This window comes from Phocoena phocoena, chromosome 7 (genome assembly GCF_963924675.1).
Source record: "Phocoena phocoena chromosome 7, mPhoPho1.1, whole genome shotgun sequence".
Lineage (NCBI taxonomy): Eukaryota > Metazoa > Chordata > Mammalia > Artiodactyla > Phocoenidae > Phocoena > Phocoena phocoena.
The window spans coordinates 96,415,160-96,485,377 of record NC_089225.1 but is presented as its reverse complement, the minus strand read 5'-3'; the positions used below and the strand labels follow the sequence as shown (position 1 = coordinate 96,485,377).

Below are 70,218 nucleotides of genomic sequence, written 5' to 3'. Positions count from 1 at the left end.
CAGTCTCTAGGTGAAATTCACCCATACGCTAATGACATTCACATTTTTATCTCCAGTCTAGATTGTTCCCTTAAGCACCAGACCTACTTGAGATCTCCACTTGGATGTATAGGCATCTCAACATGTTAAAAACCAACTCTTGCTATCATCCCCATCTTTGTTAACAGCAATTCTAGTCTACCACTTGCTCAGGACAAAAGCTTTGGAGTTATCTTTGACTCCTCTTTTTATTTCACATGTACATCTAATCCACCAGCAAATCTTGATCACTCTGCCTTCAAAGTATGTCCAGAATTCAACCACTTTTCACCACCACATTAGCCCAAGCCACCATCATCTCTTGCTTGGTTTATTGCAATAGCCCTCTAACTGGTCTTCCTACTTCTTCCCTCCCGCTAAATGGCAGCTAGAGTGGTCTTGTTAAAATAGGGGCCAGATCATGTCACTCCTCTGTTTAAAACACTCCAATGGCTCTGTTCTCATTCAGAGTAAAAGCCGAAATCCTTATTCTGACCTACAAGGGCCTATGTGGTAGATTAAAGATGGCCACAAATTCTTTAACACTCCTCTCATTGAGAGGTATACTGGTGTCTTCTCCCTGACCCCTTGAATCTGGGTGGGTTTCATGACTGCTTTGACCAATAGAATATGGCAGAAGTGCCACTGTGCCCATTTCCGGAGCCAGGCGTTAAAAGACATGCAACTTCTTTGTCCTGTGTCTTGAAACATTTGATCTTGGAGCTTTGAGCCACTATGTAAGAAATCCAACTACCCTGCTGGATAGACTACATGGAAAAGCCCTGAGACTATATGGAGAGAAAAAGGGTCCCAGCTGAGCCCAGCCTTGATGAGTCTAGTCATCCCCACCAAGGCACTGGACATGAGAATGAAACCAATCTGGACCCTACAGACCAACCCATCTGCCAGCCAAACACCACCGAGTGACCTCAGTTAATGCCACATGGCGTGGAAAGATCGGCCAGTTGTGTCCTGTCCAAATTCTTTTTTTTTTTTTTGTGGTACGCGGGCCTCTCACTGTTGTTGCCTCTCCCATTGCGGAGCACAGGCTCCGGACACGCAGGCTCAGTGGCCATGGCTCACGGGCCCAGCTGCTCCGTGGCATGTGGGATCTTCCCGGACCGGGGCACGAACCCGTGTCCCCTGCATCGGCAGGCGGACTCAACCACTGCGCCACCAGGGAAGCCCCCAAATTCTTTTTTTTTTTTTTATTTTTTTATTTTTGGCTGCATTGGGTCTTCATTGCTGCACGTGGGTTTTCTCTAGTTGCGGCGAGCGGGGGCTACTATTCCCTGCGGTGCACGGGCTTCTCATTGCGGTGGCCTCTCCCATTGCAGAGCACAGGCTCCAGGTGTGCGGGCTTCAGTAGTTGTGGCACATGGGTTCAGCAGTTGTGGATCACGGGCTCTAGAGCACAGGCTCAGTAGCTGTGGCACACAGGCTTAGTTGCTCCGCAGCATGTGGGCTCCTCCCGGACCAGGGCTTGAACCCATGTCCCCTGCATTGGCAGGTGGATTCTCAACCACTGTGCCACCAGGAAAGCCCCCCTGTCCAAATTCTTGACCTACAAGTTGTGAGCAATGAAAAGATGGTTGTTGCTTCAAGTCACTAAATTTGAGATAAACTCTTATGCAGAAATAAATTCCCAGAACAGCTTAACGAACCTTGCCCCTCCCATTATCTCTATCAGCTTATCTACTACCTTGCTCCCTTCCTCCTCTCTAATCCTAGCTGCTTCTTTGCAGTTCCTCAAACGCTCCAGTAAAGCTTCTGCCTAGGACCTTTGTATGTGCTGTTCCTAGTGTACATTCTTCATATAGACATAAAGAAAGCTGGATGGAACTACAATTATGGTTTTGAACCCTACTTTTTTTCAGTTTAAAATAAATAATATTTGTTTTTCTGTTGGAATAAGTATTTTACCAAAACATTTTTAATGGATGTATAGTGTCTGACTATACAGATATTCATTTTTTAAACCAACATTTCATTATGAAACTTTTCTAATATACAGAAAAGTTGAAAGAAATGTACAGTGAAGACCCATATATTTGCCACAGAGTCTATAATTAACCTATTATTATATTTGCTGTATCACATATTATTCCTCTATCCAACTTTTTTTTTTTTTTTTTTTTTTTGCCGTACGCGGGCCTCTCACTGTTGTGGCCTCTCCCGTTGCGGAGCACAGGCTCTGGAAGCACAGGCTCAGCGGCCATGGCTCACGGGCCCAGCCGCTCTGCGGCATGTGGGATCTTCCTGGACTAGGGCACGAACCTGTGTCCCCTGCATCGGCAGGCAGACTCTCAACCACTGCGCCACCAGGGAAGCCCTATGAATAATATTTTTTAATTATATGATCACCCATGCTAGAGGAAAGACTAAATTATCTTTCCATTCTCTCTTAGACACTGATACTATAAAACTGTTGTCATATTAAGATGTGATCACAGCGTATGCAGCCAAGAAATGTGGCACAAAAGTATTATAGAGGGATCTATCAAGCAGTTAACTAAGAAAAAAAATTATATTTTTCTGGATTTTGTGATATCAGTGGTATTTGTCAGTTTTTAGAATTTATAATTTGTTATGATTTAATTCTCATTCTAAATAAATATTCACTTTTCTGCCTAATGTTATACTCATAATTTTATAATCTTTTTCTTAAGAAGGGCTCTGAGATTATACAACCTTCAGGCCCCACAATATCTACCCTTGCCCCTTTAAGTAAGATATAGGCCCCACCCTCAAGGAATTCACAGTTGGAACCTGCACAAATTACAATAAAAGCACCCATTCTGGGTAAGATTTTACTCCTCCTGGAAGTGGTGTTGCCTTCCCTACTTCATGTATCAGGACTCCAGATAAACACTCTCCCAAGTCCAGAATAACTGTAGTTCCCTTTTTTCTTTATACAGGGCAAAGAGTGTTTTTTCTTCTCCTGTTTGAGAGTAACACAATGCCTCATCACCCACGAATATTTTCGTGTACATTTCCTAGCCACAATGCAACCATCAAAATCAGTATTAACAAGGATGGATGGATTACTACCAAATAATCTAATCTATACATTTTACTCAAATCTCAACCAACTGTCCCACTAAGGTCCTTTCTCAGTTTCAGAAACTAACCCAGGATCCCACATTGCTTTTAATTGTTATGTCTCTTTACTGTTATTTTAATCTTGATCCTTTGATTAAGATAGTATATCCACCAGCATCTCTGCTGGCAGAAGTTACTCTTCTTCCCTTGGCAACGTACTTTGAGACTACATAAATATCCCACTCGTCCTGAAATTCTGAATTCATTTATTTATATCATATGGATCCATGGATTCCTATTTCATTCAGTGTGTTACAACTGTCATTTATTTCCATGTCCAAACTGTCCCAGATTTGGCCAGTGGGAGCCCCTTCAAGCTAGTTTCTATGTTCCTTTGACAGAATGGATATTATCATTTGAGCACTTCTTTATTTTCTGGCACAACAAGAAATTCTAGGCTTATCTTGTACTTTTCCTGCCTCAGGACTGGAATCAACCATTTCTCCAAGGAGCTCTGGTTCCTTTTAGCAAAGAGAGGCATTTAGAAACCAAGATCTGGATGCTAGATATGCTCATCGCTATTAGGGTGGGGCTACTCCTAGATCTTCTTAATGGACAGAGCTAAGAAATATATGCATGTGTACACACACACACACACACACACACACACACACCCCTATATCAATCTGTGTATGTTGAAAACTTTAAATTCACACTAATACCTCCAATTCTAATCTCACCTTCCAGCATTCATTGTAGTTGTACCTCTTTTCATATGTACCTCTTTTCATATTTATAACCTCTTTCTCTAACAGTAAGAAACCTGGTTCCCATTCTCCTCAATATATTTCCCAACTGTATCCATCCCTTTGTATGTTACCAATCTCCCGTCACCTCCACTTTCCCTTCTCTGCAAATCTTCCATAAATGTCCTTCTAACTCCACTTGGGTTCTGATACCCCGTGCCAGGCCATTCCTTATGTAAAAGCTCTCCTTACCTCTCCTGGGGTCTAATACCTTTTACCATGCATGGACGTCTTCCTCCCTCTGTTGCGGCACCAACACACCACACCAGGCTGCCTAACATGCCCTCCTTAGTCTTGCTAGGCTCTGACACCCTGTACTGTACCACCCTTCTGCTGGGATGTCCTTGTCACCCCATTCAGGCTCCTACTTCTCACAGGATCAGATCCGACACTGTGCACGGCCACCACCACATCAGGTATTATAATTACTAGTGAAATACTGTAAGATTTCCTCCTGATATTAAGACCAAGACAAGAATGTCATTACTTCTATTCAACATTATACCGGAGATCTGAGCTGAAAAGAAATAAAAGGTATAAAGATGGATAGAAAACTTTCTTATTTAGAGACTACAAGACTGTGTGTGAAGAAAGTAAAAAGAAGAATGTACAAAACTAACAGAAGAATTTATCAAGGTCACTAGATATAAGGGTCAATATTTAAAAATCAAGTGTATTTCTACATATAAGCAATAATAATTAGAATTGAAATTTTTAAAATGATGTCATTTAACACAGCATCAAAAAGCATCAAACACCTAGGAATAAATCTAATGAAAAACATTCAAGATTCTACATGCAAAACTAGGAAACATTAGTGAGAAAAATTAAAGAAAACCTAAACAAACAGAGAAAAAGCAAACTAATGGATTGTAAGACTCAATAGTGTATTCATTTTCCCCAAATTTATCAAGAGATTGAATGCAATCCCAATCAAAATCCCAGTAGATGTTTCAATGGAAATTTGACAGGCTGACTCTAAAATTTATATGGAAATCAAATAGCCAAAACAGCAAAGACAATATTGAAGAAAAAGAAGTTGGAAAGCTTATCTACCAGGTAACCAGATATCAAAACTTATTATAAATCTATAATAACTAAAACAGCATGGTATTGGGGCAAGGATAGACAAATGGAGCAAACTCCATGAACAGATCCCTAAATGTACGGTCACCTGATTTATGATAAAGTTCTAATACCCTGGGGAAATGATTTTATTTTCAATAAATGGTGCTGGAGCAATTGTAAATCTTAATCTTTACCTCACACCATACACAAAAATCAATTCTAAATGGATCATAGACTGAATAGGGCTTCTTGATGATAACTTAAGAAAATGCTTTCATGACTTAGAGTAGGCAAATATTTTGTAAATAGAACATAAAATTTAAAATAACTAACCATATGAAAAGTGATTGATAAACTGGACTACACTAAAATTAAGAGCTTCTGTTTAGGGGCTTCCCTGGTGGCACAGTGGTTAAGAATCCACCTGCCAATGCAGGGGACATGGGTTCGAGCCACAGGACATGGGTTCGAGCCCTGGTCCAGGAAGATCCCACATGCCACGGAGCAACTAAGCCCGTGCGCCACAACTACTGACCTGCGCTCTAGAGCCTGCAAGCCATAACTACTGAAGCCCGTGTGCCTAGAGCCCGTGCTCTGCAACAAAAGAAGCCACTGCAATGAGAAGCCTGCACACCGCAACAAACAGTAGCCACCGCTCGCCGCAACTAAAGAAAGCTCGCACGCAGCAACGAAGACCCGAGGCAGCCAAAAATAAATAAATTAATTAATTAATTTAAAAAAAAAGAACTTCTGTTTATCGAAAGTTATCATTGAGGGACTTCCCTGGTGGCGCAGTGGTTAAGAATCTGCCTGCCAATGCAGGGGACACAGGTTCCAGCCCTGGTCCGGGAAGATCCCACGTGCCGTGGAGCAACTAAGCCCGTGTGCCACAACTACTGAGCCTGTGTGCCGCAACTACTGAAGCCCCCGCGCCTAGAGTCTGTGCTCTGCAATGAGAAGCCACCGCAATGAGAAGACCACACACCGCCTGCGTGCAGCAACGAAGACCCAACGCAGCCAAAAATAAATAAATTTATTTTTTTTAAAAAAGGAAAAAAAAGTCATTGAGAGAGTGAAAAGGAAACCCAGAGAGTGGGAGAAGAAATATTATACATCTGCCAAAGGACTGGTTACAGAATATAAAATGTATCTCAGAACTATAAAAAGAATAAATCAATCAGGAAAAGACAGACAACTCAGTTTTTTAAAATTTTATTTTATTTTTCTTTGCAGTACGCGGGCCTCTCACTGTTGTGGCCTCTCCCGTTGCGGAGCACAGGCTCCGGACGCGCAGGCTCAGAGGCCATGGCTCACGGGCCCAGCCACTCCGCGGCATGTGGGATCTTCCCGGTCCGGGGCACGAACCCGTGTCCCCTGCATCGGCAGGCGGACTCTCAACCACTGCACCACGAGGGGAGCCCGACAACTCAATTTTTTAAATGGGTAGAAGACTTGAACAGGTGTTTTATAAATGGAAAGTCTAAATGGCCACTAAGCTTTTGAAAAGGTACTAAACCTCATCAGACACTAGGAAAAATGTAAATTAAAACCACAGTGAGATTCCAGTACAATCCATCAAAATGACTAAAATGAAACAGACAGAAAATAGCAAGTGTTGGTAAGAATATGAACAACAGGGATTCTTATACACTGCTGGTGAGAGTGTAAATTGATACGAGCACTGTGGAAAACACTTTTGCAGTATCTACTACAGCTTTACATATGTATATCCTGTGACCCAGCATTTTCACTCCTAGGTTTATAACCTACAGAAATGCATATATATTCACCATAAGGCATATACTAGGATGTGCTTAGCAGGGACACTGAAATAGCCCCAACTGGAAGCTATCCTAATGCCCATTCCATTAGTTATCCATTGCTGCATTAAAAAAAGAAAAAAAAATCACTACGAAATGTAGTGGCTTGCAATGACACATTATCTCCCAGCTTCTGAGATCAAGAATTTAGGAGTGGCTTAGCTGGGTCATTCTGGTTCAGGGTCTCTCATGAAGTTATAATGAAGATTACAAAGAGGGGACTGCAGTCACTGACTGGGGCTGGAAGACCCACACCCAAGCTCATTCAAGTGGCTGTTGGCAGAAGGCCTCAGTTCCTTCCTGAGGGCTGGCCTTCCCATGGTATCCATTCTGTTTCCTTGCCTAGATTTTCTTCCTCAGAGATTTCTATTTACTGTGTGTTAAGTCTCACTCACCTATTTTCAATATTTGGAATTTTCTTTTTCTTTGAGTCCTTTTCATCTCTTTTAAAATTTCATGTCCATTTCTAATGTCTTCTTCCTTTTCACCTTCTATTTCTCTTAAGGCATTATCTGCTGTGTTACTTCACTCTAGTGTTTTTACAATTTAGCCTTTCCTTCTGAAATTACTTTTCGTTCATTTTTAATTCTTTTCTGAGTTCTGTCATCTCATTTCAGACCATCTCTAACTTGATTTATCTTGTCCTTTTATGTCTTGTATTATTTTAAACATCTTTTATCTTCTTTCTAAATAGTTAAGGTCACAGTTTTTATCTGCCCTGTGGGCATGTCTTTCTGACATGCTTTCTTTGCCTGTAGGTTCTGCTTATTTTCTTATAACTTTGTAATTGATTTGGACTCACTACTTTTCTGTTATTTTTACATGAAATTAATTATCCTGAATCTTTATTTTATTTTATTTTTTTTTTCGGTACGTGGGCCTCTCACTGCTGTGGCCTCTCCCGTTGCGGAGCACAGGCTCCGGACGCACAGGCCCAGCGGCCATGGCTCACGGGCCCAGCCGCTCTGCGGCATGTGTGATCCTCCCGGACCGGGGCATGAACCTGTGTCCCCTGCATCGGCAGGCGGACTCTCAACCACTGCGCCACCAGGGAAGCCCTATCCTGAATCTTTAGAGGGAAACATGGGTCAGAGTGAGTCTTCTAACTTCACAGAGTTCCTTTTTCTGCTATTTTCATGTAGTAATAAAAAATGTGGCAGCATGCTTTCTCAGATTTCCTGGCTCTACTCCCTTCCCCATTCTTGTCTGGGCCTTGTCTTGTCTTTATCTTTGTTGTACCTATCCTGCCCAATTTCGATTCTTCTCCAAGTACTTTCTTCTCAGCATGGGCTCCTGTCCTGGCAGAGAGCCCTGACTGATGGCCGTCTTGGGAGTTCACAAGGGATAGAGAGCTCCATTTATTTCAGACCTTCCGGTAGGCTGCTTGCACTCACCCATGATTGAATTAGGTAAAACCCCGCCCAGTTTCTGCTTTCTCAAATTAATGCATGAACACCTACCAGTTATTTTTATGTCCCTCCTGTTCTGTTTCATAAGAAGCCCACTACTTCCCTCTGCTTTCTTCTGCACAGTTGCCAATTCCGTCTTGCTGCCTTGTCCTCACCCACTTGTATTTTGGGCTTCGTGGGGATACCTTACCACCTAATTTTGTTGTAAACATTATCCATGGGTTTTTTGTTTTGCTATCTAAAACAATATGCCACAATGTTTCACAGAATTCCAATGTTTTATATCTTGGAATTCCAATGTTTTATATCTTCTTGTGGTTAGTGGTTGATTGTGTTAACTTGGTACAAATTCATTGAGCTGTGCCCTTCATATTTGTGCACTCTGCTGTATGTACATTATAAACCAATAGAAAGTTTATTCCTGTATTAGGGTTCTCCAGAGAAACAAAACTAATAGGATGTGTAGATAGGTAGATAGTTGGGAGGGGGGATTTATCTTAAGGAATTGGCTCATTTATCTTAAGGAAAGAGCGATTATGGAGACTGGCAAGTCCAAAGTCTCTGGGGGTAGGTTGGCAAGCTGGAGACCCAGGGAAGAGCTGATGCTGCAGTTCAGTTCTGAAGGCCATCTTCAACCTAACCACACAGCCCCTAAAAAGAACCTCAATTTGAATTTATACATGAGACTCAAAGATGCTAAGTAACTTGCCCAAGGTCACAGCTACAGAGTAGTGGATCCAGGAGCAGAACTTAGCTTTCCCTGAGGCCAGAGTCCATGCTCTTTCCACTACACCAGGCAAAAGGTGTTCTAATGGAGTCTGGTCCAATCTTCGTAGCTACTTTGCAGGTCCAAGATACCAGCCTCCTTGATGGGGGCTGCGATAGCTTCTGACTGTTCTCACTGCTTTTACCTTCCACACAGCAGCCAGAGTGGCCATTTCAAGAGGGAAATCTGATTCTGTCACCTAGAATACTTCAGTGGTGTACCATTGTCTTAGTCCTTTCAGGCTGCCATAACAAAAATACCATAGACTGGTGGCTTAAATAACAAACATTTATTTCTCACAGTTCTGGAGGCTGGGAAGTCCAAAATCAAGGTGCTGGCAGATTCAGGGTCTGCTGCAAACCCCCTTCCTAGATCACAGATGACCGTCTTCTCTCTGTGTCCTCACATGGTAGAAGGGGCAAGAGAGGTCTCTGGAGACTCTTTTATAAAGACACTAATCCCATTCATGAGACCTCCACCCTCATGACCTAATCGCCTCCCAAAGGTCCCACCTCCTAATACCACTGGGGGTTAGGATTTCACCATACGAACTTTGAGGGGGCACAAACATTCAGTCTGTAACAGTCACTAAGACTATAGGCGTAACTTCTATGATAAAGACCAAAAAATGTAGTTTACAAAGGTTAGAAATTTATTACCTTGTCATATATAGTCTGAGTTTAACAGTCTGGGGCTGCTAGGGCTGCTCCGTGGTGATGGGGAGCCAGTTTCCTCTATCTTGTTGCTTTGCCATCCTCAGCATATGGCTCCCACCTCATGGTCTAGGATGACTCCTCCAGCCCGGACCATCATGTCTGTACACCAGCCAGTGAGAAGAAAATAGGAGCAAATGGAAGCCTGTCCTTCTGCTCACAACCCACTGGTCAGAACTTGGTCACATGGGCAAATCTATATGCAAACGAGTCTGGAAAACAGTCTTTAACTGGGTAACCAAAACTCTGGGATTTGAATGTACTGAGCCAAAACTCTGGGACTTGAATACTAAAGTAACAGAGGGGAAAACGGATATTCGGGAACAACCAATACTCTGTACTACAAATGGCTTTCCATCGCTCTTACAAAAATACTTTACATGTCTCTTGGTTTTGCCTTTCCAGGCTTCAGCCTCACCTCCCAGCACACCCCCTCACTCTCTGCCCTCCAACCACACTGGCCTTCTTCCAATTCCTCGAGTGTTCTATGCTACCCCCAACCCCAGAGCCTTTGCAGGAACTATTCCTTCTGCTGGAATGCTTTTCTCCGACATCACCTAATTAACTCTCACTAATTCTTCAGATGTCAGCTCGTGTCATTTCCTCAGGTAGGCCTTCTCTGATCCCATTCTAATATAGGTATCTTTCTTAACCACTCTTATCCACCATGAACACTTCCTTTACAATACTTAGCCCAGTTGTAATTGTACACCTATTTGATAATTATTCAACTAATTCCCATCTCCTCCTCTAGACTGTAAGTCAATAAAGGCAAGGCCATTTCAGTTTTGCTCACTGTTGTATCTCTAGTACCTAGCAGAGTGCCAGGGACAAATAACTTTCTTGAAAGAAAAGATAAGTGAGTGACAGTGAGTCCTCAAAATTGTCTGGAAGATACTGACAGGACAGTTTCAGCTGTGTGGACAAGTTCTCAGACCACATGAAGCTTGATCCAGAGACTTCTCAGCTCTATAGTCACTATGGCAGGTCAGGATTATCTGGGTCCTCCTGTGGGCGGAGAATGGCCAGGTTTGATTCTAGCATCCAGTGTATTGCCCTCCTGCCCCTGACTACAAATAGATTCTATCAGGCTTTTAGCGCTCTTGCTTTGATCAGGTTGTATTTTAAAAGAAGGCAAGTTGAATTCTGCCAGATTGCGTCTCTGCACAGACATCCCCACAGCTGCATCATGTGAATGACTGGCTGCTCTGAGATACAGAGCTCAGGATACCCAGAGGGAAGAAGCACTTGGGGATGCCAACTGGAGTTAAAATGGAGTCAACTGGAGAATTTCTGCAAGTCAAAGATTTAACTCCCTCTTCTGCATTATTCCTGGTCCAAACACAAAGACCTCTGCAGACCTCAGGTTTGTGTCTGTATGCTTTTGGCTACAAGTCACAGAAGACTCCTTCTCAGCTGACCTTTCTTGTCATCTGTCACAAGGAGTCTGGAGGCAGGGCAGCCCAGGGTTCTTTAATTCAACCGCTGGAACACTCCATGGAAGACCTGAATTCTCTCCATTCCCATTTTATATAAGTGGTCTGCCCCTTGCTTTTTTTTATTTGACAATGTATCATTCCAAACAGGATTATAAAGAGCTACCTTATTCTTTGTTTTCTTTTTAAACTGAATAGTATCCCATTTTAAAGAGATACCATAATTTATTTAACCAGTCCCCTCTTGATGAACATTTAATTTGTATTCAGTCTTTTGCTATAACAAACAAGATGCGATGGATACTCGTGCATAAGTTATTTCACGTGCCAGTGAGTGCATCTGAAGATAAATTCCTAGAAGTGAAACCGCTTGGTCACAAGATATATGCAGCATTTGTAATTTTATAGATATTGACAATCTGCTTTTCATGTGGGCTGTACCAACTTACACTGCCCTCCCCAAATATGTACAGCAGTGCTTTAAGTCTTTTTGACACTTTAGCTTAAACATAGAGTGGGAAAAGTATGGTGGACGCCTGAACGGTTTCTGCACAGAGAAACAGTCAGTGGGTTGCTTATCAACTCAGTTATTTTAACTGGTAGCAACACAAGCCTCAATCCTCCTTTTCAATAAATCATTAACCCTGTGGACTACCCCACCCCACCATTGTCTGAGGGATCCAGGCCGTCCATGTGCAGTCCATATTTCAGAACTTAGCACTGTAACTTCATCATTCTATCCACAAATGACTCCTCCCTAGATGTCTTTTCTCTCCATCTCCACCTGGCCATCTCCTAGCCTCCCTTAGACCCAGGTAAGATGGCTTCTCCTCCATTAAACGTTATCTGACACCCCCAGGCAGAATTATTCACTCTTCTCTGCTCCTACAGAATTTTGTTCACACCTCAATCATAGCACAAATCATCTGTAATATAATTATCCGCCTACCCGTCTGTCTCCCACACTGCGCTTCCCAAGGACAGAAACCTCATCTTCTTCATCTTTGGGCCAGCGGCTCCGCACGTGGTGCCTGGCACATTAATAGTTCACAGTGAAGGCTTTTGCTGAAATGAAATTAGGTAAGGGCACAGTTTTGTAGTACCAGTAGCAAATGTAATAGTACTTCTCTTTTTCCTTTTCTGGTGGTGTTGATCAGAGGGTCAAAAATTCAGATGCTTCTGAATATTTCTTTATTTCCTTTTATGTTTCTGAACTTTCCTCTTCTCCTTGAGCCTGTTCCGTTCTCTGCTATGTCCTCAGTGCCTAAGACAGTACCTGGGAGACAAGAGGCATTTCATAAATAAATTTTGAATAAATGGATACCTCTGATCGGAAGAAACATCTACAGTACAGCTAGGATTTTTTACCTGTTTGATGTGGCCAGAGGGTATCTCTAAGGTTTCCGAAAGCCTCAAGCTTGGTGCCTCATGTGCCAGTTCTGTGTATCTGGGTATTATTTCACCTCAAATTAATGCATGTAAAAGTGCTTTTAGCACTATGTCAGGTACTTAGTGCACATCCAGTAAATGCTTTTTTTTTGGCCACACAGCTTGTGGGATTTTAGTTCCCTGACCAGGGACTGGACCTGGGCCCTTGGCAATGAAAGCACTGAGTTCTAACGACTGGACCACCAGGGAATGCCCTTATTTTTGTTATTACCGCCACTAACTTAAGCGTGCTCCCATCAGTTCACCACCTGTGCTAGTCTCTTCATCTCTCTCCCAGCAGATAATGTGGCCTTGATCCCTGGAAAACATCTGAAGCAATTTACCAGCTATGTGATGCTGGGACAGTTTCTTAATTAAGAAACTCTCAGATGCTCAATCTCTTCATTTGGACAACAAGCATTATATTAATATCTATCTCTGTGGATTGTTATGAAGATTAAATGAGACAAAAATGGACACTGCTTCGCACCGTGCAGGGCTCAGAGTGAGCACTCAGCTACCATCGTCACCACCACCAGCAGCAGCAGCATCACAGATGCTGAAGGCTTTCCATCTCTTCTTTTTGAGGGGCTCATTCCCACAGCCCTTCTGGTTGACTATAAACCTCTAGCTGGTTCTGGCGTTTGCAGCATCACCAGGAGGCTTGTCTTGACCATGTGTGGATGAAGTCCCTGCTCTTCCCTTGATGCCCTCCTGCCTGCATTGTTTGAAGATATTTATTTCACTCTCACAAAAATGTTTTGCTCTGACCCATTCCTGAGAGCTGCAAGTAGGCCATAGGAACTTCAAATCACAGAATACAGAGCCGCCCACTCTTCCTGACCATATCCTGCCTGATGTCCAGTATTTGTCTGACACTTCACCCTGCCATGTAGGCCAATTTTGATGAGTCCTATTTCCCACAGACTCACTTGTGACTTTGCCCTGTAAACTTTCAGTGAACATGAGGTCACCTCTGACCCAGAGGTCATCGTTTCACCTTCTCCTGAGGACCTTCATCTAAAGAGGCAACGATACACTGTCCTTACTAATCCAGCTTTGTGCATGTTACTGTTTTATGAAACAAAACAATATATGGTAGAGGAATACCAAGGTATTAGAAATTATAAGGATAATTATAGAGACTAGAAGATAGAACTAACACAGAAGACAGGCAGAGGTTGTCTCTGTGGAGGAGGAAGGGGGATGTAACTGTGGAAGGGTCCACAGGGAGCATATGGAACCCTCAGAATGTTCTGTTTCTTAACCTAAATAGTGGGTACATGAATGTTCATTGGATGATTAACCTTTAAATGACATATATTCATGTAATAAATACATTTAAGTGTATGTGATGTATTTCTTGATTTTTTGAAAAAAGGAAAATATTTGAAAGAGGAAGGAAGGAAGGAAGGAAGGAAGGAAAGGAGGGAGGAAGGAAGGGAGGGAAGAAAGGTGGGAGGAAGTAAGCTGGATCTGTTCATAGGAAAGAACATGTCAATATCCAATCCCCATTTTTGGCTGATACTATTCAGCATCCAGGAGGATCATTTCAACAGTGAATCTGTGGATCAGTTTTTAAAAATTTTTGAACTGTGCATTTAATCCAAAATCAAACATTCTAAGCTTCTTTCCTCAGAACATCTTCCAGACCAAGACGTATATCATGGTTTTAGGGGACAGAATTTCTTAGGGAATCTTGACTTTATAGGTGTTCCTGCAGCAAAGGTGGGACAACCACTCACCAGGCCACAATACAAATCAACTCTTTAGTTTTCATCTTAAAATGAACTCTGTTTCCCATCCCCCAAACTAACTCTGTCACCTGCAGTACTCATATCTCAAACAAAAGACACTCTTACTCTCCAGAACATAAGATACCATTCGCTCAGCACCAGGGTTCTCAATTTTGAATTATTTTCAAAAGCCTTGCTGGAATTTGTTTCCTGAACTGGCCAAGGCTTAGAATGCATGGTGTGGCCACAGCCCCTTCCTAAGACAGTTTCTTAAATACAGATCTCCACACTGTTACCACTTTATGACCTTGTCCTCCACTCTACCCCAACCACAGCTATTAGCCCAGGATTGGGCACCTACCTTATGACAGCTTATCTAGAAGTGAGCCAGTGCCCTGTGCATATTTGTTAAATAGGCAAATAAATGAAAGAATGGTGGCCATGATGTGACCTGGCATAAGAGCTTTGCCAAGAGGATTGACGCTGTCTAAACGAACCAATCAGCTCACTCTCTTGTGGGGCTGAAACTGAGATGCAGAAGTCGGAAGCTGACGACAGGTTGAGAAACTGAGTGAACACAAAAAGAGGGGGCAAGTGCAGAGGTTTTGAGGCCACAAAGAAGCAGAAGCTATGAGTAAGCAAAATCAATGAACAAGCAAATGATATTCAGAGAAGAGGTTGAGGGGTTGGCCGCCAGCAGGAAGAGTAGGAGGATCAAAGAAAGAAACAAGCCGAGTCCCCCTGATGGCAGGGAACTGAAGCACTTATGATGTTGTGGGCATGATAACCCTGTGACCCAGTCACAAGTTTACTTAAGGTTCTGAATCACCTTCTAGTTCTCAAATCATGCCCCAGGCTACATAAGGATGAACTGTTCTTGGTTTCTTATAAAATATTTATTGAACTTCTTGCCACATGTAGATGATGTAGATGATGATATCAGAATAAAGTGATATCATCAGAATAAATCTATAGTGGGGAGGGTGTCTCCATCCCTTGCAATCAGAGGAGCCTAACTAGCACAAGATTTGAGAAGGATCATCTGAAGGATATGCTTGTCATTCATTCATTCAAAAAATGTCTTGTACTACAGTACAAGTATCCTAAAGCATCCTCTCTAAGTCTGGAGGACAGATAACAGTTACAGCACAATGTCATAACTGATACAACAGAGGTTCACCCAAGATGCAAGGGTGGAGGTAGGGTCCCAGAACACTTGTCAATATGAGCTGAGACTTAAAGGGACTTTTAGCCACAAAAACAAGGAGGATGCTGAGGAGAGGCAGAAGGAACAGCCTAAACAAAGGCACAGAGATCTGAAATGGCTGGTTGTGTTTAGGGAATTGTGAATACATGATTTTTTACACTAAGCAGAAAGAGCTAGAATTGAGGGAGAGATTAAGAACCCAGGAAAGAAACTCTGTTTCAGGCTATGATGAAGTAGCTAGTACCAGAATAACTCTCTCACTGAAAACAAATATTAAAGCTAGATAAAACACAAACCATAGCTGTTTGATGACATCAAAGAACAACCAAGGCAACCAGGACCTCGAGAACCAAGTTACCAGAGAGAAGGGAAATGTAGAAAGAATGAAAAGCAGAAAAAAGGGTAAATTTGTAGGTAAATTTCATTGAATAATGACTGTTCAGAACAATAAATGTCATCTATTGTGAGGTTTACAATATATTAGAATAAACAATAGTATGAAAGCCAGGAGGGTGCTAAACAGAATTAAAGTGTTGTAAGGTCCTTGAATTGTCTAGAGAAAGGTAAAAGTACTAATTTAAAGGAGACTTTGTTAAGTTAAGGATGTATGCTGTAATATCTAGGGTAACAAAATAATAATAATAACAGTAAATGTGTAACTAACAAGTTATAGAGGAAGGAACAGAATAATAAAAAAGTACTGATCAGGGGCTTCCCTGGTGGCACAGTGGTTGAGAGTTCGCCTGCCGATGCAGGGGACACGGGCTCGTGCCCCGGTCCGGGAAGATCCCACATGCCGCGGAGCGGCTGGGCCCGTGAGCCATGGCCGCTGAGCCTGCGGGTCCGGAGCCTGTGCTCCGCAACGGGAGAGGCCACAGCAGTGAGAGGCCCGCGTACCTCAAAAAAAAAAAAAAATACTGATCAATACAAAAGAAGGCAAGAAAAAGATAAAAAGAAACAAAAAGCAGTCTGTGACCCATTCTGAGTTAACTTTTGTGAAGGTGGAAGGTCTTTGTCTAGACTCATTTTTTTTAGCACGTGGACTGTCCAGTTGTTCCAGCACCATTTGCTGAAAGACTGTCTTTTCTCCATCGTATTGCTCTTGCTCTTTTGTCAAAGATCAGTTGACTGCATTGACGTGGGTCTATATCAGCTCTGTCCATTCTGTTCCATTGATCTATTTGTCTGTCCTATCACTGCTACCACATTGTCTTGATTGCTGTAGCTTTATAGTAGGTCTTGAAGCTGGATAGTGTCAGTCCTCCAACTTCACACTCTTCTTCAAGATTGTATTGGCTATTCTGAGATTTCTTTTTTGACCCGTGTGTTATTTAAAAGTGTGTTGTTTAATCTTCAAGTATTTGGGGATTTTCCAACTATCTTTCTGTTATTGATTTCTAGTTTAATTCCATTGTATGATTTCTATTCTTTTAAATTCGTTAAGGTGTATTTTATGGCCCAGAATGTGGTCTACCTTAGTGAATGTTCCATGTGAGCTTGAGAAGAATGTGCCTTGTGCTGTTGTAGGATGAAGAAGTCAATGAGATGTCCATTATATCCAGTTATTTGATGGTGTTGAGTTCAACTGTATCCTTACTGATTTTTCTGCCTGCTTGATCAATCCATTTCCAATAGAGGGGTAGAAGTCTCTAACCATAATAGTGGATTCATCTTCTTTTCCTTGCAGTTCTATCAGTTTTTGCCTCATGTATTTTGACACTCTGTTGTTAGGTGCATACACATTAAGGATTATTATGTCTTCTTAGAGAACTCACTCCTTTATCATTATGTAATACCCCTCTTTATCCCTGATAACCTTCTCTGCTCTGAAGTCTGCTCTATCTGAAATTAATGTAGCTATTCCTACTTTCTTTCTTTTTTTTTTTTTTAGGTTTTATTTTTTTAAGCAACTAGTGCTCAAGCTGTTTCATTTTGGTTTGGTTTTTTTTATGAATTTATTTATTTTTTATTTATTTATTTTTGGCTGTGTTGGGTCTTTGTTGCTGTGCACGGGCTTTCTCTAGTTGTGGCGAGCGGGGGCTACTCTTCCTTGCAGTGCACAGGTTTCTCATTGCAGTGGCTTCTCTTGCTGTGGAGCATGGGCTCTAGGCACAGGGGCTTCCGTTGTTGTGGCTCACGGGCTCTAGAACGCAGGCTCAGTAGTTGTGACGCACAACAGGCTTAGCTGCTCTGTGGCATGTGGGATCTTCCCAGACCAGGGCTCGAACCCATGTCCCCTGCAATGGCAAGCTGATTCTTAACCACTGTGCCACCAGGGAAGTCCCCCTACTTTCTTTCGCTTCTTGTTAGCATGGTACATCTTTCTCCATCCATTTACTTTTAATTTATATGTGTCTGTATTTAAAGTGTGTATCTTGTAGACAACATATAGTTGGCTCTTGTTTTTTTATCTACCCTGACAATCTGTTTTTTAATTGGTGCATTTAGAGCTTTGATGTCCAAAATGATTACTGTTGATATAGTTGGGTTAAAATTTATGATATATGTTACTGTTTTCTATTTGTCAGCCTTATTCTTTGTCCCTACTTTTTGTCTTCCACTATTTTTCTGCCTTTTGTGGTTTTGAGCATTTTATGATTCCATTTTCTCTCCTTTATTAGTATATCAACTATACTTTTTATAAAACTTTTTTTTCAGTGGTTGCCCTAGAGTTTGTAATATACATTTACAGCTAATCCAAGACCACTATCAAATAACATTACATCACTTCACAGGTAGTGTGAATACTGTATAGTAACAAAATCATCCTAATTCCCCCCTCTGATCCCTTTATCATTGCTGACATTCATTTCACTTTTTTTATAAGCATGCATAAGAATATATATATAGTCAAGTAATTGTTGCTATTATTATTTTAAACAAACTGTTATCTGATAGATCAACTGAAAATTTTAAAAATGAAAGTTTTTATTTTACCTATCCTTATTCCTTCTCCAGTGCTCTTCCTTTCTTTATGTATATCCAAGTTGCCGCTATGTCATTTTCCTTCTCTCTCTGCGCTCCTAGCGTACTAATCATAGCTGTTTTTAATTCCCAGCCTGATAATTCCAGCATCCCTGCCATATGAGAGTCTAGTTCTGATGCTTGCTCTGTGTCTTCAAACTGTGTGTTTTGTCCTTTAATATGACTTTTGATTTTTTTCTTGGTTGTCCGGCATGATGTACTGGGTAAGAGAAACTGTTGTAAATAGGCTTTAGTAATATGGTGTAAGGTATAGGGGGAGGGAAAGCATTTTATAGTCCTATGATTAGGTCTCAGTCTTTTAGTGAGTCTGTGATTCTGGACTGTGATCTTCACACATGCTTCTCATTCTCCTTTACCCTCTTAGGTGGGACAGAATGGCTAGACGGGGGCTGGAGTTCAGTATTTCCTTTCTCACAATTGGAAGGCTAGAGCCAGCCTTCCCTCAGGTCAGTTAGGCTCTGATAAAACCCCAGCAGGTTAGCTCTGAGCTCTGGTTAAATAGTTTCTCCTGAGGACAGACCTTGTTAAAAAGAACAGAATGTTCTGGTATATTTCAAAGTGGCTCCTTTTCCCCCTCCCCTGCCAGAAGCACAGGGGGATTTTTCTCATGATTCACTTGAGAACCTGGTAGAACTACAGTAGGTAATACTCCTAAAAAAGGTGGAGGCCTCTCAATGAATGAGTCCCCTCGGAGTTTTTAACTCTCAGAATTGTCTATACTGAGCCTCCAGCAATTCATCAACTACAGTTCAGGTTTCCTTCCCCAGCACTGGTTCCTGCAGAAATTTCAGCTTGTGGTCTTCTGCTACAGTAAGCTGTGATTCTCTGCATTGGTCCTTCCAATTTGGGTGACAGTGCTTTGCCCTGTGACCTCACTTCTCTTACAGATCTAAGAAGAGTTGTTGACTTTTCAGTTTTTTTCAGCTTTTTATTTGTTGTTCGGACAGAGTAGTGACTTCTAAGCCCAGAAACTGGAAGTCGTTATTTTTTATTATGGACTTCTAGCCTAATTTGCAGAGATTTCAATCCTGTAAAATATGCTGAGATTTCCTTTATGGCCCAACTTAAAACAAGAATTAAAAGAATCCAATTGTTTCCAAGTAACTTAACTGTATCCCAGAACAAAGTTCAAACACAAATGAATAGAAAATAAGACAGTACCCAACAAAATAAAATTCACAATGTTTGGCACCCCATCAAAGATTAGCTGACTTACAAAGAATCAGAAAAATACCACCTGTAAGGAGGAGAAAAATCAATCAATTGAACCAACCTACAACTGAGACAGATGTTAGGATTAGCAGACAAGGACATCAAAACAGGTATTATACCTATAACTCCATATGTTCAGAAATAGAGTAGACACATGGAAGATAGTTTTTAAAAGAACTAAATCAATCATCTAGACATGAAAGTACAATGTGTGAGATGAATAATACACTGAAAGGAATTAGTGACAGATTAGACTGCGGAAGAAAAGATTAGTGAACTTGTAGACACAGACTGTGGTAAGTTTAAGATGTATACTATAAACCCTACACAGCCACTAAAAAAACAAAGAATTATAGCTAAAAAACCAATGAAGCAAATAAAGTGGAATAAAAAAAGTACTCAATCCAAAAGATGGCAGAAAAGGAGGAAAAGGGAACAAAGAACGGAGAGGACAAACAGAAAACAACAGCAAGCAAGGTGATAACCAACCTAACCATATTAAAAATCACATTAAATGTAACTGAATTAATTAAATGAGAGAGATTGTCAGTTTGGATTACAAAAGAAAAAGACCCAACTATGTGCCCCCTAAAATAAATACACTTTAAATATAAAGACGTGAATAGGTAAAAGTTAAGAGTATAGAAAAAGACATACCGTGCTGGTACTAAAAGTAAGCCAGAGTGGCTATGATAATATCAAAGTAGATTTCAGAGAAAAAACATAACCAAGAATAAAGAAGGTAATTTATAATGATAAAAGGGTCAAGTCATCAAAAGAACATAACAATCCTAAGTGTTTATGCACCTAAAAACAGAGCTCCGAGATTCACAATGCAAAAACTGATAGAACTGTAAGGAGTAATCCACAATTATACTCAGATTTCAATATCCTTTTGCCAATAATTTACAGAACAAGTTAACAGAAATTCATAAGGATATAGAAGATATGAAGAGCACTATCAACAAACTAGACCTAATTGACATTTATAGAACACTCCACTCAACAAAAAGCATACACTTTTCAGTGGGACACGCAGGTTTGCAGCTGAGAAGAACTGAGAAGAACCATCTAGGTAGGAAACAGACTTGAGAGCCATTATTAGCTTTCAATTTGTAATTAAAATCTTGGGAGCAGAGGCAAAGAGAGTGTGGAGGGTGAGAAGAGAGGAGGGCCTGTGACCACAGAATGGGTAAAGGAAGAGGAACCAGCAGAATAGCCCTAGGAGCAGCCAAGAAGTAGGAGAAACAGGAGAGTGGATGTTATCAAGACCACATGAAGAGTGTTTCACTCTTCATTCCATTTCAGGGAATGGTCCATAGAGTCAAGTCTACATTTTATTCATTCAACAACTCTGAGCACCTGCTACATACCAGGCACTCTGCTGGGGTCAAAATGGGAAGACAGAAAGCAGACTCAGACCCTACTCTCCTGGAGTTTACAGTCTAGAGGAAAAGACAATCAAATATATCTCTCCAATAAATTTGTAATTACAAAGATGGTTTTTTGAGAGCATACATCAGAGGAATGCTATCTTCCCTGTGGAAGAAACATTTGAGCTAGGTCAAGATGGAAGATAAAATACCAAAAGCACAGCAACAAAAGAAAAAATAGATAAATTGGACTTCATCAACATTAAAAACTTTTGTGCTTCAAAGAACACCAACAAGAAAGTGAAAAGACCACCTGAGCAGAGGAGAAAATGCTGGCAAAACGTATAAAGGACTTCTTTCTAGATATAGAACTCCTAAAACTCAATAACAAAAAGACAAATAATGCAACTGAAAAATGAAGAGAAGATATGAATAGACACTTATCCAAAGAAGATATACAAATGGCTAATAAGCATGTGAAAGTTAAGTTCAAAATCACTTGCATTAAGGAAATGCAAACCCAAACCATAATGAGATAGCACTTCACACCCAAAAGGATGGTTACGATAGTAATTTTTAAAATGGAAAATAACAAGTGTTGGTGAGTGTATTAGTTTCCTAAAGCTGCCATACCAAAGTACCATAAATTGAGTGGTTTAAGTAACAGAAATTTACTGTCCCACAGTTTTTGAGGTGTTAACAGATAAACTGAGGCACATATAAAATGGGTGAAGGAACACGTGCAAAAGTTTTGTATCGGGAAAAGAGCATGGCTCATTGGAGAAATGAAAGATCAGTGTGTGTGACTGGGACGACACTGGAGAGGACTGGGTCTGACCATGCAGGTTGGAGATTTGGGTCTTATCCTAAAAGCAAAGGGGAGCCACTGAAAGATTTTAAGTAGAGGTGGATAGGACTTACATTTGAAAAGAGCACTGGTAGCAAAGGAGAGTCAATTAAGATTAAGACTGAAAAGTTAGATCTAGCAACAAAGAAGTTAGTGACCTTGGACAAAATCAATCCAGGTGAAGAGACAGGATGACTAATTTGGGGAATTGGAAGGGAAGTGGAGTTGGCAAAATTATACTACACTTGGTAAAGCCTCTCCCTATTCCAGTCTCCAGGGAAACAGACCAAAAATATACTTGGCTTGAGAAACAACAAAAGACATGTTTGCATGCATATTCACTCACAGCCGGTTCACCAGCTGATTCTGTTTCTGTTCAAGAATTCCAAACTTACCCTGACACAGAGGGAGGACCCATGGCTGCAGTTCTTCTGATGGTTCTCTCTCACCAGATCCTGGCCTTCTTTCATCGCTGGCAGGGGTGGATGAGGGCTGCCACCACTGGAGATTTGGAGACACTTCAGAAACACAACTTTTTCCCTTTTATCTTTACTGGGCCTCTCAGTAAAGATAACTCCTCTGAATTCTGCACAACCCAGAACCCAAAAGCAGGCCAAGTAGACACACTCAAGCCCTACTCACGGGAAGACCCTACCTAAAAATGCCCCAAGCTGCCCTAGCTACTTCAGTGCTCCCAGATAGGAAAGTCCCAGTGGAAGGAGGCAGCTGTCTTAACAGATGTGGGTTAAAATATCTTAGTTTTGCTGATTTTATAAAAACATTATCTTGTAAACACGTTGCTAAGATCCCTTCCATGGCCATAGACTGGGCCTGGGTAAGTGGGCGTCCAGAAAGTGAAGGTTGGTTAGTGTCAGAGCAAACCACCTCTGCTGTCACAAAGGCTCCTTAAAAGGCTGAGCCAAAGGGTGGGAACTTTATCCACATTTGGAGGGAGGTGCAGCGGCCCGGGCTGAGCTCTGGGGAGACAAGAAGGGGCTTCGTCACAGTGGCTCACGGAGCGTGGCCGGCCCCGGGTAGCTGCCCAATGAACGAAGCTGTGGCCACTCCCGGCCTAATCCCACGCCGACGTCTCCGCTGACCTAACGTCCCGCTCCTGCGGCGCTCGACCGATTCCCAGAAGGGACAGCGACCTCCAACCCACTCTCCCCTCGCGCAGGTTTCAAAAGGAGCGCACTCCCTCGAGCCCGCCTCCTCACTTCCGGCCTGGAAACCTGTTAGTCCCGCCAGGTCTCGCGATATTGCTTCTTCTCGCCGTCCGAGCCGACCCGGATAGCCGACCTCGTAGGTCTGCAGGCGGTGACCCTTTTTGGATGTCCTTTGGGATGCAGGCTCTTCGCCCGGCCCGTTTTCTACCAGCACGAACGGGTCTATAAAGGCCCACCGGCTCATTTAAGTCCACCGGGCCCTAATGGTTCAGATAACGGGCGTCAGGGATTCGCCTTCCACCCCGTGCCCATGCCTGACTGTGGCTCTGGTCGAGTTTTGCAAAAATATTAATGACTGCCTGTTCTAGGCGGTCACTAGAATGTGATTTTTACCCTCATTATACAGATGGGGAAACTGAGGCTTAAAAGTGAAGGAACCGGCCGAGGGTCACAGAAAAGGATGCAACCAAAATTTGAACCCAGTCTGACTCCAGCTCTAAAGCCTCGTGGCAGAACGATTTGTGAACAGATCATTCCTCCCCCTAGATTCCTAGAGGAGAGCGTAGCTCAGTGAAAAGTGTCCCAGCTTTGGGTTCACACAGACTCAGGTTCATACGAAAATCTAGACACTTCCTTGCTATGTGACCTTGAGCAACTTGGTTAATCTTTCTGAGGCTCTTTCACTGATAGATGCGGGTAATGAGACTTCATGGGATTATTGTGAGTGGTCTGTATGTTCAGAGCCTACTCCAAAGTAAGCACTCAATAGGTGGAAGCTACTGCTATTAATAATTCTTTTTATCCCCTTACATGTTGTACAGTGTTCAATGCTTAGGAGCTAATAAATAAACCATAAGTGAAAGAGTGAATGAGTGGAGGGAGAAATGAAATAAGTCTGGCCAGGTACCAGGTGGTCCTTGCCTCCAGCTCACTAATCTCTTACCCCCTTAGCTGATGTGGCTGCACTTCAAAGGGCTTGAAGTGGGAAATGACTGCTTATCTTCTACACAGGTGTGCGTGTGTGCGTGTGTTTTAACTTGTTATTGAAGTAAGATACAGAAAAGCACACAAATCTTAAGTGCACTCAAGTTTTCTTTTTTGTTTTTTTGTTTTTTGCGGTACACGGGCCTCTCACTGTTGTGGCCTCTCCCATTACGGAGCACAGGCTCCAGACGCGCAGGCTCAGTGGCCATGGCTCATGGGCCCAGCCGCTCCGCAGCATATGGGATCTTCCCAGACTGGGGCACGAACCCGGGTCCCCTGCATCGGCAGGCAGACTCTCAACCACTGCACCACCAGGGAAGCCCGCACTCAAGTTTTTATAAAATGAGCATGCTGGTGTAACCAGCCCCTTGACGAAGAAGCACAACATTACCAGCTCTCAGAATCCCCCTCATGTGTCCTTCTAGTCACTACTTCCCCTGCAGGGGTAACCACTATTCTGCCTTCCAGCAGAAATTAGTTTTCCCTGTTTTTGCACAGGATGCAACTGAAATCATATAGTGGACCCCTGTGCCCATGACCTCCTGGCATGCCTCTCCCTCTCTGAGGTAGAAAATGATATTCTGCTGCTGCTTCTTCTCAAAAGGGTTCCAGTGGTAGAGATATGTGTACCCCTGGTAGTCCCTGTCTTTGCCATTATACCCCAGATCTTTCCTTCACAAGGAAGACCCTGGGAGAGTGGGAGATGGGGATGCACTGAGCCACGAGATGGTCGTATCCAGCCTCACACCATTCCAAATAACTGTCTTCCCTCTTCTCTGTTCGATGCACCCTTTCCCCCCCTCTACTGAAACCCCTTTCTCACTCAGGGTGATGCACTCTCGGAGATTCTGCTGTTCTTCCCTGTGGTATGGGGTCCACCACAGTCCCAGGCCCACTAGACATGTCTGTTCATCCCCAAACCCAAATTGTGGGCATGGTTTCGTTCTCTTCCAAATGTCATATAGGTTAAGGGACCTGGCTTAAGGGTTCTGGGTGTTCTGTCTCAAGGGGGCAGTGTTGCCTAATACCATGAGACAGCCCAGTCCCTAGCCCAGGCAAGAAACCCCATTACACAGATATTATCATCAAACCCGTGTTACAAATGAGGAGGGTAAGGCTTAAAGAAGTTTAAAGGATTTGTCCAAAACTGTATAGTTTGCAAGTGACAAGAATTAGACTTTGGGAATGCCATTTGATGCAGGTCTAGAAGGCTGGGTATCTCCTGAAGACCTCTATTCAATGAGACTGAAATGGACAAGTTGCATAGATATTTTACATATTTTCTACCTAGTACTCAGAAGAATTCCAGGAGACATGTGTTTTTATTTCCATATGGAAGATGCAGAAATTGAGATCCAGAGAAATTATTTTGTCCAAGGTCACAGGGATAGTGAGACTAAATTAAGATTCAACCCCTCTCAACCCCCTGAACCACACTAAGCAGAAGGTTTTTGACAAAAGCAGATATGAGTGGTACATGGGATAGGAGAGTGGGGGGACATTCCAGAGAGAGCAAAGCATGTACCACAAAGGGCTGTTTTGATTCTCTATTATTGTGGAACAAACCACCCCCAATTTTAGTGGCTTAAAGTAACAATTTATTATTAGCTTCACAGTCCTATGGGACACTCAGCTGGGCAGTTCTCGCTTGGGGTCTCTTATGCAAATGCAGTCAGGTGGAGGTTGGGGCTGGAGTCATCTGAAGGCTCAACTGTGCTGGATAAAAAGCCAAAGTGGCTTTTTAAAATCACGTGTCTGGTATCTCATCTGAATTAGCTGAAACAGATGGGGACTAACCAGGAATTTCTCTCGCCACACAGCCTTTGCATGTGTTTGCTTAGATTTCCTCATAGCATGGTTGTCTCAGAGTAAATGGACCTCATACATGGTGACTGGCTTCCCCTAGAGTAAATATTCCAAGAGGCTGAGGCAGAAGCTGCAAGGCTTCTCTTTTTTTTTTTTTTTTGGCTGCGTTGGGTCTTCATTGCTGCACGCAGATTTTCTCTAGTTGTGGCGAGCGGGGGCTATTCTTCGTTGCAGTGCACGGGCTTCTCATTGCGGTGGCTTCTCTTGTTGCAGAGCATGGGCTCTAGAGTGCACGGGCTTCAGTAGTTGCAGCACGTGGTCTCAGTAGTTGTGGCTCGCGGGCTGTAGAGCACAGGCTCAGTAGTTGTGGTGCACGGGCTTAGTTGCTCCGTGGCATGTGGGGTCTTCCCGGACCAGGGCTCGAACCCGTGTCCCTTGCACTGGCAGGAGGATTCTTAACCACTGCACCACCAGGGAAACCTCTGCAAGACTTCTTATGCCCTGTCTTTGGGAGTCATGCAGTGTCACTTCCACAGCATGCTGTCCATGAAGATGAATCACAGGCCATCCCAGATTCAAGGGCAGGAGACAATACTTAGGTGTGACTATCAGGAAGAGTGGTTCAATAGGAACCATCTTTGGAGATCAGTTGCTACAAGGGGCTGAGGCAGGAAGGATCAGCTCAGGGGACTGCATATAATCCTGCTTCAGTGGAACACGTTGTGCAACGGAGAAAAAACTAGAGGTGATGCTTTGTGGCAGATGGTGGAGAGCTTCAATGACATGCTCAGGAACCCATATATGGGTACACACTGGGTTCTTAGGCTGCCCAGCATCTGAGCCTCCTTCCTGTGTTGGAGTATCGTCCTTAGTGGATGTCTTAATGAGACATCCCTTGACCCCTGGCAGGAATGTCACAGAACTATGACCTCAGCGGTGTGCCAAATTGATGATCCCACTCAGGACTCTGAATCTTCGGCAAGTGACCCCAGGAAGCAGATGACTGTTTATGATTCGAGGCAGCACCAGTCAGGTCTCAGGGTGGTGGTGGCCTTGTGAGAGACAGCCCAGAGCCCAGAGGAAGCAGCCCCCTAATCAGGCTGCTCCTGAGCAAGAGCTGAATAAGGTTCTGGCGGCCTAGCTTCTCTTGATTCCTGCCTATTTCCTGAGCCTGATTCTTGAGGCTTCCTGTCAATTCTGTGAGCTGCCTGATATCATTCCAGTACATTCCTCTTCTGCCTAAGTGAACCAGAGTCCATTTCTACTGTTTGCAGTTAAGAGCCCTATTTGGTACAAAGACCCATTGAAAGCTTCAGCCAGAGGACATGACATGATCAGAGCACTTTAGGGGAGAGAAAAATGGAAAAATCTGACAGAGGCGGGCTGAGGAGGCCAGTTGGGAGGCCGTTGTGACATTTGAGTGTGTGATGAGCTATGATATTGACAGCACCGATGAAGTGAGTGAATGGGCAGGTTTTGGCCACTCGTGGAATATGGAAAAGAAAGGAGAGGGAAAAGTCCAAGTTGACAGGAGATTTGAGCCTTAGTAACTAGGAAAATGATGATGTTACAAAGAGAAGAAGCAAGCCAGGGAGAACTAGTTTGAGGGGGAAATCATTCATTCATTCATTTAACAAACACAGAGTGCCTCCTCTATGTCAGGCACTGTTCTAGGCGTTAAGAAGACATCAGTGAACAAAACAAAATTTCATTCCTTATATTAACAAATACGTACATGAGATCATGAAACTGCCTTGATAAAGCTTTAGTTTGTGGTGCCACAGACACATGGCAAAACGTGTTTAGCTGGCAGCCGGAACTTCAGAAAAGATCCTACAAAGGAAGACTGGGCCTAAAGACAGATTGGTAGTCATTCTCAAAGACATTTCATTCATTCATTCACTTACATCTATTGAGTACCTACTATGTACTCAGTACCATTCTTGCCATAGAAAGCGAGTGGAGGGGGGAGAGAGAGAGAGTCTCAGCTCTCACAGAATTTCCATTATAGAGCATAGAGGCAGACAGTAAACAAATACACAAATACATCAAATATGTGATGTATACTCTGAAGAAGAATAAAGGAAGGTAAAGGTAAGAGAAGTTCTGCTCTTTTAGATAGGATGCTCTGTAAAGGCCCCTCTTGGTTTTTGTTTTTCTTTTTTTGCGGCACGCGGGCCTCTCACTGTTGTGGCCTCTCCCGTTGCAGAGAACAGGCTCCGGACGTGCAGGCTCAGCGGCCATGGCTCATGGGCCCAGCCGCTCCGCGGCATGTGGGATCTTCCTGGACCGGGGCACGAACCCGTGTCCCCTGCATCGGCAGGTGGACTCTCAACCACTGCGCCACCAGGGAAGCCCAAGGCCCTTCTTGGAAAAAGATGTTTGAGTCAAGTCCTGAATTCAGGGGGGCAACATCCATGTAGTTTTCTAGAGGAAACATATTTCAGGCAGAGAGAATAATGAGTGCAAAGATACTGAGGTTGGACAATTTGTTTTGTTCAAAGAACTTCTAGGAGGTCAGTGTGGCTAAAGCAAAATGGATGAGGGCAGAGTAGAAGGAGGGCAGAAGTAGAGGTGCAGGTGGTAGGGAGCAGATCTTGTAAGGCCCTGTCGTTATAAGTACTTTGGCTCTTGTTCTGAGTGAAATAGGAAGAGTTTGGACAATTTTGAGCAGAGGAGGTGCACTCCATGATTAATACTTCAAAAGGATCACTCTGGTTGCTGTGTATAGAGTATACTGGTAGTTTGTAAGGGCAGAAGCAGGGAGATCAACTAAGAGGTAATTGCAGTCATTCAAGGCAAGAGACCATGGTCTCTTGCACCATGATGGCAATGACGGAGGAGATGACATGTGACCAAACTCTAGATATAAACTGAAGGAGAACCAGCAAGATCTGCTGATGGGTTGGATGTGAGGCGTCAGAGAAATAAAGGAGTCCAGTGCCTCCAGAGTTTTCAACAGGAAGATCCTTTGGCATTTACCGAATAGGAAAGATTGAGAATTATTCCTAAGCCTCAAGAGAGTAAAATTGTTTCCAGCCTTCCTGCCTGCCCGCCTTTCTGAACTAGTTTTTCTGGCTGAAAAGCCATGATGTGGGGCTAACAAAGGGAAGCATCCATGTGGGGGCAGAGTGGACATTAGGCTGTCATAGGTTATCAAGGCCAAGATGCAAGAAGAGGATGTCTGCAAGGGGAGTGGAGGGGGCAGCAGCAGCAGTCAGGAACATGTTACTTACAAAGGGATTACTCCAACAAGAAGGGAGAAGGAAGTTACACAAATAAAAAGGGAGAAAATTAGAATAAATCCTAGAGTGTTGGATGGGAATTGAAGGCATTGTGTGAACACATGGTTTTCTACATACTTTGATAAATGATAGATAGATAGATAGATAATGTGTGTTTAATCATACACAAATTTCCTAGCACTCTCCATAAAAGGCCCGGAAGCAGTGATATCCCAAGAACAATGAGCACACCTGGCACCCAGATCTTGATTTCTAAATACCATTCTCTACTAAAAGAAACAAAGTCCCTTGGAGAAATGGCTGATTACAGGACTTGAGCAGAGAAAGTACAAGATGAGCCCTGAACATCTTCTTGTGCCAGGAAGTAAGGAAGCACTCAAAGAACTGTGGTGACAGAAGCCAGCCTGGCAGCTGGCCGAGTCTGGGAAATTCTAAGCATCAGAATAAATAATGAAGCAATGAGTGAAACACTCACATCTGTGATATTGCTGCATGAAGCCATATAGCCTGAATCTAATCACGAGGAAACAACAGATAAACCCAAGTTGAGGGACATTCTACAATGTAATAGGTCTGTAGCCTTCTAAATCATCCTGGTCATAAAAGTAAAGGAAATCTTAGGAACTGTCTCAGACTGAAGGAGACTGGAAAGACATGACAACTAAATGCAATGAATAATTCTGGACTGGATCTTTTCATCGTTAGGCCAATTGATGAAAGTTCAGTAAGGTCTGGGAGTTAGTATTAATGTATCAATGTTAATTTCCTGATTGTGAGCATTGTATTAGGTTATGTAGGAGAATATACACTAAAGTATATACATTAAAGTATTAGGGGTGATGAGGCATTGTGTAGGCAATTTATTCTCAAGTTCAGGGAAGGGGAAAGTTCTTTGTACTATTGTTGTAACTTTTCTGTTACACCAAATAAAAAGAAAAAAGAGAAGGAAAGAGTGAATGGAATCCCTGAGGCAGTGGAGAATGAGAGAACTAGGCAGGGCAACATCAAACACGTGGACTAAAGGATTGAATATGTCTAAGGGGAGGACATTTAATGAAGTGTAGTGCTGCAAAGAGACCAAGGAGGATCAAGACTGAGAAAAAGGTATTAAAATTATTTTCTATGTTGTTAATCATGACAGCATCTTTATACACACGCAGTACAATAAATCAGCGGTTCCATTCGCAACAATACTGGATATGCATGTGGGTTTGAGGACCCTCTAACAACTTCTCAGTTCCCTAGGCCCTGAAGTTCAGAGGTTGGAAGCCTGCTTTCCCTACAAAGTTTTATGATTTTAAAAAGAAAATCCCAATGACATAACCATATTAGCTCTTGTCAGGAGGTCTCCCTAATTCCTACTTTTAAAGGGTTCTTTTTAAAATTTAATGTATTCTAATGATGTAATTCGATTCTCACGTTTTGGGCAAAAATATTCTGGATATGGAATTTTTATTGTGCCAAAGTATTACATGTTCATTATAGATAAACGAAAAATGTAGATAAAGTAGAGACAAATTTTAAATCACCTATAATTCCATCATCCAAAAAATGATTTCTGTTAGCATTTTACTGCTTACTTTAGACTTTAAAAATGCAAATGACATCTATAATTTTTGTTGCGATAAAGGAGGGATCCTTCCCTGTGCTATTTTGTACCTTGCACACACACGCCCCCCCCCATAAAGAGCAAACACTCAGTCTCAGTCCCTAAATATACTTCAAACTACCTCATTTTTAAGGGCACTGCGAGGAATCCCATTGAACAGATGGGCGGCGATTTATGTAATCATGTTCCTATTTGCGGACTTTCACATTGGGCTCCAAGAGATCGCACCTCAGTACTTGCCCTCGTAGCCTGGACGACTAGAGAGGATGGGAGGTTGGGGGACAGTTAGGTCGCCGGACAAGGTTTTGAGCACGCAAAGACCGAGGAAAGAGAGTCAGAGAGGCCGCGGCCGGCAAAGAGCAAAGGGCCCAAAAAGTCGGATTTGGGAGCGACGTGAGGCAGAGGGTGGGGTGTAACCAACGGCAAGGGGCGCCAAATGGGTGGAACCCCAATCCTTGGAACTGGCGCGATACCCCAGACCGGCGGCGGCAGCTGGAGATCCAGGCCGGAAAGCTGGATCCGCAGCTCCGCACCAACAGAGGGCGCTGGGTCCACAGCAGTTCGAAGTGGGCGGGTCCCAGCTGCCGGCCAGATGTGGGAAGCTGGACCACGGGAGACTTGAGCTCTACCCTAGCCACTGCAGACCGGTGGGCGAGGGGAGAGGGAAGAAGGGATGGCAGGGGGCAAAGGTGGTGGCAGAATACCCGACGTCGCTGCCCCGCAGGCTCCCGGACTGCCTTGCATTGTGGGGTAGAAGTGCGGGAGCCTCTTGCCCAGCGGGGGCGCCGTTTTCCGATTCCCAGAAAAGTGCGATACCGGCTGTCAGCCGCCCTGGGGCTAGCTCAGCACAACAGAGCCGGGTCCACCGGGCGGGACATTGGGCCAGGAGAGACCCACGCGAGCGTCTGCGGCGGGAAAGAGACCTGGCCTTGAGGGCTTTGAACTCTTGCGTACACACACACACACACACACACACACATCCTCCCTGCGCTCTTTCTGCCCTGAGTGCAGTGTGCATTCGAGGAGGGAGGAACTGAGGCAGCGCAGGACTGAGCACCGAGTAGACCCTCCTCCCCGTATTGTCTGGAGCGGAGACTCTGGGCTAGAGGGCCGCAGCCCGAAGCTCCAGTGAAGGACCCCTGGCCGGGGACTACCCCAGGGACCCCGCCGCCTGGACCTGCTGAGGTCCCCACCCCGGCCGCTTCCTGGACTCCGGAGTAATCAGCTGCTGTGCGCATGCTGTAATTGGCGGTGCAGGCCCTGCCAGGCAGAGGACCCACGGGCGGCGCAGGGGAGGGCGAGGGGCTTAATTGCAGGGCTTCGGGTCGCAGTCTGGGATGCAGCTCCGCTTGCGGGGGGAGGGGATGGACACTGAGCTCGGCGAACCAGACCTCGGAGGAAGCCAAAAGACCTTCGGGGTCGGTAGTTCGGATCCCTTCCCCAGAAACGGGGTTTAGGGGCTTGAACCCCAGCGAGAGTGAGGGGGGAGGACCGGGACATCTCCGGAGATCTGGGGGTGGCGGGGGCAGATTCCAAACTCCCCATCCCAACCCCAGAAGCCCTGGAGCGTCTTGTCCGAGACTCCTCCCTCGTTCTGACCCTCTCGCCTCCCCTTTATACCGCCCCCATCACCCCCCCCCTTCTCGTATCCCCGGGGCGCTCCCACCCTGAGGAAGAATGTGCCCTCCTAGCGCACCCTTGCCATGGTAACGGCACACCCCCCACCCCCGCGCACCGCAGCGGCCCGGCCTGGCCCGGAGGGCTGCGAGAAAAGAGGGGTGGGGTGGGCGCCTCCCAGCCCTGCGGACACACCTCAACTGCCCTGGTTGCCACAGCAACCGGAGGCGTTTGGGAGTGCGCAGCCGCGAAGTGGCAAAGGGCTCTCCACGATCCCGCACCCCTCTAATCCACCAGCAGAGGACTGTGGCTCCTGGGAAGGACTGCCACCCCCCAACTTCAAGGACAAAGTCCAGAGAGGGATCACGGGGCGTCTCAGTTTCCACGCAGGGCAAGCCTAGGGAACAAAGGCAGCCGGAGGGCCCCAAAGAGCCTGGAACTTGAAAAGGGATCCCCTGCGCCAGCCCGTCCCCCTCCCCCCACAGAGCCCGAGGGGGGCGCTGACAGCAGGAAGCCAGGGAAGGGCCCGGAGGCGCGCAGGCCCCACAGCAGAGCGGTGATTACAGGGACCTGTCCCTCCCGCCCCAGCTCCCACTCTCATTAAGTCATTTTTTCCCCTGTTGGAAAGTCCCCGTGCCTTGAGCGCAGGAGTTGGGGCGACCGCAGGCAGCTGCCGGCAACCACATGAGAAGGTGGGGTGGGAGGGGTAGAGAGAGGCCGCGACTAGGGCCTGGCCAAGCTCCAACGTGGAAGGCCCCCTGCCGGGGGCTAGCTGGGGGCGCATTAATTCGGAGGAAGGCGAGGGAGGGCCGGGATGCCCCTGACCTCGTTTCTCACCCACCTGGCCCTCCTACAGCTGCAGAGGCCTCTACCTTTGCCTCTCCCTTCCTCTTTTTTCTGACCCTGGGACCTTGGGCGACAAAAAAGCAGGATGCCTGGGTTCTGATCCCCACCCCAGTCTGGCTGCCTCTCCCTGACCTTTAACCCACCACTGCCTGCTGATCTATCCACCACCTCGTTCTCTCTTACTTCCCTCCCTTCTTCCCTTTGGGACCATCCAGGCTCCATGCTATTTTTTCCTCCTGCAAGGAGTTGGCCCAATGTCCATCAAGGTGAAAGGTGTTGGGGGTGGGGATGGCTTCCTCCCCCTCTGAGTGAAGTGTGGTCCACCCTCTATTCTTATTTCCAAATCTGAACCTTGGTCCTCTCCTAGCTCTTGGCAAGTTCCTCCTGTTTACTTCCACCGTCCCCCTTTATTTCAGCCCATTTCCCCTATTTCCAACCAGCACATTGATTTCTGCCTCACTCGTAGCCAGAGTGCATAAACCCGGGGCCTCTTGGGCCCCATTTTCCCACCCCTTATCACCTCCATATCTCCCTTTAGGGTCAACCAAATCCCATACACCCCTTTTCAAATGTGGGGTTCAGCTTTGGTCCAGACTCTAGTCAGCTTCAGGCCCAGAGAAAGGATGGGGGTGGGCAACACCCTATTTGTTCCTTCTCCAACTTTTCCTCTCTCCCTTTACAGGTAAAGCTAGCATGTATCAGATCACCATGATTGGACTTGACTGGGATATGTCCCCCACAGCCTGGTGTCCAGTCCCCTGTCCCACCCCATGGCCCACCCCTCCCTCTAGAGGCAGCTGCTCTGCAGTGTTACAGCTCCTACCTCCTTATCCCAGCCCTCATCCGGTGTCTCTCATCTTCAGTCTCTCCTCCCCCAACTCTGTCCTCTTAAAGCCTGGAAGGCAGAGGAGGCTGAAGCCACAGCTAACGCTGTATCGGACACTGCTGGGGGCTGGGCAGGGGGTGGGAGTACCCCCCCCAGGCCTTCATTGCCCCTCCCTTCCCTCCTACCCAGAATGGGAGGGAGGGAGGAGGCAGCGAACCCAGCCCCCAAAGCTTTCTCCTGGGTGAACAAGAGGAAAGGAATGAAGCAGGTGTGTCTGGCTGCTCCTGCCCACCCCTCCTCCTGGGGGACTCTCACCTGCCTGCCTGTGGTACTGTCTTTAGGGGGATGGGGAGAGAAACCCTGTCCTCTACAGAGGCAGCAGAACTGAGCATGTGAAATGTCCTGCTGCCTTAGTCATGTCTGAGAGCTGCTGGGATGCAGGAGTTGGAGGGAAGGAAGCTTCGGGCAAGCGCGTGAGGGCAAGTCTCCCAGGTGGTGGGCCTGCAGGCGTGCATCACCATGAGAGCCTCCTTTCCTTCTCAGCCCTACCCAGGGGTAGGGAAACGTGGGTCAGGGCCAGGGAAGTATGGAGATGCAGGTAGGCTGGCAACTGGGAAAAGGAATAAGACTTCATCCTTGGTTGGTTCATCGAGAAGGGTGCCACTCTGGGGTGAACTGAGGCAGGCACAGGACTCTCCACTGTGAGCAGCAGGAGGCCTGGATGAAGTTGGTGAAGTGTTCTTTCCCCGAGAACTTGACCCCACCTCCCTCTCCACTGCCTCCTCCTTGAGGGTCTGTTCCAGAAAAACATCAGATCTGAGAGCCAAGGAGAGCGCAATGCTGGACCCAGGCTGCCAGCTTAGCAGCGTTCTTATGGGGGTGTGGAGGGGGGGCTGGCCGACCTGCCAAGGGACATCCTGAGCTGAGGATCTGGGGGCACAAGAGACCCAGGAAGGATATCCCCCCACCCCCAGCCTTACTTACATACCCCGCCTCCCCTGCCTGGACTCAGAGAGACCAGAATCCAGACAGCGAGTCTCCTGGCCCTCCCCTGCCACCCTTCTCCAGGCCGCACCTCCTAGCCCCACCTGCTCCCTGGGGCACTGGGCTGGCTGGGTTGAGCTGGGTCTTGCCCAGGATTACTCCTCTCAGAGTACCTCCTGTCTCTGCCGACGGGTGCTACTGGCCGACACTCGTCCTGGCTTGTGGCAGAGGGCTCAGGCACAAGGTGGACAGCTAGAGCTCTGGCAACCAGGGCTCCTGATCCAGCTCCTTGCCAACTTCCCCACTGCCTCCATCTAGCCCAGGCCTCATCTCTGGTTTGGAAGATGGCTGTAGTCTCCTAACTGGCTGCCTGCTGTCAACTTGTCCCCTGCCTTTCAGTTCCCCAGACAGCAAGCAGTGTGGGAATCAGACCATGACATTTGCCTGCCTAAGACCCTCTGAAGGTTCCCATTCCTCTTACATAAAATCCCTTACCTTGCCCTGGAAGGATGCATAATGTGACCATTCCCCATCCCCCACCCCCCTCCAGCAGCTCCTCTGCTGTTAATCTGTCCCTTGATTTCTTCACTCCAATCACACTGGCCTCTTTGCTGCTCCTCCTGAGATCTTTCTGTCCTCAGAGCTTTTGCATTCACATGGCCTCTGCCTGAAAAGCCCTTACCCTCAATTTGTGCATGGCTCTCCTCCTCATGCAGTCTCAGCATGAGGTCTTCCCCAACCAGTAGCTTTATCTAGAGGGGCCCCACTCCCCACAAATCACTCTACATCCAGCACTTTGCTTTATTTTCTTCACAGCACGTAGCATTGTCTGAAATGACCTTGTTTGTGTGTTTTCTTGTTTATTGTTCATCTTCCCCAGCCTGAATGTAAACTCCAAGAGAGCAGGTCTTGTATCTCGCATTCACATCTGTATCCCCAGCACCTCTCATCCCCCACAGAGTGCCAGGCCACAAAGAGTGCAAAAATAAATATTTGTTAAATGATGAGGGACAGAGGCCAGTGGGGGAGGGTGTCTGAGACCTCCGCAGAATCACTTCAGCTCAGTGATGTCCATTTCTTCTTTTTAATCCTCCTCCCCCTCCCCAGCAGCTTCCATTCATTCCCTCCCCCTCCAGGGGTAGGGGTGAAGAGATGAAAGGAGGCAGGCCCAGAGGATGCCTGGCTGACACTGCCCTAGAGTGTGGGGCAACCGCCAGCCCAACGGAACTGTCTGAGCTTGGGTCAGAGACCCGGGAGGCAAACCGATCCTGGAGGCCACAGAAGTGAGCAGGGGGTCTGAGCGGGCCTGAACTGTCCCGTGATTGCAGTCTTGACGACCTCAGAGCTGGGAGGTTCCTGTAAGATTTTGTGGTCCATCCTCCACTCCCAGGAGCCAAGGCGACGCTGCCCGGCCAACATCGCAAGCCGCAGAGGACCAGGCACAGGGAGGCGAGCCGTCCGCTCACTTGCACACGCTGACCCACTCGGTGATGCGGCACTCCTCGCAGACCACGAAGCAGCACCAGTGGAAGCGGCAGTGACAGCGCTCGCTGCGCGTCTGGCGTAGGATGTTGTGGCCGCGGCCGCAGCACATGCTGCCGCAGCCGTCCGGGCCCGCGCTGCTCTTGTTGCACAGGCGGCCCACGGTGCCCGCCGAGTCCAGGCGCGGCTCGCGCTCGCAGAAGTCGGGCGACTTCTCGAAGTAGACCAGGTCGGCGGTGCCGGCGCGGCGCCGAGGCCCCGGAATGTCCGGGGCTGGCGAGGGTGGCCCCGCGGGGCCCGGCTCCAGCTGGCCGCCGTTGCGGTTGTGCAGCCGGATGAGCGTGGCGTGGTGGAAGCGGCTACGTAGCAGTGCCCCTACAGCGCGGAACTCCGGCGTCACCTGCCAGCACGTCTTGAGCTGGCAGCTGCCTGACGTGCCATGGCACTTGCACTTCCGCCGCATATTCTCCATCACCGCCTGCAGAGGGAGGCACGGGGAGGGGTGACGCCCGCGGCCAGCCCCACTGGCCTCCTCCCGTCGCAGACACCGGCCCTCGAGACTCTCAGAGGCTCTGGAAACCAACCCCCATTGAACGGAGGCAAAAGCTGAGACCCCAAGTGGGTGGGTGGGTGGCACAGCTCCTAAACCAGGCGGCCAGGAGAAGAGTTCTGCCTACCTTTCTGCTGCTCTCGCATCCACCTCCCACCCGGCCAGACCCTGGGGGAATTCCCTCCTTCCTGCTTCCCCTCCTCTTCCCCCCACCCCCCGCCTATCCCAGCAGCTGCAGGGGGGCCCTTGGGGCTCTAGGCTCTTGCTTCCTGAGGGGGGACCCCAGATCCTCAGGGAAATTCCCTCTCCTTCCAACCCTCAGGACCAGGAGCCGGGGTGTGCTGGCCCCACTACATCCCAGCCCCAAAGCCTCTGGCCTCACTCCAGGCAGTGAGCGGAGGCTGTGGGGAGGCTGAAAAAGCATCTTAACTCCTCTGGGCCCTGCAGCACTTTTCAGGGAGCCTAAGGAGAGGGGCCAGGGGCTGGGGAGACACCCCCTCCTCCCCCTCCCCCCCCCGCCCCCTCCCATTCTCCCATTCTACTGGCTGGCACTTACTCTGCCCAGTGCTGAGTGCCACCATTCCTCCTGGGAAACAGTGAGCACCAACAGGGACCAACGGCCCTACCTGAGTACAGAACCAAAGGGAACCCAAAGAGCCAGACCCCCAGGGCAATGAAAGCGGAGAGAGTTTCCCAGGCCTCCAAGGGAGCTAGTTACAGGAATACAACCTACCCAGCCCCTGCCCAGCTCTCAGACTGCTCTCCTGAGCCTCCTCCCAAAAAGCGCCTTCACATTATCCTCACCAGAGACCCCAGAGGAAATTGGCCACATCCTCCTCCCCCCGCTAACCCCCCCACTCCAATAAATGATCTGGGTCCCCCAAACCTGGGCAGTAGGGCCATAAGAGAGGGACCCCATTCCTCCAAGTCTTAAAGGGCTCTGCAGCTTGTATGTGCAGCCTGTGGTGTCAGCACCACGTGGAAAGCAGCCCAGTGCCTCCCCTGGCCAACAGCTCCAGAACATCTGCTTCCCACAGGCAGCAGCCATTAATTAACCAGTTTAACAAGGAGGAGGAGGCACTGCTGGTATGGGCTAGGATAGTATCAAAGCTTGGGAAAAGAGCTTCACGGACCGGACAGGACTGGGTGGGAGCTGGACGTGACCTGAGGGTGGGTATGCCTCAGTTTACATCACGTCTCGGTCATGATGGAAGAGCTGAATCAGCTCCAGTCTTTGTGGAAGAAGAAGGTGAACTGGCCTGGGCTGAGAAGCCAGGAGAAAGGGGAGTGAGATGGAGAAAGTACCAGCTAGAGTGAGGGGAAGCCAGAGACAAGGCCTGAGCAGGCTGGGCAGGGCCAAGAGAAGGGATGGGGTGGAATAGCCAGGGAAAGAGGGTGCTGAGTCACCATGAGGGCCAGAGAGGCAACTTAGTGTAGACTACACTATAGAACAAAGGGGCTCAGGGCTCAACTGCCTGGGGATGAATCCTGCCTCTGCCGCTTTCTCACTTGTTGCATCACCTTCCTCAAGCTTCTTAGTCTATCTGTGCCTCACTTTCCGTATCTGAACATGAGGCTAATAATAGAACCCTCATGGGTAGGTGTAAGGGTGAAATAGGATGTAGTAAAATGCTCCAGGCAGTGCCTAACACAGAGTAAGCACTCAATAAATTAAATGCAGGATATTATTACTTCCCCTTTCTTTCTTTCCTCCCTCCCTCCCTTCCTTCCTTCCTTCCTCTCCTCCTCCTCTTCTTCTTCCTCTCCCTTTCCCTCTCCTTCTTCTTCTTCTCTCTCTCTCTCTTAAATAAATGACCTTTGAGGTAGTATGAACATTGGGGGGTGGGGGGGAGAAAGGAGGACGACAACATAACACAGTACCACAGTGGCCCCTAGGGATCTCCCTTTGCAGGAATCCCTCTTTCTGCACAGAAAGCCTGGGAGACGAGGGGGGTCCTGGCATAGGAAAGCACCGAATCATGGAACATTTGTGCTGGGGAGCCTTATGGATGATGCAGTCCAACCTTCTCATTTTACAGGGGGAGAGACAGACTTGCAAAGCTGGGCCTAGACTCTGAGGTCCTGACTGCAGCCCAGAGCTCTCCCCACTACTCACAGCAGGAGACGGGAGAAGCAGGCTGCTCCGTGGAAGGGAAGCTGCCCCAGGGCAGGGGTTGTTTTATCCCCATATCACCAGGCCTAGTCCAGCGCCTAGCACACAGTAGTTATCCAAAACACATCTGATGACTGAATTAGGAGGGAGCAATGAGAACGTTGCTGAATTAGGGAGAGTGGTGTGGTCCCCAGAGGAGACATACGCCTGGGGGAGGGGAGGGGCCCTAGGCAGAGGGGTCTGGAGCAGGCCCAGAGGGATGGGGTTCTCACCTGCCTCCCCACTCGGTTGTTGTGGAGCCTCATGCGCGCATGGATGTCTCTGTGAGGCTCCCGGGAGTCCAGAAAGTCTTTAGAGAAGCGCTCTCCGAAACCCACGTCGGGGCTGCAGCCGCCCCACTCCCAGGAGTCCTGCAGGCCTGAGCTGGCAGGAGGCAGGGAAGGGTGCTCGGGAACTCCGTGGCTCAGGCCCTTACCGCGCTGCAGCGCTTCCAGCTGCAGGCGGTGCAACTTCCGACGGAAGGCCTCCTCGTCCCCGCGTCGGGACGCGTCGCAGCCACAGGCCCTCAGCTTGCCCAGGGCGCAGGCGTTGGATACTGCGTGCACCACGCCAGCTGCCGAGATGGCGTAGGCGAAGGCACTCTCTCGGAAACCTGCGCAGAGAGACACAGGAAACAACCTTTGAGGAGCCTCCACATCCCATCCCTCTGCCCTCCCTGCCCAACCTTCTCACCATACTGAGAGGAAGTAGAGGCCCAGTGTTGGGGGAGAATCTGGTACAAGGGCATAGATTCAAAGAGGGGCAGAAATCACACTGGAAGTTCTGCACACAATGGAATGGGAGAGGTCTCTCCCACAGCCCTCCGTTTTGAACTCCTTTCCCTTGCTTCACCCTTAGCAAGTTCAGAATTGTGACTATATCTCTCCTGCTGGACAGAAAGTATCTAGTAAACATTAATTTTTTTTTAATCATCAGGGACTTAAGCTACTACCTCTCATGTGATATCTGCAATTTTAAGATAAGCCTGCAGAAAGAAGGCAAATTTTAACCTAAAAAATATTACCAGTGATGGAATTCAGGGCCCCAGGAGATGTTAATGGGCAGAAGGGTAAGTAAGAGGAGAAGGTGTCCTAAAGTTCCCGGCCCCAAGATTTCCTGCCTGCAGCCACCCCCTTAGGCCCATCAAAGAACACTATCTGATGGCCACATGTGAGAGGCAAACAAAAGAGCCAGCAGAATTTCCCCTTTGCCTGTCTGGACATCCCAGAAGGTCTCCTCAGAAAAGGGCATCGCCCAGCCACCAGCCACCGACCAGCTTGTGGTCGGTCGAGGTCAGCTGAAGAGGTTGGTTGAAGGATGCTGGAGGTGAGCCCACCGTCTGCTCAGGGTTAAGCACATAGTGGTGTTGAACACCGAGAAGGAACGGTTAGCTAAGGTAGATGCCTTCCTGAGACGCTTAGGGGCGCAAAGACTCCCTGATGAGCCACTCTCAGGAGTCCAGGACTTGTCTACACTGCTTTCCTCCTTGGTGTTCCCAAGCCTGAGCCATCCTCCGGGCCTGTGGCAGGGGGAGGCCTACTTGCGGAGAAGGGTCGGGCTCTGGGACCTGCAAGCTGCTTCTTCCTTATTCTGCATCTGAGAAAGGACTGGCGAGGGGCAGGTTCTGGTACCGGTCACTGACCAGCCTGTGAACCTGAGAGAGTTCAAGCAGTGGGAGAAACTAAGGGTAATAACAGCTCCCACACTAGGAGAAGAACCCACCTGTGCCATAGACACCTGTGGGGGAAGCCCAGAACCCATCTGGAGGCTGATGGCTTGGTAGAGGCCAGAGATTCAGAAAAACAAAACAAAACAAAATTGGGTCCTTCTACATCAGTTCCAAAGACCGGGAGGACTTGGAGGCCTCACTGATCCCAGAGAGCCAACCAGGAGAGATGCCCGAGGTCGCAGGAGTTATGGAGCTGGACGCAGCCCCAGCTCTCCCAGCAGGCCTGGCCACCTTCTGCTGAAGGACATTGGCTCTGGGGAAGACAAGCTGCTGAGTAAGAAACCCAGGTAGCCCATTTCCCAGTCCTATGGCCCTGTCTATGCATGGCACCAGGAAAGAGCAAGATGCTGGTCCAGGGGAATGTGCTGGGCCAACCCAAACACCATTTTCCAGGCTCTGTTACATTCAAGGCCAGGCCTAGAGGAATCTGGAGAAAGCCCACAGCCTACAGAGAACACCCCTACCTACCCCAGGCAGCTAAAGACACCATCCTAATGGCCTCTGGCAGCTGTTACAGCCACTGAAGGAGTGACTGGGCAGGGCTTGTGTGGTCATCCTCTGATCCAAGCATTCAGGCCTCAGAGAAGTCCAGCCCATTGGGTCTGCCCCCAGCTCTTATTCAGGGCCCCAGTTTCGGTCCTGGCCCCGACTGTCTGGGGCAGATGCAGGCACTGTGCCATCTGGCCAGCTGGAGAGGGAGAGGGGAGGGGCCTTGGCCAGCTGGGCTGCCCAGAGCACTGGGGGTGGGGGGCTCCTTAAGACGCACAATTAGCCGCCCTGCCTTTGATCTGGGACAGGGACTGCCAGCATCTAAGTGGAGTCAGCTGCTGCTACAGGAAGAAGCCAACAGCCAGGAAGGGGCTGGGGGAGGAGGTTTGGAGGGCAGGGAAGTGTGGAAGAGAGAGGATTCCCAAGCCAGTGGGAGCTAGGAGGGGATAGAGAAGCTTGAGCCCTGCCCATTCAAGTCAAAGAGGGAGGAGAGGGGAGAGGTCTGGTCTCCATTCCCTCCGTGCAAATAATCTGTGCACGCTCATGTGCCTGGGCTGCGGAGAGAGAGAGGGTTGTGTGCACGTGGGAACACTTAGGGGTGACACTGAATGTAGCCACGTTTGCACAAACACGGGTAGGTGTTTGTGTGTGTGTGTGCGTGCATATCAGTTCCATTTCTTGGATTACTCCTCCATTGCACCAGTTCACCTCTGGGCACACGGTAGGAAATCATGGTGGCCTTGTAGCTTGGGAGGCAGTATGCAGGGGGTTGAGGGCATTCTCTAAAGACAGCTGGCCTGCATTTGAGTCCTGGCTCTACAGCTCACATACAAGCTGTGTGACTAATGGCAAGTTACCCAACCTCTCTTAGCTTCATTTGGAAATGAAGATAATGATAGGACCTACTGCATGGGGATTGTTTGAGGATACTAAAGTACAGATAAAGTGCTTTAGAACAGTGCCAAGCACACAGCGAGTACTTAATATGTTTTGGCTAATTTATTGGGTGCCACTAGAATAATAGGACCTTAAGTAATCCTGGGATACAATTGCCTGTGCCTCAGTCTCCCCATCTGAGTACCACCACATACCCCGAGCCTGGAGACCTAGGCATAAAACAGACTCCACGAGGATAAATGTAAAAGGGAGGTGGGAGATGAAAGAGCCAGGGCCTTGGAGAGCAGAGGATGGACTCAAATTGTTGGGTTCCCCTGGGCTGGGAGCCTGGCTTACTGCAGTGCCGCAAGCCCCCTCTTTCCATCCATTCTCAATGGGCCTGGGCCTGAGAGAGGGCAGTACCCAAACTTCATGATTGCTCCAGTACCCGCTGTGTGAATCTACTCACTCCCCTCCACCAAGCCTCTCCCTGTCCTCTCATCCCCTCTCACTCCAGTGCCCAAGCCCAGCCCAAAGTAGCCCCTTCCTCAAATGTCCCTCTGGTCCCCACATCCTGAGTAAGAGATGGAGGGGTTCTCTAGTCCTCACAATGAAGAGCTCCCCTGTAGCTGTTGTTTGCCCAGCATCTCACCCATCGAGGCACCAACCCTGTGGATCCTCAGAACAGAAAGCTAGGGATACCACTGCCCTCAGCACTTAGGTCATAGCTGCACCTGGGCTGGGGGGTCCTCTCACAGCTTATTTAGGACTGTTTCTAGCCCCGCTAGAGGCCCCTCTCTCTGTGCCCCAACTCCCAGGGCCCAGCACCCTCACATCCCTCTCCTTGGTTGGGTAAAGCCCTATTGTATGTCCTGCTTCCCAAGCACCCACTCTAGGTGCTCAAAAACCCTTCCGTCTCCCTCTTACGTCAGAACTCCATCCCTTCAGCCCAGCCCATCTCAGGGAAGGTGTCAGGACAATTAGATGACAGTAACAGCATTCAGATGGGAGACCTGGGGGACCACCTCCTTCTAGCAGTCTCTGAATTTTAAACATGGCAGAGTGCACCTTTAAGAGAACCCCACTGGCAGCTTGGGTCAGAAGGGGGGTGGGCATCCTGATAGTCCACGTGGGGGAAACTGGGGTCACCTGACCCCATGATGGACAATCTGTGGCTTGAAAATAAGGGATACTGGGGGAAGGATCCAGTCCAGGGGCTGGTTACCACCAAGACGGGCCCCATGGGATTCAAATTTAGCTAGTCCTTGAGGTGATGGGCCAAGATGGACCAAAAAAATGATCCCACGAGTGTTGAGTGAGGGAGACACGGCAATGGTGGCCCCTGGAGGTGGGAGGTGGAGGGAGCGGAAATTTCTTTCCAGAAGCCCAGAGTCCCCTCCGAGGAATGAGAGGTAGAAATGAGGTGTTGCAATGTGGGGGGCGGGGGGCAGAAACCACAGAGGTAGGACGGTGTTCCGAGGCCAAAGGAAGGAGGCCAGCCTCCCTGCGGGAGCCCAGGAGCCACTGTCCCATCCCCTCCCGGCGCTGGGCGCCGCCCCGCGCCGGCTAGCTGTGGCAAGTCTCCCGCATCCACACCTCACCTCTCCCCACACCCGTCCCCCCAGCTCACCTCCCGCTTATTAAACTGCAGGTGAACCCGGGAGCATCTGGCACCGCGCCAACCCCGCGGGGTTCCACCGCTCCGAACTCGCCTTGAAGCTTCAAAGCCCCCCGTGTCCTCCACCAGCCCGAACAAACCTCACCCGGGCGAAGCAATAGGGACTCCTGAGAGTCTAGAGGGGACAGGAGGACCAGAGGGGAAAGAGGGGACACCGAGGCCGGGAAGAGGGATGAAGAGCTAGCCTCGCCTCACCCGAAGTGGCAGGGGTGAGAACCTCAATGCCTGCCCGAGCCCCCAGTGAGCAGAACCTGGAACAAGCTCGGGGCCCGAGCGCTGGAAAGAGAACCGGACTTCGGGGAGCGAGTGGGCTCGGGCGCGCGGCGGCGGCGGCGGCGAGCGCTGCCCAGCCCGGCCGGGTCAGGAGAGATGCCGTGGCCTGTCACTTCGTGTCCGCGAGCGCGAGGGCAGCGGGGGCGGCCGGGGCGGGGCGCCGGACCTGAGTTGGGCCGGCCGACCGGCGAGGGTCGCGGGGAGCCTCTCTGGGCAGACGGCTGGAGGGGCTCAGGGACTCAGGGGCTCAGGGTCGGGGCGCCGGCCTGGGGAGGGGGGCGCCCTTTTTGAGAGGCGCGCGGCTGGGGCCGGGAGCCGTCTGCCGATGCCCGCGGGGATTAGTTCGCGGCTGCATGCCGCCACACGCGTCGGGCTGGGCTCGGCCGGGGAGAAACAGCGCCCTGGGCGCGCGGGGGCGGGAGGAGGGAAAGCGCGCGGGGGCGGGGCGGGCGGCCGGGGGCGGGGCTGGGCTGGGCTGGGGGAGGCCGGCGTGGCCCCTGACTTGGGGGCTCCGGGGATGCAAGGAGGGGTCCTGGTGGAAAGGGAAAGGCCCCTGACTCTGATTTCTTTCTGAAGTTTGGGTACATTAGAGTCTGACTCTCCCAGAAGCCTCTGGGCCCCAAGGCCACAGGGTACAGGGGTACCCCTCCTCCTCTACTGTCACCTGAGAATTGTACAAGTCGCAAGGAGCCAGGTCCCCACACTGTCCCACTCAAGCAGCTGAGGGGAGAGAGAGATACCCAGCTAGGCCCATCCAGGAGACAGGACCCCCATCTTTCCCAAAAGACCTGAGTCAAAGTCTAAGATACCAGGGCAGGAGGTGGGTGTGAGTGGAAATGAGTGACAAAACCTTCTGTCACCTCCAGCCCAAGCCACTCAAGGGATTGTGAGGGTAGACCCTGGGTCACCCAGAAGTCCAGGGAGGGGGACAGATAGTGGGCTGCAGCTTCTCTGAGCTGTGAGGGGAAGAGGAATTAGCAGGGCCGTCAGGCCTGCTGGGCAGGAGGCAGGCACACACCCAGTGCCTCTGATTTAGAGAGGATTTTCAGGGGTGGCAAGGATGACACAGAGGCTGGTGGTGTAACCCCACTGGGAAGAGCTTCTGCAGAAGTACAGTTTTACCTGCCCAGGCTTCCCTCAACTACACCATTTAGCAAAGTCCCTGACCCCTCTTCACGTTGATTCTGGGTACTTTATCACAGGCTTCCATTCTACATGGTGTTTACTAGGTAGAGGGTAAACTGAGGCAGGCAACAGATACGGATATTTCCTGGGCCTGAGATATGCAGCGTCAGTCTCAGGGCAGATAACCCAGGAGTTCAATTCTCAGGCATGAAACCTGCTGCCCTCATCCCACACAGCCCAGCCTGGGAGCCACATCTACACCATTAGTCTGACCCTCATGGACTTTCCCAGAGCAGAAAGAGGCAGGAGAGCAGCACAGCTGGCAGATGAGTACCTGGGGAGGTTGCCGGCTTGAGGGAGTGGGTTAGGGGACGGCTGGCAGATAGGTTCTGGAGTGGAAGTGCTGAGTGGGGTGGGCACAAGGTCAAGGGTGAAGGGCAGCTACCTCTGCTGAAGATGGGACTCTCATAGGGGATCTTGTTTCGAGTCTCAAGACTAGAGCAGTTCCAGCGCTGGTCCCGGAACTGGTGCTGGCACTCATGGATGGCGATCTGGATGCCCTGGATGGCCGAGGCGGCCACGTCAGGGTGGCGCACACACACCTCCATCTGCCGCTTGCTTAGGCCTGGCAATGTCAGGCACACTGTGTTAGCGTTGAGCACGGGCTCCTGGGGGAGGCGGAGGCCCAGAATATCATTGGGTGAAGACCTGCAGGCATGTGGGGTGGGGGTGGGTGAGTGTTTTCGGGGGCTGGGAGGGCCCCACCTAACTATACACACTCTGTCCCAAAGGCCATAATTCCTCTGTTCCCACCCCTGCTTTTGAAGGTTGAGCCCATCAGTATACCCCTAAACATTCTCCTTTCCTCGACCTTCTCACCAACATCCCCTCCAACACAACCCACCTAGCTGCACACCCACACAGATTACGTGCAAATGCACACACGTCCGGTATGCCTGCGCACACAGTATTTCATAAGTACATCCCCAGGCATAGATGCTCTCACAGGCAGTGTTCTCCGGGAGACCACTCCCAAACAGCATGTTTCAGACAGTCACATTCGTGCAGGCACACTTCTGCACACAATGAGGTGGACACACAGACGCAGGAACACTTACCCACATGCACACTTCATCAGACATAGTTATACACATAGACACAGACACTCACAAGTACACACACGTTCATCTTAACATACATTGATCCATGAGCCCTCGCATTCACACACATGTGCACACACAGACTGCTGTTTACAACACAGCTTGCTGGGCTCACTCGATCACAGACGGACGAACAGACACACGTACACACACACACACACACACACACACACACACACACATACTGAGAACCCTTCTAGCTGCAATCTCTCACTGACCCCACCCGGGCTACCCTCATTTGGCCCCCAACCCCTGTCCCCACTTGGGGGCGGTCTGCAAGGTGGAGCAGGGCGGTTTGAGTTTTACTCCTGGGGTGGGGGTGCCTTCCCCCAGCACGGCAGGGACTCCAGGTTGGCACTTGCTTCCCCCTAAACACACACCTCCCCTTCTAGCAGCCATCACTCTCCTGGGCACTGCCCTGTCTCCCTGGACTGCCCTTATTCTGTCACCAGTTCAACCCTCTCCTGTGAGAGTACTCTTTCATTGGTCACCAGCACTTTCCCGCGACACCGTCCCTCCCTCCTTCCAGGGTCCCCTGCCCCAGCAGGAGCTCAGACGCCCCTGTGGCTGAGGGTCCCAGCTCTCCAGGAGGGCGGGGCGTAAGGTGAGGGCTCACCTGGGCAAGGCGGCAGCCAGCAGCAGTAGGAAGAAGAGGAGCGCGCAGAGCGCGGGCCGCGGCTGGGGCCGAGGTCGGAGCCGCAGCCAGGGGCAAGGGTGGGTGCTGCCCATCGCGCGCGGGCCGTGATGGGCCAGGAATGGGGGGCTCACAGCCCGGTGGGACCGGCGAGCCAGGGGCGACGGCGCATGATCCGCGGGGGTCGGGGCGGCTGCGACACACAGCTCCAACTCGGGTCACGGCTCCGGGAGCAGACGGTGCCCGCCTCCCTGCTCCATGGGGCAGCGCCCCCGGGCACCGCCCTCGGGGGGGTGGGGGCGGGCGGGCTCACCGGGCACCTCCTGGCACAGGGGTTCAGGGAATTTCCCGAGGGCCCCCTGAAACAACTCCCGGTGCCTCTCGAGGGTAAGGGGGGCCCGGAGGTGCTGCGGGCGAGGGACGAGAGGCTGGGGTGCCGGGAAGCCCCCCCAGCACAGCGCGGTGAGCCCGCGCTTCCGAGGGCGTGCGAGGCGGGCGGGGGTGGGGGGGCGGCGCTGTCTGTGCCCGGCCCCACCGCCCAGTGAGTGAGTGACTGTCCCGGCTCGGGGAGCTCCGCCGCCTCCCCTCCCCGCCCCCCTGCAGTGTGTCTCAGGGCTCTACCCCACGTGACGTCATGACGACGGGGCGAGGGGGGGCGGGTAGAGGCGTGTACTCGTCCCGAGGCCACTGTGTCGGCTCAGGATTCGGGGCGGGAGCGGCGGTGGGGAGGTGGGGGCGAGGAGAGGTGTTGGGGTCTGTGCGATCAGGCACGGGGCGGTGCCAGTGAGCCGGCTCGCTGGTTTGTGTGGGAAGGTGCGTGTTACTGCGAGGTGTGTGCGCCTGGCTGAGCCGCAGGTGCTGGGGAGCCATTCCCCCCCAGTATACACACCTGCAGGGGCTGGGGGGGAGGGGCTGGCCCTCTGCTCGCCTCCCCCTCCTCAGGAGGGACTTCCCAGGCCTGGCTAACGAGGCAGGTGTGGGATCCTGCAAAGGGGGTTGGCAGCCTCTAGATCTTGCTCTTGTTCGCTGTGTGACCTACAACAGGTGCCTCCTGGACCCTGAGCCACCCGCTGCCTCTGTGAAATGAGGTTAATGAGGCCCAACCTCATCTAGTCAGTGAGCCAATGAAGGTAAAATTACTGGGACACCAGTGAATGCTTGTCTGGGAGCAGAGCACCCCGGGGTGGCACACCCTAGGAGGAGGGATTAGAGAGCCTTTTAATCCTAAAATTGTGTTTCAAGGTCATCTTATTATGTCCCCTTTTATTTCACAAGAAAATACTGAAGCTCAGAGAGGGTCATGACTTACTCAAGTTCTCACAGCAAGTTAGTGGAAGAGCTGGAACCAAACCCAGCGAGAGCACAGCAGCAGCGGCCCCAGCATTACGTACTGCTCGCCTGGGCCCTGCCTACGGATGCTCCAGGTCTTACCTTGGCCCTGCCAGCTGTACTTGGTCCTCTGAGAGCTCCCCAACACCAGCCTCCTGGCTCAGGCCCACTCCTCTCTGGGATCCCTTTCTGCCCTCACACCCCAGCTGAACACTGGGCTCACCTCAATATGGGATGAGTGTACTAGACTCAGGTAAGGGTCTGAGAGCCAGAGGGTTGGGGACAGAGGCTCCAGCTTCTGTTTCTGGTTCTAACCTGGGCCCTGATAGTGAAACCTACTCCCACTGTGGCCTTGACATCCTCCTCTGTAAAATGGGCACAAACCTCCCACTCTACACATACACCTCCCTCCCAACCTCACTGCCCCCTCTCTCTGAAGAGAGCCCCTCCTGGTTTAAGTATAAACTACCAGAGCCTCTGGGCTCTGAGACAAAAGGGGCCCATTCCTGGGATTGCCCATCCCTGGGCAGTTGAAGGAGAGGGGTGGGGCCTTCCTTGTCCCCAGACTGTCAGGTGATGGGGGCGGCCTGAGCAACAGCAGGCTGACGGCACACTCCCCCTCCTTTCCCCCATCTCTGCTGGCAGCCACTGCAGCTGTCGGGAATTAAGGGCTTGAGGCTGCTGGGGGTGAGGGTGGGGCAGTGGGGGGAGCAGTCTGGCTGGACAGCAGGAAAACAGCCCGGGGTGGGGGCAGGAAGCAGTCTGCGTCAGCCAGAGCCTTGTTTGACCCCAGCCACCCCCTCCCCTCCCCACTCTCCCCCACCATGCTGCAGCGACAGGGACGGCTTGGATCTAGAGTTTGGGAAGGGTATGGGGAGGGGCAGGGCAGGACCACTTTCAACCCGGGAAGCAGGCATGAGCCCAGAGTGGCAGAGGGCACCAGCAGGGACAAGCCAGGCTTGGGAGTCAAATTCCCATTGGCTGTTGGGGAAACTGAGGCCCAGAAAGGATTAGGAACAGGCCCCATGTGATAAGGGAATGAGTTCATAATTCAGGTTGCAGACCTCCTGAATCTGCATCTACTGCTCTGCATTTCCCACACGTGATGCATCGGATGTAAATATCCCCTAGGGTAGGCCATTGAGGCAAATTCTGATTCTGGGCCCGTGCAGCTGACTCAGCCTTTCCAGGGGTAAGACCCAGGGGTCTGCATTTCTAACCAATGACCCAAGTGATTTTCTTGAGGACCACACCTGGGAAATGCTACTGACCTGGCTGAGTGGCTGATTTTTTTTTTCCTCTGGCCTTCATCGGCTGAGGATGGTTTTTTGCTCCCCTACCCTCCGCTGTTCATGAAATACAGAAGTGCAAGGGAGAAGGAGAAGACCCTTTCTTTGAAAACTCCAGGAAGTAAACAATACCCAAGCCTTGCTTGCACTCAGGCATGGTACGGGCCTGATGTCTTGAGGGTCCGGGAGTGCCCGTCTGGAGTGCTTCACCTCAGCCCAGGGAGGTGAGGGCATATGTAGGCACATGGCCTTGGCATGTGTGAAGGTGAAGCCCAGAGTGTCTGCAGCAGGATCCCCAGCGCCAGAGGACCCATGCCATGGGCAAGCCCCTATCAGCAGCCCCCAGGCCCTGCCCTGGCCCTGCCCTGGGCTCTGGCCCCAGCCCCTGGAGCCACCGCCTGAGACAACAATTACAGGGGCCACTGGTTGGGGGGAGCACCAGGGATGAAAGGCAGCGCGGAGAATGGTTCCAGCTGTGGTGGCTCTGTAGGAGGTTGCAGGGAAGGGAGGGCTAGGGAGGCTCCAGGGTGAGAACAGGTGGGACCCTCACTGCCCCAGCGGAGCCCCAGACTGATAAGGGAGCTCTTTGTCCTATTGTCCAGGCCTCAGGGACCATGGCCCCTCAGCAAGGTAAGGGCGGCTCCAGTCTCCCAAACTCCTGTATGTTAGGTCATTGAAAGGAAGCGGAAATGCTTCCTGAGCCCTCGGCCTCAGGCTGATCCTGGGCCTTCCTGCCGGCCTCCCCACCCATCTGCCTGTGTTCCAACTGTTCCTGATGTGGTCATGCACACATCTGGAGTGCCTCTGTGCTCTTCCCCCATCTCCCCAGTTCCACATTCCCCCACCACTCAGCCAGCGGGGGACCTCGATGTCTCAGACTGTGCCTGGGGCTGAGCAGCTGGGTGAGCAAGGGGGGTTGAGGTGATGGGGCATTTCTGAGCTCTGCTTCCAGCCCCCCTCCCAGGCAGCAGTGCAAAAGTGCAGAGCCATCTCTGAGCTTAAAGAGGACCAGGATAATTGTTAAAATGGTGCCTCCTGGGCCATCACTCTCACCTTTCATAGAAGGCAGTTCCCAGACTCTTGCTGGAGTTCCCAGTCTCTACTGGTCACAGAAGATGGACGCTAACACGTGAGTGCCAGTTTAACGACTGCAAGCACTCTCACAATGTGCTATCAGGAACCTCATTTCATTCTGGGGAAACTGAGGCTCAGAGAGGTTAACTGACTTGACCCAGGTCAAGCTAGCAAACTAGGCTTTTTTTCACTGTATCATGCTACTTCCACTGAATTCCTTTTAACCTGCTTGGGATGGTGTCAGTCTCTGCCACTGCCTCAGTTTCCCTCTCTAGCATCATGGAGGAAGATATCCAGCATCACACACCCCATATCACCGCCACCACTACCCCCCCCACCCCCTGCCACGGAACCTGGCAGTAGAGACAGAGGCAGGCATCCCAGCCCTAAATCTGGGTCAGCCCAGAGGTCTCAGACAGTCTGGAACTCTAGCAGCTTGACCCGAGCTCTCCGTGGGCCTCCTTACTTCCTTTCCATCCTACCCTCTCCTGCCCACGGCTCTCTGAGTTCCCCCAGATGTCCTGCAGGTCCTATCTGTGAACCCTGTTATTAGGGAAGCTGGGCTCTGTGCGCCCTCTGGTGGCCACCGAGAAAAGTGCAGCAGACTTTTAAAAAACAGTAAGTATTGTACACGGCCAGGGAGCGCAGGCGAAGGCAGAGCTTTGAATAAAAACCCTATCCTTACAGAGCTTTATTTTCCCACCATGTGGCCACAGTACTGACTCCACTCCCCCGCCTTGGTAAGTCAGCCAAGGTCCAAGAGACTCTGAGTACAAATTCTCCATGACAATTCCCTGAAGCCCAGGTATTTGACTAGAGGGAGCCCAGGAGGAAGAAGGAAGGAAGGAAGGAAGGGAGGAGGGGGAAGAGGGGAGGAGGGGGAGGAAGGGAGGAAGGGGAAGGAAGGTAGGAAGGAAGGGGGGGGAAGGGAGGAAGGGGGAAGGGAGAAGGGAGAGGAAGGGAGGAAAGGGAAGGAAGGGAGGAAGGGGAAGGAAGATAGGAAGGAAGGGAGGAAGGGAGGAAGGAAGGAAGGGGAAGGAAGGGAGGAAGGGGAGGAAGGAATGAAGGGAGGAAGGGGAAGGAAGGGAGGAAGGAAGGGAGGGGGAAGGGAGGAAGGGGGAAGGGAGGAGGGGAGGAAGGGAGGAAAGGGAAGGAAGGGAGGAAGGGGAAGGAAGATAGGAAGGGAAGAAGGGAGGAAGGAAGGAAGGGAGGAAGGGGAGGAAGGAAGGAAGGGAGGAAGGGGAAGGAAGGGAGGAAGGGAGGAAGGGGAAGGAAGGGGAAGGAAGGGAGGAAGGAAGGAAGGGGAAGGAAGGGGAAGGAAGGGAGGAAGGAAGGAAGGGAGGAAGGGGGAGGAAGGGAAGAAAGGGAAGGAAGGGAGGAAGGGGAAGGTAGATAGGAAGGAAGGAAGGGAGGAAGGGGGGAAGGGAGGAGGGAGAAGGAAGGGAGGAAGGAAGGAAGGGGGGAAGGGAAGAGGGGGAGGAAGGGAAGGAGGAGGAAGGGAGGAAAGGGAAGGAAGATAGGAAGGAAGGAAGGAAGGAAGGAAGGAAGGGGAGGAAGGGAGGGAGGGAGGAAGGAAGGGAGGAGGGGGAGGAAGGGAGGAAGGGGAAGGAAGGGAGGAAAGGGAAGGAAGGGAGGAAGGGGAAGGTAGATAGGAAGGAAGGAAGGGAGGAAGGGGAAGGTAGATAGGAAGGAAGGAAGTGAGGAAGGGAGGAAGGGGGGAAGGGAGGAGGGAGAAGGAAGGGAGGAAGGAAGGAAGGGGGAAGGGAGGAGGGCGAGGAAGGGAGGAAGGGGAAGGAAGGGAGGAAGGGAGGAAGGGAGGAAGGGGGGAAGGGAGGAGGGGGAGGAAGGGAGGAAAGGGAAGGAAGGGAGGAAGGGGAAGGAAGATAGGAAGGAAGGGAGGAAGGGAGGAAGGAAGGAAGGAAGGGGAGGAAGGGAGGAAGGAAGGAAGAAAACCCAGATGCCCATTCCTTCTCACTGAACCCTTATACCCCTTCTCCATACAGGCTTCACTCTGGAGCCCCAATGTGATCTTTGAGGGCTGAACCAGGCTAGGTCATACAGGTGGATCCGGGGCCATTGTCAGGGCAGGGAAGATGCACTGGAAGCCATGGTTAGGGTCTGTCACTTCCAGGATGAGTTCCCCTTCCCTCTGTTTCATTTGAAGTAATGTGCCCTCCCTGTGCCCCCATTCCCTGTGGTCCTAGGGGGGCTGCCAATCCCAGTCATGGTGGTACATTTTCCTCAACATTGTTATTGGTTCAGGGATAGGCAAGTGACCCAAGCTGACCTGATCCCAGCTTCCTTAGGACTTCTGTTGGGAAAGCCATTACTTTTTGGATTAGCAGCACTAAGAATGTAGACATACGGCTACCATATAAAGGAAGTCTCTCTGCAGCAGGAGAGCATAAGGACAGTGTGAAAAGAGAGACAGAGACAATCGGAAACAATAGACATGGGGGTGGGGGTTTAGGGAAGAAGATGGGGGAGAGAGAGAGAGGGAAAGGGGGGGAGAGAGGGGGGGGGGGAGAGAGAGAGAGAGGGAGGGAGAGAGAAAGAGAGAGTGTTCAATGACATCAATCATTTGGGCCCCTGGGTTCAGCGGTGCCTAAATTCAGACTTACCCCTGGACTTCCCAGGTATAAGATCCATTAATTAATCCCCTTCCCAGGTATAAGATCCATTAATTAATCCCCTTCCCAGGTATAAGATCCATTAATTAATCCCCTTCCCAGGTATAAGATCTATTAATTAATCCCCTTCCCAGGTATAAGATCCATTAATTAATCCCCTTCCCAGGTATAAGATCCATTAATTAATCCCCTTCCCAGGTATAAGATCCATTAATTAATTCCCTTCCCAGGTATAAGATCCATTAATTAATCCCCTTCCCAGGTATAAGATCCATTAATTAATCCCCTTCCCAGGTATAAGATCCATTAATTAATCCCCTTCCCAGGTATAAGATCCATTAATTAATCCCCTTCCCAGGTATAAGATCCATTAATTAATCCCCTTCCCAGGTATAAGATCCATTAATTAATCCCCTTCCCAGGTATAAGATCCATTAATTAATCCCCTTCCCAGGTAAAAGATCCATTAATTAATTCCCTTCCCAGGTATAAGATCCATTAATTAATCCCCTTCCCAGGTATAAGATCCATTAATTAATTCCCTTCCCAGGTATAAGATCCATTAATTAATCCCCTTTGGCCTAAGCTAGTTTGAGTTGGGTATCTTCATTTGCAATCAGGGCCTGCCCAACGCCTGCAAAAGCACCAGCTCTCTATCCCCTTTCTCACAGTAACTACCATTTATTAAACACAAGTTTGTCATAAGTTATTGTCAAATGCTAAGTGCTTTGCATATCTCAAAAAAATCCTTCCCACAATTCTATGAGGATGTGGATAGATTATGATGGTTATAAATTCTTTGCCTCTGTCCCTTTGAGAGGTGGAGTGTGTTTCCCCTTCCCTTGACTTTCGGCTGGTTCTGTGACTTGTGTCAACCAAAAAGGAGTGACAGTGATGCTGGGTAACTTCTAAGCCTGGACTTTAAGAAGAGACTTTCAGTTTCTGCCTTCAAGTTTGGTACAGTCTATTTTGAATGCCAGCCTTATGTAAGAAGTCTGACTACACTGAGGCCACCATGTCATAAGGAAGCCCAAGCTAGTTACATGGAGAGGAGGCCACTGGAGAAGCTCTGGGGCACTAGAGGTATGTGAGTGAAGCATCTGGGACTGTCCATTCCAGCCGAACCACCAGCAGAATTAGCCAAGTGAATGACCAGAGCCAATAGTTCTCTCATAAGGAGCAGAACCATGCAGCTGAGTCCTGACAAATTCCTGACCTAAAGGATCATGAGAAGTAGTTACTTTGGGGTTGTTTGTTATGCAGCAAGGGATAACTGAAACAGAATGATATTCCCATTGCATAGGTAAAGAAACCGAGGCTAACATGGCCTATACTGTAGACTCGTAAGCAGCAGCGCTAGTTTCCAACCCAGAGTGTCTGAATCTAATGCTCATGCTTCGCCCTGCATACCTTGATGGGAGAGTCGTTCCCCACTGCAGTATTTGTACTGTGGGAAAATTGGGGGCTCTGAATCCCAGCCATTGGGCTACACCCTCTCTCATTCTCTCTGGAGTTAGATGGAGGCCTGAGGCCCAGTTCTGGCGAACCCAGAACCCCAAATCTTTCTTCTGTCCCTTTACCCTCACCATCAGCTTTCTGAGAGGAATCAGAAAGAAGGAAATGTGATTGGATGCCAAGAGAAACTTTGGGACAACTTCGCTTCATCTCCCTCTAAGCGTGATTGGAAATGCCATTCTGGGCAGTCTTTTCAATGTTAATGGGGGTGAAGTTAGTTTTGATGGTAACAAAATCTGATGTTACTAATAACATTTTCATCACATTCTACAGTTTATAAAGTGCTTTAATCCTATGAGTTTGGGTGGCCCTAAAAGTCTACCCTCGAATTCCCCAGGGGCCACAGAAACAGAAAGATAAAGGTGTCCCCACACCCCCGCCCCAAAATTAGGACAAGGGCTGTGGTGAGAACTGAGTACACCACTGGAGGTTCTGGTCCTCTTTCTCTAGACCCTCTCAGTCTGCTCCTTTAAAGAGGCATCCTAGTTCTCCCCCAGCCTGCAGATTCAAGCCCTAGATGTGTACTAGAGAGAACAAGAAGAATGCCAAGGGAGAGCTTTGGTAATCTTCGTTGCCAGAAGAGCCCAGTTCGGTAGGGGGAAGATAGGGAACCAGGGTGATGACCCCTGAGAGGCTAGTTCTATCACAACCATCTCCCTTTACTCACTCCTTTCAGAGCCTGTCCCCATGGCAGCCCTCCTCCAAACTATGGGCCCAGTCCTATTGATTTAAATATTTTTATTGATACTAAATGCACCCACCCACCCCATGGCCAGCAGTTCTGTGGAGCCCCGCATCCCAAGGCCTAGAAACTGGCTCTTTGGTTTCTATCTGGGGGCCGAGGAGAGAGAAGGTCTCCCCCAGAAGCCCCCGGGAGCGCCCCTTGGAGGCTTCTCCGGTGCCCTGGGCCTTGATGAGCGGGCGTATATCTCAAGCCCCAGCGCCTCACAGTTTCCAGAGAGGCCTGGGAGATGGACTTTCCCAGGGGAAAGTTGGCAACGCCCCCTGCTGGCGCCCAGAGGTCCCGCAGGTGCCGAGAGGCGGCTCTGCGCGCAGTCTGGGGAGCCGGGCGATGGGTCAGAGGCAGAGGCTGAGTTCCTTGCGCACGCGGCAGCGGTGGCACTGCACCACGCAGCACCAGTGGAAGCGGCACAGACAGTTCTCCTCGAGCTGCACGCTCTCCTGGCGGTGGCCGCGGCCGCAGCACAGCAGGTCGCAGCCACTGAGGTCCGGGGCACTGCTGTTGCAGGCGCGGCCGCGCGTGCCCGGCGAACCGGTGCGCCGGTTGGGGGCGCAGAAGTCGGGCGAGTCGGCGGCGTATAGTAGGTCAGCGCGGCCAGGCGGCTTGAGCGTGCGGACGGCGGGCAGCAGAGCCTTGCCGTCGTTGGTGCCCATGACACGCGAGGCGCCGTGGAAGCGCTCGAGCAGCCGCGCGCCCACCTCGCGGAACGGGGGCAACTTCTGCCAGCAGGTGCGCAGCGCGCATGAGCCCGACAGGCCATGACACTTGCATTCGGTCCGCGTGTGGCTCCGCACGGCCTGCGGGGAGCAGAGGCGCGGGCGGATGGAGACAGATCCGGAAGGCGGGACGCGGCGAGGCCCAGAAGACCGACAGAAAATAAGATGGGGAGGGTGGTGGATGAAAGAAAGAAAAGAGCAGAGACCAAAAACAAACAAACAAAACAGGAGAGCGCAAAGTGGGGAGGAGGAAATCAAGGGCCCCACAGCCCGGAGAGGAGGAGGAAGAATGATGGAGAAGTAGGAGAAGTGGGGAGTGGGGGTCACTATGCAGTGTAGAGGTTCCAGGATCCAAAGCCAGGGAATGGGGGAGAAAGCATAATGGACAGCAGGGGAGAGATTCTCCCTGGAGGGAGGCGGGTGGGGAAGGTGGCAGCTTCGCATCCTATTCCTCCTGCCAGGCCAACCCCCTCATTCCTGCTCCTCAGGGCCCCAGGCAGAGCAGGCCGCCTGGGCTCTGTCTCCGGCACCCCTCCCCAACCCTCTCCGGCAGGTATGTGGGCCTGTCTGGACATTCCTCTCTGGTCCCCCTCTCACCCCCCTGCCCAGTGCCTCAGGCCGGAACCCTAGAAGACATAGGATGTGTGTGTGTGGGGGGGGGTCCCTAGCACAACCTAGAACTGAGGCATACGGTACAGGAGGGCCCACTGTGGATGCACTACTGAGAACTGGAACCCAGGAGTCCTGCCCTTTATTTACTATTTATGTCTGAAGCTGGGGTCGAAGACTCACAACCCCACTAGGGATTTAAGGGGTCAGACGCCCCAGGAAGATCATTTCCAGAAGCTCAGAGTCCAGGGGCCAACCTGATCTACAGACCTGTACATCTCCCTCCGGCTCCCAGGCCCCTTCTCTTTCCCCCCATCGCCTCCTGTAAACATCTGACTCAGACTGCTTCTAGTCCCTAAACAGGAGCTCATGGGACCCTCATCATCATAGAGGGAAGGGGAGAGGCTGCCAGGGCTCTGGACAGGGGCAGGTCTGGGATTGCTGGGCAGCCAGTTAAGTGCCCAGATTCAGTCACAGCTTTCCGGCTTCTGCCTGACCCCCTTCTACCATCAGGATCTACTTCTCGTTCTTCTCTCCTTTCCAAGCCCATTTTCCCTTGGACCTGTTTAGTCCATTTCCAGGCCTCCCCCACTTCTCCCGGCTCCCCTACCTCCAGACCCCATACCTTTACCTCGCCTCTATCCTTTCTTTCATCCCCAGCCTTTGTCTCCCTCCTCTGCCCCTGCCCTGGCAGCCAGCTCCCTACCTACCCCAAACTTTGCCCCACATGTCCTGTCTCAGAGCTATGTCCTCCCTACCTTAGGTCCCTAAAGGCCCTGGGTCCTCTTCCCTGGGTGTCTCCTCCCTACCCTGCCCACTGGGCCATCAGCCCCAGGCCCTCCCAGGCCCCCCAAGTAACTCCCTCTTCTAGGCTGGCCACTTCCCCTCCCACATGCCCATCCAGGCCCCCAGCCAATCTTCCCAAGTGGTCCCCATGGCCATGCTGGCTCCCCTGCACACATTAACGAACTCCTACACTGCATACCCTCACTCACACCCTCACTTCCCCACACCCTTCCACAAACTCAGTCCTCCGCACATACCACACTCTCCCACATCCTTTCAAAGCTGCCCACATTCACACATTTCCACACGCATTTCCACACACACACAGCCTTACACATCCTGCCCAGACTCACCAGCCGGCCCGCCTCGTTGTTGTGAAGTTGCACCAACGCACGGATGTCTCCGCGTCCCCGCTTGTGCTGCGCGTCCATAAAGAGCCTCGACTTCTCATCCCCGAAGTCCACGTCGTCGCCGCAGCCTCCCCACTCCCAGGCGGCGCTGCCGTCGGGGGAGCCCGCGGGGCCCGGGGGCCCAGGGGTACCTGGCAGGCCGGGGGGACGGGGCGGGGCCCGGCCGCGGGGCGCCTGGCAGCCACACTGCAGCAGCTCGCCCATGGAGCAGGCCTGCGTGACGGCGTGGCTGGCGCCCGCGGCCGTTATGGCAAACACGAAGGCCGTCTCCCGGATGTCTGCGGGGGCGGGGAGGGGCAGTCAGACAGCAGGACCAAAGCTGGGTACTGGGGGAATGCGGTGGGCCAGGCAGTGTGATGAGGGGTCGGGAGACAGGATCAGGGCAGGGTGCCCTTTGAACCGTGGGAGAAGTGGGGCTCAGGCAGCCTACCCAAACCTCCACCCTCTCCTCTGACCCCCCAGCGAAGAGAAAGCAGCCCCCTCCTGGTCTCCTCCCCACACTGACCCTGCTGCAGGATGCGCCCGAAGGCCTTGCTGTGGCTGGAGCAGTTCCAGCGGCGGAAGCGGAACTGGAACTGGCATTCTCGAACCCCTAGCCGGGCGCCCCGCGCTAGCTCGGCCACAACTTCTGGCTCGGCCTGGCACAACTCAGCCTGCCGCCCTGCTAGCCGCCGTGCCTTCCTGCAGATGCTGGTAGGGTCCATGACCAAGGGGCTGCCCACGGCCCTGGGAAGCAAAGAACAGCAGATCAGGGGTGTAACTCAAAGAGCTTGGGTGAGGGGGAGGGAGACCAGCCCTGCCCAGCCCACAGCCAGGAGCTGTGACATGCCTCTTCACCCACCAGCTCCCCACAACTGAAATTCAGATTATCCTGTCTGGTTCTCTTACTATTCCATTTGTGTGTCCCCTCTTAATTAGGTTCTAGACTGAAATTGCTATAGAGCAAGGATTCAGTATTAACCTTCTGTGTACATCTTCATGAATAAATCCTTATAGGAATTTGACTCAAAGTGAAGGCACCTGGCACCAGGTAGGCCACAGTTAAAATTCAACAGGCCTAGCCCAAAAGGGAGACAAGGAGGAAATTAACCGAAGAAAGATCAAGAAGGCTGTCAAAGAAAAGAAAGTATATATCATAAAGAGATACCAAAGAAAAGTAGACAGTGACAGAGAAGGATCTGGTCTTAGTGGACCACAAGCTGGAAATGTGTCAGCTGATCAGCTCTGATGCTAGAAAAGTAGTGGCAATCCCAGAGATATAGAAAGACACAGGATGTTAGAGTGGCTAGGGAATGGAGCCTCTGAGGAAAGTCGTACCTTCTCTCTAGCCCAGATTTCTCTTTCTGTCAAATAGGAAGGTGAAGCTTTGATCTCTAAAGTGGGCCCTCCCGCCCTGATATCCCCTGTTTCCCTGAACAGGAGAGCAGGAGGAAGGAACTGGGGACTGAGTCTCTGAAGCATTGTTGTAAAGTAAGTGACACTGACCCTTTTCCTGCTCCAGGGTCTGTGACCTTTTCAGAGCAGGATGGCAGCAAGACAAGCTTTTGGTTGCCATACACCATACCCCTGAAGGTTATACTGGCTAGGTACTGACACCCAGGTGGAACCACTTTAATTGGATTGCTCTTATTTGAGCATTTGGGGGCTGAGGGTAATTTGAAGCCACTCAAAAATCCTTTAGCGGAAGGCAGAATAAAATTTTGGGTGGGGAGAAGCAGCACCAAGAGATGGAAAATGATGAGGAAAATGCTGGTGGATAGGTGCCAAAGGTCAAGATGGCCTACTTTCAGTTTAGCCTTCGTGTGCATCCGCCCCACTGTCCCCATTTGCTCTGTAGGTGCGTGCTGACTAGGCACGTTCTGGCCCCAGAGCAAGGAGATGTAATGGGCTTACGTAGCAGCAGGAGGAATTTAGGTCTTAAGCTGGAACTTCTCAACACGGAGGAGTGAGATGTTTGAAGGTGTGGCTGCAGGAAGATGCGTAAGCTCAGTCCTTTAAGATCTCCTACCACCCCCTGTGACACACACACACCACCACCCTATCAGGTTATTGTCATCACCCCTACCCAAGTAGTCCAGGAGCCAAGGTTCTCTCCTCAGTGGACAGACTTATAGTCCAGACCTTTCTTCTTCCATGCTTAGGACCTGCCCATCACTGCGTTCCAACTGTAGCCTGGGAAGGTCCAGCCCCAACCCTGTCCTTACCTGTCTCTCTCTCTCTCTCTCTCTCTCTCTCTCTCTCTCTCTCCTTCCCCCTTCCACCTACTTATCCCACTTCATTACAAAAAGGATTGGGGGGCAGCTTCCAGCATGGTTGTACAAGGTCGGCAGATAAGACTATGGAGCAAGCACGTTGAGAGTTAGGACTGTCATTTTCTTTTGTCTCCCACAGCAGATTTTTGGCTACTTAATTTGTATTCCCCCCTCCCATTTTTTAATGAAAATTTGAACATTATGAGCAATTACTATAATACTACAATGAATACCATTTAATACATGTTTTTGAATGAATGAATGAGCCATCTAAGGAGAAGGTCCTCACTTGAGCCCAGGCCCCTGTCCACATGTGGTTTCATGACTCCTAATTAGCTTCCTCAGACATTTTCTTTTTCCCCCGCCGCATTCAGAGGCAGGGAAGCGGGCCTGCCCACAGCTGTCCAGCTCCTCTTCTGCCACCTGCATGTCCAGAACTCCACCTGGGAGTCTGGGGCCCTGCAAACCCATCTTCCCCGCCCCACCCCCATGCCGCTAAGTTCCCCACTCTCCCCTCCCCAATCCTGCCCTCTGCTAACTCCCTGCTTTCCCAAGGCTGACCGGCCTTATCTTCCCAAGGTTACTCTACCCTATCCGTCTCCTCTCCCTCCTCCTGCACTAGGAAAGCAGGAGACGGTGTGGGTACACAGGCAAGAGAGGGAAACACCTCTTGACCTTGTCTTTTTCCCAGGAGCTTGAGATAGGAGAGGAAGCGAGAGGAGCATGAGAGGCAGGGCCCTCCAGGAGGTGGGGCTGGCTGGCCCTTCACAGCGTTGAGGGGCTGCCCCAGAGTCGGTTTCTGGTCCGGGTCTGGCTCCCCAGGCTGGCTGGCTGCCTGGGAACTAGGCTTGTTTACAAGCCAGTCAGGAGGAGGGATGGGCAATAGTAGCGGCTAGAACCCCAAGGGACTAGCTTGTCCCCTGCCCTCCTGTCCTCACTCCCATCTTCAATCACAGGAAAGGAAACTCCGAAGGGGATGGCAGAGGAGCACTGGGCAAAACAACAGGCCTCGCTTTTGTACCCTGGTCTCTGTCAGCTCTGGGTGAGCTGAGCCACTCTGGGCAAATCAGTTCCCTCTCTGGGCTTCAGAAAAATGAGGAGTTGGCGAGAGAGGCTTGAATATCCCGTCTAACTTTAACACCATCTTTAAGAGCATCAAGAAAGAACTCCCCCATCTCCCTTCTTCCTTTACCCTCCTTCCTTCCCTTCTGCTTCCTTAGGGAATGAACTCTGCTGTCGGGGCCTCTGAGTTAGCATCCGTCTGAGATCAGCCCAGAGAGGATGTGCCCGTTTGGGAGCATCTGCGTGTTTGGAGTGGGGGCGGTGACGGGAGCACAGTGGTGGTAGGAAATATATAATATATAACATGTAGGATCTGAGATCCTAAACAAATAGTCACTCCAGCATAGAAAAAACAAGACTAGCCCTAAAAGAAATCAGTATGTAGACAAGATGGGACAAGCCTGGGTTTGCCCATTCTAGCTGGCACGGCCTGTGCCAAGATCTCCCTCCCAGGGACCTTGGTCAGGGGGCAGCCAGTTCCTACTGACAACATCTGTAGATCTAAGCCTTGGAGGCCTGGGTTTCTGGCCTAACTTACCTTTCCATCCCTGGATTCAGAGGGCGGAAGAGAATGTCAGAGATACTCTAGTCCAGCTCCACCCACGTCACCCTTATTGTACAGGTGAGCACGGTGAGAAGAGAGGTGACTGACCCTGGCCACTCAGTGGAGGGATCCCCGCTGTGAGAAATTTAGGTGAATATTTTAAAAACCAAAGGGACTGGAGGAAGCGGCCACCTGTGGTCTTCGGATACCCCGTGTGGCCTCGCATGCCATCCTCCACATAGCCCTTACTCTGAGCAGGGTTGGCTAACTCAGAGCCGCCCCTCGCCACCCCTAAGTCATCAAAATCTCACCCAGCATCTCTCCAAACTCGCCTCAGATCCCACCTGCTCTAAGGAGCCTCCCCTGGGCCCCAGCCCTCACTGACCTTCCCGACTTGCATCGCTCCAAGTGGCACTCATTTGGGGGGGGGGGTTGTTATGCTGCGAGGGGCATAATTATTTTGTCATGTTTTCTTGTCCTCTCTCTCCAATTAGATATGAACTCACTCGAGACAAGGCCCTCAGGAAGAAGTAAACGTCATCAGCAGAACACACTCAGGGGTTTGAAGATCCATCGGACTTGGGTGTGTATCTGGGCTCTGCCATTTGCTGGTTCTATGATGTCAGCAAGTCCCGAGCAAGGGAAGCTGGCACTTATCATTGGTGGAATGGATGATGAAACTTAACCTTCTGAGCCTCAGTGTCGTCAACTGTAAAATGGAAATAAATAATACCTGCCTACTTCCCAGGTTACCTGTGAAAAGAGCCTGTCCAGAGAGTGGACTTCCACAAGTGTTTTGTCTTCCCATTCACACCCTTAATCACCTCCTGGGCCTGCACAGCGCACGGGCAATCAGGAGCGTTTGTGAATTCCTGAGAACATGCTTTTCTCCAACTCTCTGCCCTTACTTAGCCTGGATCCCAGTGTCTCCTCCTCCCCTGTCAGCCCAGCCCGTGGACCAGGAGCGCCCTCCAGGACCCCTCCCTTCCCCATCGAGCGCTCCTTGGTCGGTGGATTCTTGAGGCCGAGAGGACCACAGATCCTTCTGATGCCTGCTCCTCTGGTCTCACAGCCAGCCCCCAACTAGTTCCCCACGCTCCTTAGTCTGACCCTCACTCCCAAGAGCCAGCAGAGGGAGCCCTGAGCCCTGGGGCCGTGGGCGGGGGCTGCACAGGGGTGGGGGAGGTGGGTGGGGGAGAAGGGGCAGAAAAATGTTGCCTGACGGCTGAGGCAGCTGGGCCCGGGCCTGTGCCCGGCCCGCCTGTCCTGTCCTGCTCTGTCTAACTCGGTAATTACTGCTCCCCTCCCCCCGTCCCTCCCCACTCCCCGACCACCACATCAAAGCCAGTGATGCCCCAGCTCCATTAACCCCTGCCTCCCCACGGCCCCCCACCACCCCAGCCCAATCTGGTTCTCTCTGCCCTGTGCTGGGTGCTGCCCTTCCCACCTCCTCACACTTCTCTCCTCCTCATTGCTCTTGAAAGAGGCAGGGGCTTTTCCTGCCCTGAATGACTTCACTGCAGAAGAGGGCTTCCCATTGGTCAGGGCTGTGGGAGGCAAAGGCATGGACACAGTGACCATCCGCTGGATATGCCGGTGAGCATCCGCCATGTGCCTTCTGCTCTCCCACGCTGAGGTGGGGAGCACTGTGTGAGGGTGGGGATGGGGGAGCAGAAGGGGCCCGTGGAAGGCCCTGTACCCCTTTCCTGAGCCCCACAGCACACAAGGGTGCGGTACTCAGCAGGAGGTGGGCTCCCGGTCCCAGCCCTCAGCAACTTGCATTCTGGGGGGCCTTGGGCAAGTCACCTCCTGTCCCTGAGCTTTGGCTAGAGTTCTCACTGTAAGTGAGAAGATTGGACCAGATGATCTCTAAGTCCTTTCTAGATCTAATTTCTGGATTAAACAGAGGGCTCCGAGCTGGAGAAACCAGCCCAAGAGGCCAGGTGGAAAGTGGGTGAAGAACCCTCCCAGCGACCTTTCCCTCCCCGAGCTCCTCCTCAGGCAGTCCAGGGGAAGCACCCAAGATCTCACCCTCCCACCCCCCGCCTGCCCCCCGCAGGAAGGAAGGCTCAGGCTAGAGGGCACCCTCTCCAGCCCCCAGGGGCCGGCTTCTGCGTTCCCCAGCGCCTCCTGCTCTGGCTGGCTGGGTGCCCTACTGCCAGCCTGACCGAGGCCTGGCTGCCCGCCCCACCCTCGCCTCATCCCCTCCACAGCTGGATTTCTCCATCAAAGTACACACTCTGGAATCCCCCTCACTGGGCCCTGGTGATCAAGCCTCCCGCTGACCTCCCCCCACCAACTCCTGGCTTCTGATGAGAACGGGGCAGGAGGGGGCTGCACCCCGCAGGAAATGTCACAGTGCCAGGACTCTGGTGGGCTCAGGGCATGCTCTGGCCTGGACCGAGCCAGCCTCCTTTTGCCCCTGCCCTTTTCTGCTCATAGCCCCATTGTCTCCCTCCAGGGGAAGCTGCCAAGGCGGGAGGCCTGGAGGGGGTGCTGGATGGCCACCCCACCCCCGCACCATCCTGAGTCTGTGGGGGCCAGCCACAGAAGTGCCTATGAAGGGTCGGGGCCCCAGAGGAAGAGGGGATGGGAAAGGGTGAGGGGGGTCACAACTGGAAATCTGGGGTGTCGGGAAGAAGCCTGGGTCCTTTCCCGGCTTCCCCGAGGGACCAGAGGTGAGGCTGTCGTAGGCGTCTGTTCCTGTTTCCATAGGGAAGGGAGGCAAGATGAGATGGGGGAAGGGAGTGAGACTGAGTGGTGCTTTTCCTAGTGGAACAAGGGGAGGGTTAGTTTCTTTCATAGAAACTATAAAACAGAAAGAGGAAAGAGGAAGGGAGAAGAAGGGAGATTGATCTGGGTATTCTGTGAGAGTGAGCTATTTTCTACATCCACTGATTGGAGGTATAAATAAAGATGGGTCGGACATTGAGAAGAACTTCCCGGGGGAGGATGGAAGGGGGGCAGGGAGCAGGATAGGAGAGATGGGAGCTGATGACCTGGCTCTGTCAGGGCCAGAGCATAGGCTGGATGGCCTGGAGGCAGTAAGCTGGACAAGATGACCTCAAGAGAGCCTGGCCAGTGTCCTGGAATCTGGGATTCTGCAATTCACAAAGATATGGTTACAGATGGGAGAGAGACAGACAGAGGCCAGAGGCAGAGTTTAGAAAGCATGCATTGCATCGGAGAAGATGGGGGAGGGGGAAAGAAAGTGGAAGGGAAACTTCTCTGGGACCTGGAGCCAGGTCCCTGAGCCTATTCTAGGGCCTGGGCCGCTCTCCTCCAGAACCCTCCTTTCCTGACCAGGACAGTCCAGTCGCTCAGAGTTCCTGGGGTCCTGTCTCCTCCCAGCCTGGCTGCTGCTAGAATGTCAGCCTGGACTTCAGTGGGCTGCTGCGAGGCCAGCTGCTTTCCTGTCCACCACTAGAGCTCTGGCCTGGCTTCTCTGAGAAGCAGAGAGAAGAGGTCCAGCAAACCAGTCCTAGACATCAGGGAGCAGCCTAGAATCTCCTGGCCTGAAGAAGCTCTTACTTATGGTGAAGCCTCCAGGGTGGGGGGCAAGGAATGACAGGAGCCTCTCAGAAGCATCTGAGTGAGGCATTCGCCAGACACCTTATCATCCCAAGCCCTCACTCTTCACCCAGCTCTCCCTGCAGCTGTGGCCATGAAGGCCTCTGTGTTCTCCCACACCTGCCTTCCTCACCTCCTCCCCCACTCCCTGCTTTCCAGCTTCAGGGTCAGTCTCCAAGGGACCAAGTCTCTCTCCCTCTGGTGTGGCTCCCACCCAACAGCCCTTCCTAAACAAAGGAACCCCCATGGATACAAACCCCAGAAAGATGAACTCAGCAACACTCCATAAAACTGTCCCTAGCACCTTCAGTCTTCAGGGCCCTAAAGACAAACGCTTGGCCTTCCAGGAGCAGGGAAAAGAGACCCAAGAGGAGATGGTTGTCAGTAAAATGCATAACTGGCATAGTTGCCCAATGCATGGAGTGCAGTGGGAGCACAGAGAAGGCAAGGGAGGGAAGACAGAGAGACAGCTTCATGGAGGAAGTGGTATTTTTAACTGGAAGGATGAGAAAATTGGGACAAATGGGGCAGGGGGAAGGGAAGGCAACAGCCATCAGGGAGAGACCCCTGTCCCCATACCTTGAGGAAGGGCAAAGTTAGGAAAGGTGTGCATGGGGAACAAGAGATAGAGATCCCTTTACAAAATTTTGCTGGGGACCCTGGATTTTACATTTAAATTAATCCCCCTTTTCACCCATGGGGACTCTGGACAGAACCTGGGGTGTCGAGGAGGAGACTTACATTTAGCAGCACCTCCTAATGTCCAATTATGTTGTAGGTCATCCCACATAATCCTCCCATGGAACCTGCCAGCTAGGGGGACTGACTCCCTGTTCTACAGTTGAGACATCTGGGAGCAGGGAGAAGTGGCTTGCCCAAAGTCACAGGCTTAACAAATGGGGGAGGTTAGATCTCAGGTCCCTCTATTTCAAAGCTGCTACTGCATTATTCTAAGTGAGGATCAAAGGACGCATGTTCCCTAGGCAGGACCTCGGTCGTCCTCAGTTTGTCCCCTCAGCGACACCCTGAGGGACTTCTCTCCCACATCATGGAAGTGGGATGGTGGCCAGCAGCTCCCTGTGTGGGCATCCAGCTATCTTCCTAGAAGAGAAGGATCTGCCTGCCCCACCCCTTCTTCCAAATCCCGGGGTGGGAGAGGAGTGGAGGGTAGAGAATCCAGCCAGTGACATTGTGATATGCAAATAGACAAGACCTTGCCTTCTTACGATTGGCTGATGCACCAGCGGTATTGTCCAAGTCCCTCCTCTCTAAACACAACTATTCCGGGCGGGTCTTTGCTGCTCCTGAGACTGAGAAGGAAAAAAAAGTCTACGGGATCCGGATCTCTGAGCGGTCCCGGCCGGGCACCCACCTCCCCAGCCTCTGTCCACCTCCCAAGACTCAAAGTTCCCTCAACCTTAGCTGCCTAGGCGTCTGCTCTAGCTAGGGCCAAGTCGAGAGGCTAGGTCTGGGAAGACGTCCCCAACCCTTGGCTGGCCAGGCCTCCCTCCCTTCCTCCAGGACCCTCCACGGTTCCCAGTACGTCCCCAGCTGCACATTTTTTCACCCATGACCCCTACATATGGAAGGGCATAGGCTTGGGTCCCTTCCTGCCTTTCCTCCTCTTTGGTCGGGGAGGAGGAAGTAGAGAAAGCTAAGGTTCTGACTCGGTTTCCCCTTTACACTCCTTTTCCCGCCCCTACCGCCCACTCTGGAGGAGCCCAGACAGAAGCTGGTGGGTTTGTGGGCAAAGCAGGGCGGGGAAGAGGCAGCTGTTTGAGTCTTCCTGCCTGTGGCTTCCCACCTGGCTCCCCTCTTTTCCCCAAATCCAGCCCTCCTCCCCTAAATCCAAAGCCCTCCTCGCAGACTTTTTTATTCGGATCTCAGACTACAGATCTTGCCCGTCTCCCCGATGTCTTTCCTACCCATCTGCCAATTCCTTGGTGACCTGGGTTGGGCGCATAACCTGGGGTGGGACACAGGAGAAGGAAACACAGTAGAATGTAAGGGGGGAGCGGGGGTGTGTGGGCATATCTAAGTGGCAGTTCAGAAGTGCCCCTGGAGGAGGCTGGCAGGAGCGGCACGCACCTCCCCCTCACTTCTCCAGCTGCCCGGCGGCTGGGCTCTGCGCACAGGTAGAGCCCGGAGGCGGCAGGAGCGCAATTCAGAGCCCCACTATCGGTCCCGAGGTCCCCACCTTCGAGCTCCAGGAGCCCCGCGGGGACAGTCAGACGCAGTACTCACCACCACAGTCCGCCGACGTGCGCCGGACACAGGAGCAGCAGGAACAGCAGCCTCAGGCGGGAGGGCGCGGGCGGCTGCATCGTGACAGCTCTACCGCGGGCCGGGGCGGCCAGGGGACGAGGCTGCGGGGCCAGCCGGTGCGCGCGGGGGCCCGGGCTTCAGGGCGAGCGCGGCGACGGCGGCGGCGGCCGGGAGGCGATGGCTCCGGCGGCGGCGGCGGCGGCGGCGGCGGCGGCGGCGGGGGGGCCCATGCCGGGCGAGGAGGGCGCGGCGGAGGCGGAGAGCGGACGGGGCAGCCAGCGCCTGTGTCTCCTGCCGAGCTCGCTCGGGAGAAGAAATCAGAGCCGGGGGTGGGGGTGGGAGGGGAGCGGGGCCGGGGCGGGGGCGGGGGGCAGGGGGGCCGTGGGGGTGGCAGTTGCGACAGTCAGGCGACGGGACTCTCGGGAGGGAGCCGAGCGCCCCGGGGTGGCGGGCGCGGAGCTCAGCGGAGGGTGGGAGCGAGGTCCCGGGGCGGGGCCCGAGCGCGCTCGTGTCTGGGGGACCCGCCCGCCTCGCCCCCTCACCTCGCCTCTCACTGCCTGGGAGCCCCCGGCCGCCGCCCGGAGTCGGGGGCAAGGAGGGGCGGGGAAGTAGGGTGGAGAAGGGTTAGCGGGGGAAGGAAAAGGAGCTGAGGAATGGGGGACGGGCTGGAAGAGAGACGTTTGACAGGTTTGTTGACTGTAAAGAGAGAAAACTTCCCAGGAATGAGGGAGTTTGGGTTGGGGGGCGGTGCGGAGTGGGATGCTGGAGCGGGGGCCAGGAGAGGAAGTTGGCCCCGGGCGCTGGGTGCTCCGGCTAGGGGTGTCGAACTCGAAGGCGCGATGGGCACACTCCGGAGGGGTCACCTCTTACCGGACCCGGCCTCCGCGCAGCACGCCCCTCTTTCAGCCTTTCCCTGAGCGCGGGAGGAAGCGCTAGGCCTCCACTCTCCTCCCCAGCCCCCGCCTCATCAGGCCCGAGTTCAGGGGAGGAGGTGCGGAGGGGAGAGGACACAGCAAGAAGAACCTCTTTATGGCCTGCGATCCAGCGCTCGCACGTGTAGGCGAGCGACAGAGTGGAGCTTGCAGACTTCCAAGAGAGTGAAGGGTCAGAACTCGCTGCAACCGGGCCTCGTGGGTCCGTGGGTCCCTGCCTCAGGCCGCTCCCCCCAACTTGGCCGGGGCCAGAGGGGGTGGGAGGGCCAGCTGCAGGTGAGATGGCGTTTATCTGATTCTCTAATGCCACAAAAATGTCTTTGATGCCCCTGGTCCCCTCCCCACGGGGGGGAGATCAAAGGCCCCGTGGGGAGGAAAGGACAGCTCCATTCATCACACCAAGCGGGCTGGCAGGGAGCTGTAGTCCCTGCTCCTCCCTCTGGCCCCGTGTGCCCCAGGGGTGCCGAGGGACAGGTGGTGCAGGACATTCCACAGGAAAGGCCAGTCTCCCTACCACCACTACCCAGAGCAGCCATCAAGCTGTAAGGGTGCTCCTGGGAGGAGAGGACAGACAGACGACCTCAAGCCCGTGTGGCAGAAACTTCAGGCACCTAGAGGAAAGCTCCTGGTCTTCTGGAATGGGAGGGGCGGGGAGCACCTGAACTTGGGGAATGAGGCCACTGCCCAAGGAAATAAGAGGAACACCCTGGTGAGCAGAGAGAAGGCAAGGTTCCGAGTGTGGGCACAAGTGGATCACGATGGGCTGGGGTTGCAATAAAAGACCACAGATGCCTATCCCAGGGGAGGAGGCAGATCTGGGAAAGGAAGGATGAGCAAGTGGAGAAGAGAAAGGAAATGGAGAAACATTGGCCCAGGCACATAGGGAAGCCCCTGGGTTTGCTGGGAGCCCCACCCCAGGGCCCTGGTGTCCAGGTTGAGTCAGTCTAATTCCTTGTACTGGGTACTGAGAGTTCTGGTCAGGGTGCTGGAGCGTTCTAGAGAAGGGGGCTAGTGGCTGAGGGAGATAGCCAGGGGGGCATGGCCCAAGTGCAGCCCCTCCCATTTTAGCCCTTAAGAGCATCCAGACGCCATACACAGCCCCTGCACCTCTTAATTTTATACACAGTTGCTGTTGCTGCAGGGCAGTGCCAACTCCAGACCCTGCACCCTCAATGACATGCCCAGGTTGGGCACACACTCAGGCCAGATGGTGCTGAACAGGCGGCTGGAGGGCTCTGGGGGTCCCTGGAGGCTGCAGGTGGCCAACGACCAACCCCCTGGGGACCACTGCCTGGGTTCTGAGCCCCCTGCCCCCCTCCCGGTCCCCCACCCCCACCCTGCTACTGTTATTGTAGATTATGAAATGCTCTCCCTATCCTGCATTCTTCTCCGAGGC

General features: G+C 51.1%; 2 protein-coding genes across 2 annotated transcripts; both read right to left on the bottom strand.

Moving 5' to 3' along the window:
• Nucleotides 1-35,788: 35,788 nt before the first annotated feature.
• WNT10A (Wnt family member 10A) lies at nucleotides 35,789-47,975 on the bottom strand. The gene is made up of 4 exons (XM_065880735.1): nucleotides 47,080-47,975; nucleotides 45,749-46,011; nucleotides 39,367-39,746; nucleotides 35,789-36,909 (listed from the first exon to the last, which is right to left on the bottom strand). Exons 1-4 carry the CDS (start codon nucleotides 47,190-47,192, stop codon nucleotides 36,412-36,414), a joined length of 1,254 nt encoding a protein of 417 aa, XP_065736807.1. The 5' UTR covers nucleotides 47,193-47,975; the 3' UTR covers nucleotides 35,789-36,411.
• Nucleotides 47,976-55,945: 7,970 nt separating this feature from the next.
• WNT6 (Wnt family member 6) lies at nucleotides 55,946-68,043 on the bottom strand. Its single transcript, XM_065880930.1, has 4 exons — nucleotides 67,870-68,043; nucleotides 58,703-58,923; nucleotides 58,141-58,475; nucleotides 55,946-56,473 (listed from the first exon to the last, which is right to left on the bottom strand). Exons 1-4 carry the CDS (start codon nucleotides 67,947-67,949, stop codon nucleotides 56,012-56,014), a joined length of 1,098 nt encoding a protein of 365 aa, XP_065737002.1. The 5' UTR covers nucleotides 67,950-68,043; the 3' UTR covers nucleotides 55,946-56,011.
• Between the last annotated feature and the right edge of the window lie 2,175 nt (nucleotides 68,044-70,218).

What these genes read in the sequence shown, in the direction of transcription:
- WNT6 (XM_065880930.1), bottom strand. Translation starts at nt 67,949, where the DNA reads ATGCAGCCGCCCGCGCCCTCCCGCCTGAGGCTGCTGTTCCTGCTGCTC. An exon ending in CACGTCGGCGGACTGTGGTG is followed by an intron (nt 58,924 to 67,869) that starts GTGAGTACTGCG and finishes TTTGCTTCCCAG; the next exon opens with GGCCGTGGGCAGCCCCTTGG. An exon ending in ACAACGAGGCGGGCCGGCTG is followed by an intron (nt 56,474 to 58,140) that starts GTGAGTCTGGGC and finishes TGCTCCCCGCAG; the next exon opens with GCCGTGCGGAGCCACACGCG.
- WNT10A (XM_065880735.1), bottom strand. Translation starts at nt 47,192, where the DNA reads ATGGGCAGCACCCACCCTTGCCCCTGGCTGCGGCTCCGACCTCGGCCC. An exon ending in CTGGCTGCCGCCTTGCCCAG is followed by an intron (nt 46,012 to 47,079) that starts GTGAGCCCTCAC and finishes ACATGCCTGCAG; the next exon opens with GTCTTCACCCAATGATATTC. An exon ending in ACAACCGAGTGGGGAGGCAG is followed by an intron (nt 36,910 to 39,366) that starts GTGAGAACCCCA and finishes CTCCCTCTGCAG; the next exon opens with GCGGTGATGGAGAATATGCG.